General features: G+C 40.2%; 1 protein-coding gene across 1 annotated transcript; it reads right to left on the minus strand.

Annotated features, from left to right (window-relative positions):
- Positions 1-4508: 4508 nt before the first annotated feature.
- LOC110088963 (transmembrane protease serine 11C) lies at positions 4509-58256 on the minus strand. The gene is made up of 9 exons (XM_073003971.2): positions 58172-58256; positions 55987-56105; positions 35633-35700; positions 27878-28038; positions 17177-17215; positions 14973-15159; positions 12540-12799; positions 8139-8281; positions 4509-6395 (listed from the first exon to the last, which is right to left on the minus strand). Exons 1-9 carry the CDS (start codon positions 58254-58256, stop codon positions 6234-6236), a joined length of 1224 nt encoding a protein of 407 aa, XP_072860072.2. The 3' UTR covers positions 4509-6233.
- Between the last annotated feature and the right edge of the window lie 13833 nt (positions 58257-72089).

Raw genomic sequence — 72089 nt, forward strand, 5'->3', positions numbered from 1 at the left:
ACCCTTATGCTCGCAGGGCTTCTAGAGGAGGAAGCTGTAATATACCCATAGAGTATAATATACCATATTTCTTTCTATACAAATAGAGTGTCTACAATGATCACTCAGAAGCATAACATTTGAAAGGAATCAGGAAGATCATGGACTTTGAACAAAAGCAAGTGTTTAGTTTAAGGGTTATCAGAAGATGGTTTTCTAGGAAAGCAAGATTTTCATTTGTTTTGTTTTTTTCTTACTTGCCTACGAATAGAACCTGGTTGCATAGAATTGGAGTACCTGGTTATGGAGCCAGGAACTGAGAGTTCAATACTCTACTGTGCCTCCTGGGAGAAGAGCCAGCCTATTTAGCCTTGGGCAAACAGGGCTGTCCCAGAGTGCTCCCAAAAGAAGATAATGGCAAACCACTTCCAGGTACTTTATACCCAGAAAGCCCTGGAAAGCACCATCACAAATTGGAATGGACTTCTCTGCACATAATTATTATTGTAAAATTAGAAGGCCACTTGGCAAAATTATTTCCAAAATTTATCCCATTTGTTTTGGTGGCTGCCTCCCCACCACAGTGCTATGACAACTAGCTAGAGGGCATTCTGGAAAAAGCAAAATGTCTGGGCTGACAACATTGTTGCTGTTGGTGCCACGTGAAGTACCAAAAAAATAAAAACCACTTGGGGAAAAAAGAAAAATGTGCTGCAATTGCCACCTCTGATAAAATTGCTGAAGCATGTCTCCTTCCTCTGGAGGAATTTGATGAACTTGTCATCTCAGTTTCTCTTTCCATGGATAGTGTGGTGAAGTTCAAAAAACCAATTTCATTATAGCTATAGTTGTTATGGAGCTGGTTGGATAGCTCAGTGGTTTAGGTATCTGGCTGAAGAGCCAAAGGTTGGGAGTTTGATTCCCTGCTGTGCTGCCTCTGTGGCCTTTGGCAAGCTATGCAGTCCTACAATGTTCCCAGGAGAAGGAACAGTAAACCACTTCTGAGTACTGCCTACCTAGAAAACTCTGAAAAGGTTTGTCATATGTCAGAATTGACTTGACAGAATGATCATTATTTATCATAGTGTTTACAGAAGGACAGATAGATTGATGGACATACGTGTATATGTCTTGACTAAATAAGTGTGGTGACTGAGGTGTTTCTGGCTCTGTCTGAATGGATGTGGTGGATCCCCCCTCCCCATTTTGCACTTATTCCATCTGTAATAGATTCCAGTTCCTTCTCTGTTCAGCGTGGGTGGTCGTTTCTGGAACCAGAGAATGTGGCTCTAGAAGACTGCTTTCACATGGTTGTGTTGTCCTGCACTCTTGAACTTAAAATTTATGTGCACCAATCTCCCCTATCTGTGTGGAATGTGTTGCTCTCTGAAAGACTGTTCTGCCTATGGTGACCATGACTTCTGTATCACCAAACATAGTAACAGCCACCACTGATCAAAACAGCACCTCCTTAGATGCCACCTTCTTTTCCATTCTTGTCCCAAATCTAAATGTTATAATGCTTGTCCCACTCACAGGTGTTCAAATGCACAACAGCACCTTTTCTTCCAGTGAAGTATAAGTGTTCATCCTAAACACACTTAGGTGAGTAAACTACTGCTAGCAAAGAACTATTGTGAAGATTTCTTATTAGTAGTACAAAGTTAAACATCAATATTTATTAAGAGAAACAGGTTTTAAATATACATTGAATAATAATCCAACCACATAATGTTTGTGTTACTTTCTCATCAGATGCAGTTTAATAATTATAATGTAAGTTTTGTGTAAACCAAGATTGACACCAAGTAGAGATAAAAGCAGACTGACCAGCGTTTTAATGATACATAAGGAATTCCACCAGGCTAATTATTGGATTAGACATTGGGTATACATAAAACAACAGATCAGGGAACAAAAAATAATTTTACATTGAAACCAAAAGGTGGGTCCAAAACAAATTAGGTTATGTTAGGAAAACTGGAAAACATTGTTCTAAGAATTAAGCAAGGTGTAAGGTATAGTAGTTTTTTTTTCTAAGTTTAATATTGTAACATTTGCCATTTAAACTGCAGAAATTCACCATCAGAGATTCATGTTATCAACAAAAGGGTGATGAAGATGGCATGGAATTACCTTGTAGATGCCTGGAAATAAAGTCCAGGCAACTACACAACTTAATCTGAGTAGGATTGTATATGCTTTGTACCCACAAATTCTTACACACATACTTTCCTCTGTAGGGTACATATTCTCCTCACTTCCTCTTTCTCTCCCTCTTACACACAGGTTTGGTGATACATACCACACTTTTATCTTGAGTTGAAATGTACCTGTGTATTCTAAATTCACTTTGAAAGCCTGTGTTTTATTTGCATCCAGGAATACACACCATACAACTCAATAGTCCATTGTAACTCTAATCCTTGGTTAATTCTACATCTACATTAGTGTTTTAGACTAAAAGTTGATGCCAGTAGATGAGTCAGAGAAAAAATGGTTTGGCAAATTGCACTAATTAATTTCAATGACAAATATTAAACTGTTGCATTTGATAGGGAAAAAGCAAATGGCACCTGCTGTTCACTTGTAGGTGTTGAAACTAATGTCACATCAAACTTTCTGAGTGATTTTTCAATGTGCTACATCGCACGCTCATGAACCTTCTAGAGACAGTCAGTTTTTCCCTTCTTCTGCCCTCATCAGATTTGTGGGCTCTCAGTGTATTCAAGTATCACTTACAAAATCAGATGAAAACTCCAGTTCTGGTAATAGATTTATGTACCATTGACAAAAAGTCTGGCTCTTCTAAATGAGGAGTGAAAATCTAAAACTTTAAAAAGCAAATATCTTACGCAAGAGGAATATGTGCTCTTAATAGATTTAAAAATATGGCTACATTTCTAAACTTCCTAGAAAACAAACACAGAAAGAGTGAGGGAGAGAATTTTAAAAATCAGAACATAAACACAGTTTAAAAAAACACTTGGCTTAAATGTTACAACATTTGGCTGTGTCTTGACCTCTATAAATTAGGCTGGAGATTTTTAAAAAAAAATCTCTTCACAGACAATCTGTGAAATGTATTTGGAATGTGTTTGAAAGTTTCATTTTTCCAAGAACATTGAGGAAAGAAAGGTTTTGCTTCTGCAGTTTATCAACTGCTAACATATGTGTCTGACCTAGCCAACTGCCAGACAGTTTGAAATTGAGCTACTGTGAAGTAACCATTTTGATCTTAGCTCCAGATAGGCCACAAAGAAATGAAAGGAACTTCAACACTGCAGCTCTTGGTTTGCTAAGGTTCCCTGTGTATATTCATTAATCTCACCTTCTTCCTGTGAACTATTCAGGATGCAAGCAGGGATTTCTTAACTGAAAGTAATAAAGACATATTCTTTTAACTAGGAAACGATATAATCCTAGGAAGACTATTGTCCCATTCCACACCCATGAAAGAGTGTTTTCTGTCTCTGTATTTTTGTAGATTCAAATTCACATCTTGAATAGGAAGTGCATCAATCTTTGTAGCAGTTTCCTTTCATATTTGATCACCACCAGTAGGCAATTAAAAAGCACCATTGTATTTCGGTATTATATAGAAAAGAGTTTAATACAGTGGACCCTCGACTTACAGACGGCTCGACTTACAGACTTTTCGAGTTACAGACTTCTCTGGCCACAAAATTTAGATTCAACTTGCAGCCAGAGAATTGACCTACGGACCAGAAAAAAACCCAAAATGGAACAAAAATGGAACAAAAACGGCTGGTTACAGATTAATCAGTTTTCAATGCATTGTAGGTCAATGGAGACTCGACCTACAGACTTTTCGACCTGCAGCCACCGTTCCAATACGGATTAATTCCGTAAGTAGAGGGTCCACTGTAAATGCTTATTAGCAGAAGTTCTGCAGATAGGTGAATGACCAAACAAAACCATATGTTATGGGATGAGAGGTATCTTTTCCACTTGGTTTTAAAGGTGAAGAAGTTTATTTCTTAGGATTGCCAGTGACCCTGTATCAAACAATCACCACCAATATGAAACAGAAGATTGTCCTGCTGTTTGCAGTACATGAAGGGAGGTCAGATAAGTAACAACATTCATTATGTTTCACAAAGTTATCCATGTAGTTGGAAAAATGTTTAATAGCCCAAAGGAAATAAAATGAATTCTCTACACTAATGCCGACGTAATTAAACCAACAACATTTTCTCTGGTTCTGCCTAGCTTTTGCTCTTGGCACACAGCGAAGCAAATGCAAACATTTTAAAATAGCAGAGTGGCCTTTGAACATATTCAGTCTTCCGTTTAAAGGAACCTGTTTCTCTCCAGTGTTGTGCTCTGAAAAGCCCAGTTGGTCTGAGGCAAAAACTAATTGTACACTTTTTTGGTAGGCAGGTGTCTATCCAAGAAAGTTCCCCGAATTCCTATCCTTTTTAAAGTGAATGATTTCTGAGTTATTTACTAATAAATAACAATACACATGCAGCAGTTTATAGAAAGATGAAAAATGCACTTGAAATCATGGGAGAAGAAATGAATGCTGATGTTTCATTTGCTGACTTGCACATCTACAATGCAGCTTGCCTTGTAGCTTTCATAGCCTGACAACACGTTCTCTGTTTTTATATGGGGGGCATCTTTTCATGTTTTAGTTATGTCTACATTTGATGGTTTCCTCGAAAGGGCTATCAGTTTTGAAGTCATGGTGTTGGTGGCAGGAGCTGACAAAAACTGAGTTCAACCCAAAATGTGTGGTGTTGCATTCTTCCATTATACCTACAGTAGATTGTTGTCCTTAAAGTTACAGCGAAACAGGCATTCCGAATAAACATGTGGTTTGTTTTTACTATTTGTTGGAAATATTCAGAAATCTCACCATAATGTGCTGATACGGTAAAGCAGTTACAGGAAGTTACTGCTCTCATTTTCTGAGTGAAAGACAAATAGGAAAGTCAACACCATGTAGCTGCTATTTGGTGCATGATATAAAGTAAGAGTAATAGCCTCCAAGGAATGCCTGACAATGAGAGGCTGCTATTCCTTTCCGCTTCTTTGAGTTTTATCTTCGTAGTGTTACATAGTCATTTATGAAACTGCCTTGTGCTGAATCAGACCGTTTTTATATCTAGCTGAGCATCTTTAATTCTGATCCATAGTAGCTCTCCTGGTTTTCTGGCAGCATTCTTTCCTAGCCCATCCCTGGTGATCTGCCAACATAGGATCATAGAATAATTGAGTTGGAAGGAGCCTATAAGGCCACCAATTCCCTGCTCAATGCAGGAATCCAGCAGATCTGACAAATGGTTGTCCAGATTTCTCTTAAATGACTCCAGTATTGGAGCACTCACCACCTCCCAAGGTAATTGGTTCCATTGTCATACTGCTCTAACAGTTAAGAGGTTTTTTTTTCCTGATATTCAGACTAAAACTGGCTTCCTGTAATTTGAGCCCATTATTACCTGTCCTGCACTCTGGAATGTTAGAGAATGGATCCATCCCCTCCTCTTTATGGACTGCCTTTCAGGTATTTGATCATCCTTGTTGCCCTCCTCTGAGCTTGCTCCAGTTTGTTGGCATCCTTCTTGAAGTGCGGTGTCCAGAACTGGACACAGTACTCTAAATGAGGCCTAACCAGTGCTGAATAGAGGAGACTAGTACTTCATCAGATTTGGAGACCGTACTTCTGTTAATGCATCCTGAAATAGCATTTACCTTTTTTGCAGCCACATCTCACTGTTGGCTCATATTCAGCTTTTGATCTACAACAATTCCAAGTACTAATTACATCTGATGTGATTTGCTTCCAAAACTAAAGAAGATTGGATGTGTTCAATCTAGTTCAGTGCTGTAGTGTTGTAACTGCTCGGTGATCTTCCTTGACGGAGTCAGAGTATCCTACACTAAGACTGTCTCCCTGAAAGGGATGCAGGAGGATAGGAAACAACTGGAGACTGAATGTAATCAGTCAAGATAATATGGCACAGTTAGAATTCATTTCATAAAGAAAGCATGTTTTGCAAAAGCCAGACAAAATAAATTAAATGAAAATAAAAATAAATTGACAAGTTTTTGGACTTTTAAAGAATATACATTCATTACTTTCTGCTTAAGCACTTAAGCAATGTCAGCAACTTTGGAAAAAAAGGAAGATTCTCCCCCACAAATGGATGGTACTTTTGTGCAAGTTGCAGACTAGTATGACCTGCATACTGTCGATGTTGTGTAAAGCTCATGCAGCATTTGCTTCAGAGCCCAGTATGTTTAGTAATCCAGTCTCGATAATAAGTTACTCGTGTGTAGACTCCAGGCTTGTTTGGCTTAGCACACTCATCCCCCCAGCTCACTATGCCGACAAGATACCACATGTTTCTTATATCAGGTGTAACCAGAGGACCACCAGAGTCACCCTAGAGAGAATGGAAAAAACAAACAGATTTTGAGTATGAATAAAATCAATCTATCTATCAATCTATCAATCTATCAATCTATCAGTCTATCTATCAGTCTATCTATCAATCTATCAGTCTATCTATCAATCAATCAATCAATCAATCAATCAATCTATCTATCTATCTATCTATCTATCTATCTATCTATCTATCTATCTATCTATCTATCTATCTATCTATCTATCTATCTATCTATCTATCTATCTATCTATCTATCTATCTATCTATCTATCTATCTATCTATCTATCTATCTATCTTTCTAATGGCAAGAACAGACTACTTAAAGGGGCAGCCTTTTGCAAAAACCTGGTGAGTGTGTGTTAGTTTTAAAAGTGGTAATGAGTTTCTTTTTTCTTCTTTTTCTTTTCTTCTTCTTGCCTATTTTCAAGCATTTCACAACCAGAGGCAACAGGATATCAATCTAAAGATTATGCAGCAGCTATGAAAGAGCCATGCATTTACTCAGAGGCAGGTGAGGCTACTCTGAGCACAGAAGCAATTCTTTAATGTGTATTTCCAGCTGCATCAAAAAGAGGGGCTACAAGGAGGCCATGCTTCCACTGGGAACTGCATATGGCATGCTGAATAGCAGTTGCTGAATTCACTTGAATCCAGCTGCCACACCGGGAGAATAGGCATTCCACAGATTGCAATAAGGCTAAAACAGTTAACCTTTTAATATTTTTATCATCACATCTATTAGTGGTGCATTAGCTTTGGCATTTCTTAAAAGATACTGATTGTATCATGAACACTGACCAGGTTGGGAAAGGGAAAATGTGGAAATAAAAACACAAATGTTAAAAATGAGGAAGAAGGCTAAGAGGTAGAATACAAAGGAACAGAAGAGATAAAGCTTTAGAACAGTGGTTCTTAACCTTTGTTACTCGGATGTTTTTGAACTGCAACTCCCAGAAACCCCAGCCAGCACAGTTGGTGGTGAAGGCTTCTGGGAGTTGCAGTCCAAAACTCCTGAGTAATCCAAGGTTAAGAACCAGTGCTTTAGAAGAAAAGCATGGAGAAATGCAGTAGCTCACAATCCTTAGGAAAAACTTCTAAAAATGTCTGTTGGTGAGGCAGATGGGTGTAAAGATGCAAGCCACATCCTCTTGGAGATATGTCTTGTTCTTGCAACGTATCTTTGTGTAAAAGCTGAAGTGTTTGGCTCTATAAGGCTATGAACACTGATATGTGCCATCAAAAAGAACATAAATATAAGTCTATACAGTAGACAAAGGAGAATATGTTGCTACAGTGTACACAGCAGTATCTTCATGCTGAAACTCCTGTCCCTTCATTTCATCTCTCATTTTATTTTTTTTAATGAGGTATAGAGATATTTACCAATATCAGTATCTCATGGGACTATGTTGGAAAACTCAAATCTAAACCAAAACAAATGCTCAGTTTTAAAGATGCCATAGGATTCTTTGCTGTTGTCTTCTACAGAAAAGATGCCGCAGTGCAGAAGTTAATACAAGCTGGGTTTTTCCCATCTTAGAAATGCTCTGGGATGGAATTGTGAACACAGTTGCAAGAACCCAAGCCTACGAAGAGAGCCTTAAGAAGGAATCTCAAACATCCAAAGCCAGGAAGTGATACATCATATATCTATGCCCCCCACCCACACACACACATGCACAGAAAAAGCACCCTTATTTAGGTAGGATTAATTAAACAAACAAACAAAAAAGACATACCTGGCAGGAATCTATGCCTCCTTCCAAGTACCCAGCGCACAGCATTCCAGGTGTTATGGCCCCATTGTACACTTCTTTTCTATTGCAGGTTTCAGAATCGATGAGCTTTACTGTTGCTTCCTGAAGAACATTAGGGGTTTCGCCTAAATAGAACAATCCCATCAACAGTTTAAGTTATGTGCTCAAGAAATCTTTAACATGTACCATTTACGATAAATCATCATTCCTCAAACTAGAGGAAGATTACACCAGAGCAACTGTGGTGCTTGTAAACTTCCCACAGCTAAGAAAGGGGAGAGACTGTGGAAGTGGGATAATTTCCAAGCAGGGGTGGTCAGAGCAAATTTGTATAGCTTGCTGGTATGCTTGCTCTTGGCTAGATTGGGTCCAGGACTGCATAGATAACCTACCAAATATGGGGAATTCCAACAATGCAGCCTTTTCCACATACCAGGAAAAACAACTGACATACATGGAGAATATCTCACCAAGAAAAGGTTAATCTGTTTACAGCAAACAAAAAACAGAGGGTTTTTTATCCCATTATAATATGTTATTATGAAGTAATATAGTGTAAAATCAGAGGTGAACATTGCTCCAGAGAAAAGAAACCAGAAAAGCAGCTTTTAAATCCAGAATGGGGATTAACATCACACCAAGGGTGAGTGCAGATTAAGGAAGGATTAAAGGGACATGTAGTACAGGCCATGCTGATATTTCTCCATCTGAAAGATTTTGCATGTCATCACCAGGAGGCTGAGTTAGTAGAGCATGATATTTTGTTCTGCAGCCTGTATATTGGAGCTCACTAGCCATGATTACTTTGTTCTTGTCCATCTGCCTGGCTGATCAACCCAGTTCTATTTCAGTTCTTTTTGGTTCTCAGATAGAAATCCCATTCTTTCTCTAGCTACAGCAGTTACTTCAGGAGTAAGAAAATAAATGTTCCATTCTGGAGGGGTGATTTAAGGGGAGCTGTAATAATATTGTTTTGCATCTGCGTCTTCTGGTTTTGTAGTATTTTTTGATCTGCTGGCCATAACTTTAAAATCTATCACAATGCATTAAATTAAACAGTTAATCCTATTTTATTGGTAGAGGAGAAGAGACTACTAATTATATGCCCAAATCAGGAATTCCAGTTTCTCTTTACGACAGGATTTAATCCAAGAATTTCCAGAAAGCCCCTGCATGGTCTGCATCTGGAGACTGGAACAGCCAGAAAGGAAAGCCAGAACAAAAACAAAAACAAAAAAAAACCCTCCTCTTTTCTCCACTAACCAAATCAGATGTAAGAGGCATGGCAAACAAGTGCACCATCTCCTCACAAGTGCCACCAGTCTCTCCCTCCCAATCCCCTCGTTTTTATTTCCTTCATTTATTATTTCAACATCTATACCACCTCATAGTACGTAAGAGTCCTCTCTGGGAGGTTTACAACACAATGATGCAAACAACACATTGCCCCCTCAGCAAGCCAGGTACTCAGTTTACAGACCTCAGAAAGATGGAAAGCTGAGTCAACATCAAGCCAGGTAACAGAACCTGTCAGGATGAAACTCAGCCCATGAACATAGTCTTGGCTGTGGTAACATTTATCAGCTATGAATTACTGTTAATCAAGTGGGAGCAGGGTGTGTGGCACACATGTGTATGTTTCTTGAGCATTTAACTCATTTCCAAAGCAACCATCCTACCATTGAGGGACAAAAAACACATACAGAGAATTGCAACCTTCCTTTTCCTACAACATTTCTGAATATTTATTTCATTTTATTTAATTTATTTTATTTATACCCCACCTATCTGTTCAAAATGACCACTCTAGGCGGTGAATATGATTTGATTTTTTAATGTATGGTTACAGAATTAGACGTGCAAATAATGCCATTGTTTACATTTCAGACATGATCCCAATGGCATGTGTGCTTTTCCATTTAACAGAAAATTATGCCTTTTTAAAACAACTGAGGAGCAGATTTCTCTAAATGGCTGATTTGGCCCTTCGAGGGGTTTTGTTTTTGTTGTGCCCTTGTTCAGCTCCCGTCCAGAACTTTTCAGAGCAGTGCTATCCACTTGTAACTAACACATGCAACAGAGTTCAGGAGATTATGTAAAGTTTTGGAGTCCCTTTTTAGAAAAATCCTGTTTAGTCAGGCTGCAATTCTGCTCCCAAACCACAAAGCACCACCTGCTGGCAGTTCAGTGTCATTGATGTTAAACAGCTCCGTTGTTTTCTCCAGATTTTGGGATGTGGACAAACACAGTTGCATTATTTGCTGTATGTACACGACCTATTTAGGGAACTTATCTTTTGTAAAAAACAAAAAACAAAAAGAGATCCAACTAGCGAAAGCCAGATTTGGACAGATACTCATTCCCTAGTTGTTGCAAAGCATGACCAAAGTCATGAAGTTCTGTGCATATTGATCATTCTATATCCGGCCCTCACCACTAGAGACTGAATGAAGGCTTGAGATACCACCAGTGAGCTGCAGCTCCTTTATCCTCAGTGGTTAAAAATTAACGGGAAACTATTATTATCTGTACACAGAAGGTCTGAATTGCAAACACATTACAAGTGGCCTTCTTAACCAAATGTGACTGTTAATACCAATTTTGTTCTGGGGGATTTTATAGCTCCTTTGCGGCTGTGGTTGTAGCCCAGTCCTGTGTTCCACTGGATGCAAAGGAAGAATTTACAGCAGAAGTTAATTTTCTTTATTTTGAAATGAGCAGCCTGTGTTTGGGCATGCAAAGATGGATGAAGGGTTTTCCACCAGGGTACACCTAACATGTGATACCCAGTGTGGTGTAGTGCAGGGGTCCCTTCACCAGCACGACATGCCCAACTGCGAGCGTGACACGCCCACCCGCAAGCACGGGGGTACCCCTGCCTCCCCGCGCACGGAGCCCACACCCCCCAACCGGTCCGCGGTCCAAAAACAGTTGGGGACCGCTGGTGTAGTGGATAGAGGAGCAGACTAGGACTCAGGAGGCCAGGGTTCAAATCCCCACTTAGCCATGGAAACTTACTGGGGGTTTGGAACTAATAAAACTATTCCTTAAATATTTTACCTGGAAAACCCGGTTAGGCTCGCTTTAGGCCAGCTCCAATCAGAAGACATGTAACAACAAATACCTAACATGCACCATAGATATTAACTCTGTCTACTGCGTTGCTGTTAACCATTCAACTAACCCAAATGTACTAGAAGTTTTTCAACTCTCCTCTCCCTGTAGAGTCAAACTTTGAAATGCAAGCAGACACAGAAGAGTCTATCAGTGTCTTGATTGCACATCTCTCTGGATGTCAGGCCTGTACTTCCTGCTGGTTTCAGACACTGTTAAACATGGTGGTCCCTTTTGCAGCAGTCCTGACTCAGACACTCTCCCTCCACTATTTCCACTCTAGGGTGCATTGTTTTCCCTTCTGCCCACTTAAGCCTTCTTTCTTCTCCTCACACTCCTTTCACCTTATCTTTTACTTAATCCAATTGTTTGGTTTTCCATTTCTCCACAACTATTATCTGACATCCTTTATCCTGCCCAGTGGTCTCTCTGTCTCCGCAGTAATCAGCAAAACCTCAACAGCCTGTTGCTCAAGCAGATTCTGTCCCTGCTGCACCTGATGACTACCTCTATAGCATGAATTCTATATCGAAATCGTAGCAGTAGGTAGCAGAAGAAAACATACCTACCTATATCCCTTTTCAATATCACCCAAAGATTAGTTCAGTTAGTTAATACTATGTCTGTTTTTTTTTAAAATCCCCTGTAGCTAGCAATTTTGGCACCTAGGGCAAACAGCACACCTGTACAGGTGTCTGTTGGAGAATCTTTCCCTCAATAGCAGTCTGTTCCACCCATTTGTCACAGGCCTTACTCCTCCAGGTTGCTACACTGAGGGAGGCTAAGAAAACAGTTGCCAGAAATCATGTCTTCTAGACTTTGGTCCCTACTTTATTGACTGGGCTCCCTGTTGAAATCCGTCAGGTCTCCTCCCTCTCATCATTCAAGAGGATGCTAAAGTAGTGTCCCACATTAAGTCAACGGTACCTACCTACCTACCTACCTACCTACCTACCTACCTACCTACCTACCTACCTACCTACCTACACAGACATACATACATACATACATACATACATACATACATACATACATACATACATACATACATACATACATACATACATACATACATACATACATACATACATACATACATACATACATTCCTAACACTCACCAGTATGTTCATCTTTAGACTTCAGTCCCTTCAACATTTTGGGGCCTTAGGGCAAAGGCCTAGTTGCTTCACTCTAGATACAGCCCTGCTGCCCATTAATCTAATCATTCCTTAAAGATACAAGATACTATATTTTTCTAGGTGCTTACCATCATTACTTACTGCTCCCCATCCTGTAACAACCGCATCTATGTTGTATGGAAAAACCTCCATTGCATCAGGAAGGCACACATGATGAACCACACCTGAGAACTCCACATGTTTAGCTAGCTGTACAACAGCAATGTCATGTTCATGGGCTGGGTACCGGTACTGTTCATGAACAATGATGGTCCTGACATGCCGTATCATTAGCGGTGGCCGTAAATATGTTCCAAAGGTAACAGTCCATTTACGTGGATTTTTTGCTCTGGGAGAAAAAGATGCAGGAGATCAAGATGAGTGTGATATAGAAGGATTGCTCCATGAAATTATTTCTGAGGCACCACATGCTAAAATTTTTTTGTGTCTTGCTTTGTTTTGTTATTGCAGTTCCCAGAATTGTTCAGCCATTGGAGGACATCCTCGCTACGGGATTCTAGCAATTATTTTCCAGAGAAGTTAATTTTCCAAGCTCTGCCCACATGATATTGGTTAATCTCTGTTTTCCAGCTCTGATGAAGTGGGCTAAGAAGGTCCATAAAAGCTTACATTAAAATATAATACTGTAGTTAATTTTTAAGGTGCCACAATGATTCCATCTTTTATAATTTTTATTTTGTTTTTGTTTTTTGCTTGATATGCTTGTGCAGAAGAACACAGTTACCTTTTCGAAAAATAATTTAAGATGTTTTTCTTTTCCATTTTTTGCTAAATAAAGCAACAAACTACTAATCCTCATTAGCAGAAGGTCTTGAAAGTCTAGAAGACATTGGAAGTTCATGAGCCATCTTTTGCAGTGACCTAGAGACCAAAGAGTTTTCCAGCTAGGACCTTTACCTGTTGGAGGCAATGCTGTTTTCAGCACCTGACAGCTACTTGTTCTTCTCCCTTCACTACTAACATCCCTGCTCCTTCTGAGCACTTTAATCCAGTATGTGCATTCTCATATCCATGTATGCTAAGACAATCAAGACTTGAGGGAGGGAGCACTTACAGGAGCAACAAACAAGGTGGATTTATGAGTTACCATCCCTACGCCTACATATATATTCTCTGGCAGATTCCATATTCCAAAGGATTTAAGAGCCTGGCTTGGGGAGAACAGGGTCAATGTGATGGGAGAGAGAATGTTGAATTCTCAGGCAGGGGAAAATGGAAGATTGTATGCATATGTACATGTACGTATATATACGTGTACCTGTATATGCATACAATCTTCCATTTTCCACTGCCTGAGAATTATCTCATATATATAAATACTCTGATTTTGTCAGACAAATGCCTCTACATTAGTATTAGAAAGCAAATGAGATACATTGTTCCCAGTGTCTGAAATCCTATTGCTTAGTGTACTAAGTTCACTAGAGTAAGCCCATTGAATTAGTAGGGATTTGGTAAGTCAACCTATCACCATTGAAGTCCTTACAGAGAAAAAATGAAAGCAAATTAATCTGAACAAAACACATGCACATAGGCTCAATTTATGGTGTCTGGAATCCTATTCAGGATTTATTGTACTCTGGTGTAATAGTAATTGCATAAAGCTTGGTGGCAAATGGCCACTAATTAACAGGTTGCTGCTTTCATTCCTAGTTGTGTACCAAGTCATGTGATTAGCACATAACCAGGAATTTGAGCACCAACATTAGCAATAGTTTTCCACAGTGATTTATGCACTTACTACTACACCAGCATAAATTCTGAAGAGTATTGTGGTCATAATGTATTCTGAATTTGAGTTATCATGGTATGGATTGGTTTGTACTCTTGGTAGGAATGATTTTTTAAATATCACTGGGGCCAAAATTACAGACTTCTCTCCTGTAGAATTCTCCCAGCTTCGGTTTGCTGTGGGACAGAGATGCCGATCTGGGGTGGCCTGTCAAAGCATGTTCTTTCCAAAATAAATACTGCAATAGTGTCAGTGGGATGAGAAAACAGCTTTATAAAAATATTTTGACTCCATTTCCCCCCCCCCCCTTTCAATGGAGGAGAGTGTTGGTGAAGGGGGCCCATAATAACACTGCAAAGTTTGTAGCTGCTTTTGCTAAATGAAGAAAATTTAAAAATTATACAAGTAGCAAAAATTAGTCTAGGTGAATTTCACTTGTGGGCTTCAGTTGGCTGAAATGTTTCTTGTTCCTCCTGATTCAAGACAGGAAGATTTTTGTTCCTCCCAGTTTTCATTATAGAGATCTGTATGACAGGAATGTTTCTTCTATGGGAGGGCCATAGCTCAGCAGTAGAGCACATCCACTGAATATGGAACATCCCAAATTTAATCCCACTCACTTCCAATTAAAAACAATGAGCTGGTGGAAAAAATTCATACTGCCTACGATTGTGGAAGGCAGTGCCACTCAAAGTAAACAACACTGAACATACTGGTCAATGGATTTGACACGGAGGCATATAACCTTTTATCCCATTTAGAAACTTACTCTCTGAAGCAATGGGCTGCAGACACAAGCCACGTGTTACTGATTAGCGTTGCACCACAGCGATGGATGTTATCCCGCTGGAGACTGGCCTGCCATGGCCATTCCCCATCTCCGTAACTGGGAATTCCTCCAGTTATTCTTGGTAGTCCTGCCACAGCTACTGATCTGTTGTATCGAAGCCCGCAGACTGTTCATGTCAGGTGGGGAAGAAAGCAGTTGTGAGGTTTAGTGAATACTGGATATGATTTTGCTGGTCACAAAATCATTCGTGGGGGGGGGGAATCAAAGAGGGTTTGTTTGCACCTACTTTTAACAGTGGACCTTGTATCAAAGTTTGCCTATTACCTCTTAATCCAGTTCTGCGTGGAAGAGTGAACTAAGAAAATCCTAGACTTCCCTGGACATGATGGTCGGATTCCAAAGGATCTCCTATATGGAGAATTAGTGCAGGGAAATCGCCCCAGAGGGAGACCACAGCTGCGATACAAGGATATCTGCAAGCGGGATCTGAAGGCCTTAGGAATAGACCTCAACAGATGGGAAACTCTGACATCTGATCGTTCAGCCTGGAGGCAGGCAGTGCATCACGGCCTCTCCCAATTTGAAGAGACCCTTGTCCAGCAGGCTGAGGCAAAGAGGAAGTCACAAAGGAAGCAAAACCAGGGAGCTGGACAGGGGACAGATTGGATTTGTCTCCAGTGTGGAAGGGATTGTCACTCTCGAATTGGCCTCCTCAGCCACACTAGACGCTGTTCCAAGTCCTCCATACAGAGCACGATACCATAGTCTTTCGAGACTGAAGGATGCCTACTACTAGCACCCCATGCTCTCTCTTCCTGTTCCATGTTAGGCTCTGCAAATTTAGCAGCAACACACTTGTGGTCAAAATGCATGCTTATTAAACCATGATGAAGACGTAAGTTCATCCCATGAATCTTTAGGATAAAATGAGGAAGTTTTGAAGACTCCTCATCAGAAGAAAAACTCTCACTCTATAGTATTGATCCTTAAATGAGGCTGCAGGCTTGTACACAATTACAGAGGTGGGGGAACCTCTTCCTTCCATTTAATCAATGAGATTTCTGAGTACACATGTAGTATAGGAATGCAGTGTTACACACTTTGTCTTTTTTTTCCAACTTCACACTCTCCTTTAAAATAAAAGTATGCTCTGAGAAACCACTCTTCCATTCTGTACAAATATCTGTGAAGGCAGTATTATACGAGGCACTGTGGATTATGGCCTGCGCAGGTTTTAGTGCAATGGTTTTACTACAGGAGTGTCTTAATTTTGCGTTCCTTGATTTTAAAGTGTTTTAAATATCTTATGTTTCAAAATTGTTTTATACAGTTTTTTAACCCGCCCTGAGATATAATGATATAGGATGGGCTATAAATATTTAAATAAATATATAAATAAAAATAAATAAGGGTGAGCATCAAGTTCATTGCCCCAATAAAAATGCCCCAGTCATCATCATCATCTGCTGCTGCTGCTCTCGCCTGCTTTCTAATCCTGCTTAAATCTAAGACACATGAGCTGCCATAACACCACCTACAGTACTACCTCACACACAGTGGCTGAAAAGTCATTTAAGAAGAGAGACTGTACACGAGGTGCTTCCAAAGATGGCACATTGTCACTGTTTGAGAACCTCAGATCTCCATCTGTAAAAATGGCTGATCATCTGAATGGATGGCAGGATGGATGCCAGATTACTCCAGAACATTTTGGGATGCAAAAACTGGGCACATTTATTCCAAAGATACGGGGAGGGGGGGATAAGGACAGATGTGTTCTGAAGAGCATCCCACAAACACAAAGCCACTCTGGGAATTCAAGAGCACCTCCTCTCTGATGGAAGAATTAGTCAGTAAACTAATCCTTAGTAAATTAGTCAGTAAACAATCCTTCTTCCTGCTATGGGAAAGGGGCAAACTCCAGAACCGATATTTGCCAAAATCATGTCTTCATATTGTAAGTACTGTACCAACAAACCAAGCCAATATGGTCAGTGAACAGGGATATTGACTAAGACGCCAAAAAGGCATCAGACTAAAGAATGCTGGTATAGTAGTGGGTGGAGATTATCCCCTGCTTGTCTGAGTCAGCCATGAAGACTTAATCACTGCAATTAGTTTTGCAATTTTTCTTAAAAAGATTCTTGTTTCTTTCATAATTAACATGGCGTCTTGAAACTTACAGTCATTGAAGATACGTTCCGCTGTTTGATCCTTCAAAGCTGAAAGAAATAAAAAGATGAGACACCATTACATTGGATTTTCTCCTACCAAAAATTGTGATTAATTTTTGATCTAGCTACCTTGGATCAAGTTGAATAGAAGATTCATTCATTGTCATTATTACCATTTCCCCTATGCCAACCAATGAATTAAAGCTGGTTAGCTAAAGGAAGGAAGGGTGAAAACTGCAATCACCTTATTGTTTTCAGCATGCCCTTGCTGAAGTACAAAGAGAGCTGCTTGTGACAGTGGAGTAGATGCATGTGTTTATTTCCTTTTACACTAGAATATGGATGGGAAAGGGAATCCCCATGTGAAACATGCTTTGTAGATGTGAGTTGCAGTGGATTCCTCACATGATACCTACATTAAAAGTTCATTCTGGGTCCCTTCCATCAAGCTGGTCTGAACAAAGACTCTTCCTTTCTTTAAACCAATCTTGTACGCTTTCTTAAAATCCATCTTGGCTGGCAGTTCCCAATGTCTCTGCTCTGCTTTTTTGGGGGAAAGTTGTTCCTGATGCCATCTGGTCCAGTTCTACCTGTTATTCCTGTTTTAATTTATTGTTGATTGTATTTTTATATTGGTTTTAGAGCTGCTTGTAAACCGCCCAGAATAGTATGCATATAAATTGAATAGATAAATTGAATAAAATAATAAATAAATAAAATGAGCATCTCTACACTGACAACATAACCACTATGGCTGCAATTTCACAAATGCAAATGAGATAGCATCATTCAGCTGAAGGCTCTTGCCACTTTCAAAGAATGACCATTCAGCAGCAGCGTTGTAAATAAGGACAGTTTTATCTTGCCGAAAAAAACCCTGCATGACTACAATAGCTCTTCCCATAGGCTCAGCAGGGCAATTCCAAGGCAAGAGCTTGCACGAAACATCCTGGGAGTTATATGTGACCCATGTGTTGTGCATTCCTGCTGTAGGGTATATAACAGGATTACAGTGGTGCCTTGCTTAACGACATTAATTCATTCCAGTGAAATCGCTGTAGAGCGAAAACATTATAAACCGAAATTAAAAAGCCCATTGAAACGCACTGAAAACCGTTCAATGCGTTCCAATGGGCTGAAAACTCACAGTCCAGCAAAGATCCTCCATAGGGGTGACCATTTTGGGGTGTCTGTAAAGCGAAAAATGGCTCCTAAACACAGCGGGGAGCCATTTTGTACACCCGGTGGCCATTTTGAAACCCGACGATCAGCTGTTTTTGATCATCATAAAGCGAAAATCGGTTCCCGAACCAGGGAACCGATCATTGCAAAGCGGATTTTCCCCATTCAAACCATCGTTTTGCAACCGCAAAAGCTATCGCAAAACATCGCCGTCAAGCAGATTCGTCATTAAACGGGGTAGTCGTAAAGCGGGGCATGACTGTACCTTCACCAAATGACGTGTATACTGTATTTGCTAAACATTGACCTGCAATCATTTCAAGACAGTGGCTGCTATTGAGTCTTGAAGACTGGCTACTGAAATTCATTTCTGGCTTAGATGACCACCGTTCCCATTCCAGCAGAAAGCTGGGCAGAATAATTGGTACATGAAAATGAGTTTTCCTCACAAATGTTGCAATTGCCATTGTTTGGTAGGACAGGCTGAAGACCAATATGAGAGAGCGAGTCCATGTAGAGTGGATGTTAAAGCATTCAACAAAGATTCGAGAGATCTGCGTTCAAATTGGCACTTCCCCTCTCGGTCATGAAATTGGCTCTGGTTGACCCAGGGCGAATTGCACACACTCTCAGTCTAATCTGGCTCACAAGGTTGTTTTCAGTGGAGGAGGAGAACCATTTATACCATTTTGTATACTATTTGAAGGAGGAGAAATATAAATGTGATGAATAAACAAATTAATAAAGTGATGTGGTCAAAGGAATGTATAAGAGCCAAAGAAGTGAAGATGTGCAAGGTTTCCTGTAGGGGTTCAGGAAACAGACAACTGTAGGTGTGTCTGTGTGAGGAAACTTATCAAGTGTTATAGAAAGCCTTGTTCTGCTTATGTTGGGTGTGCAGAGGGCTGGATTTAACTGAGGGGACAATATGGGCAATGGATCTAAATCAATCCCCACTTTCTGTGTGATCACCTAAAGTGAATCCAAGCATAAAATAGACTGTAAATCAAGCTACAGCTAAGCCAAATTGCTCTGATTCAGCTTGTCAATTAGCCACAGCCTGAGTGTTTACATCCACTGGCACCAAATGTCCACAAGATGGTGCTCTGCATCACATAAACTTATATTTTTTAAGCTATTTCTGTACATACTCAGTGTTTTCATTTTGCAAAGCTTTGTACGGCTTGTAGCCACACACCACAACAACAGTGCAACAAACAGCAGAATGGAATTGTCACTAAAGATCAGATCAGATTACAATGCTGCCCAGGTCTGGTGCTGACAACTCCAGAGCTGTTTCTTCAGTATCTGCTGTCAGAAAAACCAAATGTGTTTTCACACAAAACTCAAGTCAGGAACCAGATAGACAAGGATCCCGATAATCCATCTCATCTAAATGTATCTGAAAGTATATGCTGGTGACTCTCTTGACCACTTTACTCAAATGAGTATTTGTGACTGGCTGGTATTTGTTTACAGTTTTAATGACCCAAGGAGGAATTCTTGAAAGTGATTTCACACAATTACTTTTTTAGAGATTTTTAGTATGCTGTTGTGCCATATTTGACCAATGCCTGAATCATGACTCATTCCAAAGCCCCAAATCGGCCTCTGAACCAAAGTGGGGGACTCATATCAAAGCCCTAGCTTTTACTCCCTGGATTCTGTCAGTCAACCTTCCCTGCTATCCTCACCCACCTCTCAACACAACTCCACAAGGTCTGGATTAAGTCCAACAGGGTTTTTATCGGATGAGAAATCAACAACTGCAGGAATTCACTCAATTTCTGCCTCCTGCCTTGGGGCAAGGTGAATAGCACCTGCTCCTGCACTCTCTTAGTACTGAGGAAAAGTACATTTATTCATGGCAATAATGTGAATGGAAATGGCAGGCACATGGTCCCAGTACATTTTTTTCACAGTCACACCCACCAGGCTGATGTCTGAATGAGCAAGAGTGTAGGGGTGTAGTTTGTTCCACGACGAAGCATTCTCAGGGACTGATGCAACAACTGTAAACCTAAGCAGTATGGCTTTCCTTGCAACATCGGTCCATAGACATTAGGGATCAAACACTATATGAAAGTTAATTTATTTATAATGAGATATTAACTGGTGGCGGAGTCATTACGTATCAGCTATTATGTTAATGATCTGGGTCATTCATGATTTAAAAACAAACAAACACCAGATATGGAGACACCCAGTCTAATGAAATCTGTTTAAATGTATCCCAAAGGGCAATTCTCACCCACTGTTTGTGAGTGAAGTGTGTAGTGAGGAAAGTGGGAATTATATCACACTCATCAGTCGTCATCATCATCATCATCATCCCTCCATGGGTACAGGCCTTTGAAGGGTCTCCCAAGCCTGATAGGTCTCAGCTGAGAAGCCAGACCAACTATATCCACCAACCATCAATTATGATGAGAGGAAATAAATAGAAATCCATACTGGATCAGTCATCACCCAGGTCAACAAGAACCACGTCAGATGCTATAGCCCCTGGGCATCTGGTGACAAATGGGCTACAGGGTTCAGCAGACCCTGTTGAGGAACCAGGACACACTGCTGCAAAGCTACTGGAACAAAGTAAATGCAAAACTTGAACTCTCACTGAAAATCAAGAAATTATGAAATGTTACTATGAGGCAAACCCAACAGCCCATGGTTTTCAAAAAAGAATGATGGAAATTTGAAAAGGAGACACCCAAGTACAGTAATGACATAACTGAAAAATGATTAATGGACCAGAGAAGGTTTATCATCTGGAGTAAAGAGTTTTCAGAACTAGAATAGCAAGAACAGAAAAGGTGGCAAAATCAACACAGAACAATGACCATAATATGGAAGAAAATTGAGGGTAGAAGTAGACACAATAGTGGAAGAAAACATATCAATAGAGGAACAACATATGGAAAAACCCAGAAATTATGAGTTGACAGAATGGCAGACATCATTTAGGGGAAAAATAGTAACCCATATTAGCCAGAACACAGAAAGAAAAAGGCTCTCCACTTTGTACCAATTACAAAGTAAACCAGTAAAAGATCTACTGAATGATGCAAATGTTCCCATCATTTAGAGTTAGAAGACAAATGGCTAACATTCCAATATTCATTTTACTTACCCCCCCCCCGCCCCCAGCCAGGTTCCTCTCAATTACTCTCTAAAAGAGATGTTTCACATCCTGCCTTGAAAAAAATTATGTGATGACAAAGTCATCAGCAATTCAGGTCAGATAGTGATCAGCATGGCACATCAGAAGGATCTGATAAACAGATAAGACAGCTTCCCCTTCCATTCTGTTGTTTAGATAACTCATCTCATACCCCCTCCATATACCCTAATTTTTAACTGTCCAGGGTTTGGTAATTTCTTTCTTTCTCCCTCAGTGCTAAAAGATCCTCAATTTATCACTCAGTCAAAACTGACAGATTGAGGTGGTTTCCCCAGAGAAGGTACAAGCTGCTACACGGAGAGATGCAGGATGTTTTGAAACAGTGTTGGTTCAAACCGGGAAACGACAGTAACCCAACCTCACATTTGTTTAGTCAGAGCCTAACCAAACAAGACCTTATTGGAAAAGGGTACTTAGTGCCACCACTTGAACTTTAAAGAATAAATTGATAGCAGACTGGGGGGTGGGTGAATTAAATATTGGATTTTTACCACTTAAACCTTAAACAATTAAGTTAGATTTTTAATTGTTATTGTTAAAATGGTTTTTGATTTAAAAAAAAAAGCCCTGCATAATAATAATATTAATTTTAAATGTTTTATATTGGACTTTGGGCTAGATGGGTTGGTTATAAACAAACAAACAAACAAACAAACAAACAAACAAACAAACAAACAAATAAATAAATAAATAAATAAATAAATAAATAAATAAATAAATAAATAAATAGTATTATGAGATACTACAGTGGACCCTCGACTTACAGACGGCTCGACTTACAAACTTTTCGAGTTACAGACTTCTCTGGCCGCAAAATTTAGGTTCGACTTGCAACCAGAGAATCGACCTACAGACCAGAAAAAAACAAAAATGGAACAAAAATGGAACAAAAACGGACGGTTACGGGATTAATCGGTTTTCAATGCATTGTAGGTCAATGGAGACTCGGCCTACAGACTTTTCGACCTGCAGCCACCATTCCAATACGGATTAATTCCGTAAGTAGAGGGTCCACTGTATATTCATTTAATCTTTTTAGAAGATGTTTTGTAAAGAAGGTCCAATGATTCTTGGAGTCGTAGTTTTATGCAGTTCCAGAGACTTTTGTGTAGATTGTTTAAATTAATTTAATCTGCTCAAGTATTCAGTCTAGAAGACAATAATAATAATTGTGTGCTGTCAAGTCAATTCAGATTTATGGTGATACTCAGAAGTGGTTTACCATTTCCTTCTTCTGGGGGCACCCTGGGACTGTGCAGCTTGCCCAAGGCTACACAGACTGGGTCTACTCACAGGATGCACAGTTGACAGTACAACTGTCAATCTCTAGCTCCACAGCCAGATACCTAGCTCACTTAGATACTTAGCCAGCTATAGTCTAGAACACTGGTTCTTAACCTTAGGTTACTCAGGAGTTTTGGACTGCAAATCCCAGAAGCCTTCACTACCAGCTGTCCTGACAGGGGTTTCTGGGAGTTGCAGTTCAAAAGCATCCGAGTAACAAAGGTTAAGAACCACTGGTCTAGAACAGCTATCCGCAACCTTTTTTGGCCATGGCCATAAAGACAATATGAAAGAAATATATGCTGAATCAAGATTCTAAAAGTTTCATAACAAATCTTATAAGGTGCTCTGTAAAGAATTGTTTCCAGTCTGTGATCCCCCTCAAATGTTCCAGGCTTCCCAGGGAGCTATATGCCTCCCTGAGAATGGATGGTTCCCTTATAGAATGGTTCTAGAATGGCTGGTCTAGGAGATTTAATTCTTTAAAAAAACCCTCTGATTTATGAATGTGGGATATTGTGCTTCCATACTCACAATTCAAAAAGCCAGGAAATGCCCAATATTGCTGCACACTATTATGCCCAGTTGCCAGCATATAAAAGGATGCCAAGCTTTGCACAGCAAAGGGCGGCCTGAATGGTAGCAGTCAAGATGTCTACAGATGTCTACAATTTGCTGTCCTCTGAAGATGCCGGCCACAGAGACTGGCGAAACGTCAGGAAGAACAACCTTCAGAACACGGCCAAAGAGCCCGAAAAACCCACAACAACCAATTGTCAGAGCTGTTTTTCAACAAGTGTGAATACAGTAAGGTAAAACAATACTCCACACACTCAGGATTAACCCATGGAGCTACGGGCTGGAAAGGAACGAGTGTGAGGTTCTTTTCCACTAGGAAAATTCAGGGTCCAACAATACTGGTATTTACCTCACCAATTCAGAATTAAGTTATTTGGGTGGCAAGTCAATGAAGGGGTATGTCGCTTACCAATAACTTAATAAATAAACAAATCTAGCTTTTCCTGCTCCTCCAAAAGGGGAGACGGAAGAGGATGCAGAGGCATGGAGGCTGAAAGGGAGAAAAGGATAAATAGGGTAGCTTGGGGTGTGGTGTGGCTTTCTGTCCTGAACACACCTGCAGATTTTAGAGCTCTGGCAGGATTTTCAAGTGACCCTGTTTAACTTAATCCAGCCCAAGGTAACTTCATTCTCCAGCTGCACCCCAGGATTAACTTGGGGGTTCAACTCCCCACTGTGTTTCCATTGAGGATAAGCAAGTCTGTGTAGCCTCAGGCAAGCTGCACAATTCCAGAAGAAAGGAATTGACATTAATCACAGAGACTATGGGAATGTTGTTTTTGAATAGATTCAATAATGTAATTCACATGTCTAGTTCATTTCCAGGCATGTGTTTGGGAAAACACTGGACCTGCACTATTCTAGTAACTGAGATAATCCACCAGACCTACGTTCCATTGACCTCCTTCAAGAGATGAACTAACCTGTATTTGGAGAATCTGAAGGGCATTCCAGACAATCCTTAAATCACCCTTTTATGAATAATAGGCTTGCTTCCCAAGTTGTAAAGGCCAATTCTGGAAAAATAGGAAGTGGCTCTGAAGTCATCTCATGAATCAATAAGAAATCAACACATCATTTCTTCACAGGAGCATCACATCTGCCTCTATAAAATCTAGACAGTCCATTCTGCTGCTATAAAATTTTGTCCTGTACAATGAAGCATAATGAGTGTTGGACATAGCTCATAAATGAGAGAAGATAAAGAAGATGAGCTGTCCTTCTTCATTATCAGATCTGACTAACGTTCCCTGCTAATGATCACTTTGGATTGTTAAGAGGCGTTCTGCTTAGTTGTAGCACAAAACCACCTACTTTGGATGCATTTAAATGATGGACTCAGACTGAGAAACAGATTGGGAAGGTCTCTGTAAGGCGCAAGACCTATAGGTGTATTCACACCAGTCATCTGGTTCTGGTTCTGTTCCAGATCTATTGCACAGCTTATGATTACCCTATCAAGATTTGAACATATCCTGTATATTGTACATTTTGTTCAAACCACTGCTAAACCACTCTGCTAAACATGTCATTTATGTTTCAATGTCTGTCAGCTTTACTTGTGAGCAGTTTTGCGATTACTTATCTCTTCTCTGTAGTGTAGTTACTCTTAAAACCTATCCACCATCACCATCCTCCCTCCCTTCCCCTCCCAGAGTGGCAGATCGCCTTCTCCCACCCAGGTCTACCCGAATCACTCGACAAAGCCAGCTGGGACGGCTGAGGGGCCTTACGCCAAGAGAGGCCCGGAAGGAAAGAACAATTAACTTGTTTTCTGTTTATTTGATCACTCCATCTTAGCAATGTATATAGAAATAAGTTTTGTAGGATTTTATCATGTATGTTATGTTATATGTTATATGGCTATGTTTTTATCACTCATGTCAGCCGCCCCGAGTAGTCTTTGTAGTCTAGGGGGGCGGGGTAAAAGTCCAATAAAAGTAAAGTAAAAAGTAAAAGTGTCAGCCGAAAATGCTGTTACACTGTATTGTATTGTATTTGTAAAATAAAGCAAACATATAGATAGATAGATAGATAGATAGATAGATAGATAGATAGATAGATAGATAGATAGATAGATAGATAGATAGATAGATAGATAGATAGATAGATAGATAGATAGATAGATAGATAGATAGATAGATAGATAGATAGATAGATAGATAGATAGATAGATAGATAGATAGATAGATAGATAGATAGATAGATGGATGGATGGATGGATGGATGGATGGATGGATGGATGGATGGATGGATGGATGGATGGATGGATGGATGGATGGATGGATGGATGGATGGATGGATGGATGGATGGATGGATGGATGGATGGATGGATAGACGGATAGATAGATAGATAGATAGATAGATAGATAGATAGATAGATAGATAGATAGATAGATAGATAGATAGATAGATAGATAGATAGATAGATAGATAGATAGATAGATAGATAGATAGATAGATAGAGCTAGCTAGCTAGCTAGCTAGCTAGCTAGCTAGCTAGCTAGCTAGCAGACAGGTTTCAGAGAATTTCCCTGAAAAGAAAAATGATTTCCTGTGAGGGAGGAAGTTGGTGCATTTCCTACGTTCCTGCTAGCCTCCTGATTTTTACAGATCTGTCTATCAACAGAAATTTGATTATGAAGACCAAGTAGAGGGGAAAATGTTCACTGATTCACACATGCAGTGTAATATTAGAGTGGCAATTCTACCGGGAACTGGAAATGTCTATGTGGGCATTTTTTACTTTAAGGAAAATATAACTACTGACATACTCCTGGAAAGACTTATGGTGATAATATAGGAGAAAAGCCAAATCAATAGTTACCAATACTGTATGTATGATGCTATGTCTAGGCATTTAAGGACCAGTCTTCGATATATATTTCCATGTTTTTGCAGCATACAGAAGAAGAGCACCTACAGTTCTAATTGAAATTGGGTTTTAGAAGAGGTGGCCATGTTAGTCTCACTTCCCCCCTCATCCTTGCTCAGGCCTGGTGTCTAGTTTTCTTTCTCCTGGAGGAATCTTTACAATAGAACCCAAACCAAACATATGCCAAAATTACTGCATGGGGGATGTACCACCCACCCAAGACTATTACAGCCAATAAATATTTAGAATATTCTTCTTGTGAAACTGATATTTCATCCATTATTTCATTCTGTTTCTATATGACGAAGTGGACATATCCACAAAAGTTCACATTAAAATATAATAGTTAGTCTTTAAGGTGCCACATGTTTTTGCCTTTTGTTTCTTTGAATGTTGCCTGATAATCTATAACTTATTCCACCATCTTCAGTGGAAGTCCTATAAATATAGTTCAAGGTTGGGGGCACTAGATATCTCTACAGTAAATTCAGAGCTACCCTGCCAAAGTATTGTACTCCAGAAGCAACGGGGAAGCCATGAAATCTGTAATAGTGTGAAACCAATACAGTATGCATTAAGATATTCCTAAATTTAGTTTCTTGCTGGTAGCACAGTAAGTTTTCATGGGTTATCTGGATATTAGCTGCTACGTGAGTGATGGTCAGAGAGGAACAATGAATAGACAAATGCCTGCTTTCTAGCTATACTTATCTGTGTTTCTCATAGCTTCCTTGCCTTGATCACCTCAGTTTCGCTGCCTGTCCTGGGCCACCATTAGAACTTGCTACCTACTTTTGATGAAATACTTTGAATATGCAGGCAGACTTTGACAGAACATTTTCTGTTGATTATGGAATGTCTGCAATCCCAGATCAAGTTTCCCCATCTTCTTTTTATTTTTCTGTAGTCAGTTGTTTTCTGAGATTTGCTGTAGAGCCTCTAGGGTTACGTGAAGAAAAATTAACTTCAGTACAATCCTTGGAGGAAGGCAGGATTCAGAGCCCCGATGTAACTTTCTTACATTTACAGTCATTGCTTCTACAACGTATGGCATACAACTAATATGATCTTAAATACGAAGCCTCTTAAACGTAAGACAAGGTATTTATTAGAGTTTACTAAAATATCTTAACTGCAGTGACAGGAAACAACCACTTTAAGTGACCATTGCCATCATCATTAATGCATCATCTCTTAAAAGCAACTAAGAATGTGATTCACGAAAGCAACTAAGAATGTGTTCTTTGCTGTCAAGTCAGAACCAACTTATAGCAACCCTAATATACCTTTCAAAGTAAGTTAGATATTTAAGGAGTGGTTTTACCAGTTCCACTCTCCCAGTGAATTTCCATGCCCAAGTGGGGATTCAAACCCTGTTCTCCAGAGTCCTAGTCCATCACTCTATCCACTACATCACACGGGGAATCCTTGATTCACAATATACCATACCTGAAATGTAAAGTTTATTGCACTACCAACATTCACTATTCTTACTGAGATTTCTTCCAACAAAGCTTGCAGGGCTGAATGGGAATAGTTCTCCAAGGCAAAAAAGGTCAAGCCCCAGGAGTCAAACCCCAGTCAGTGATAAAGACTCAAGGCACTTGCCTGTGAGAGAGGAAGAGGAGAGGTCGATACGTGCAGAACCAGGATATGTCTTCAGTCTCTGCTGCAAAACTCTGTTGATTGTTGACCGAAGCACCATCTTATCATCCATAGAGAAGACAAAGGTAAGTATCACTTGTGCAACCACTCCACCTGTGTCCGGGCTGAAAGAGAAGCAAGCCCCCAAACACTGGCTTGTTATTCCCTGTAGGTAATTCTGCTACAAGATTCGTTGATTATAGTAAATAGAAAATAACTGAATAAGTGTAGGTAATGTGATATCCAGGAAAAAATGTATGAGAAGAAATAGGTATCAAGGCAATAAGTACTCTTCTGTCATTAACAGCATTGTTGTTATTACTGTTGTTGTTGCTATTGTTACAATTACTGTTGTTGGTGTCATGCAGAAGGAAGAAACAAAGGGTCCCATCCCTAAGACATGATACATGAATGTGTAGGGGTTTAATAATTTGTTCCAACTACTTTCAGGTAATTGAAGATAAAGGAGGATAAAAGAACTTTAAGCATGTCAGATGGAGAGCCGTTCATCTTCAATTGGTCTCTGCCCCAAATCATGTAAATATAAATATATATATATAAAAAAAACTGGGCACCTAAATGTTGCACTCCATCTACCATCAGAGACAGTGGATGGTAATCGACAAAAGTTCAAAATTAAATAGATATGTTAGTCTTTAAAGCACACAGATAGGGTCATGTGAAAAAGAAAGTACACTGTCTTTGAATTCTATAGTTTTAGGTATCAAGACATAATAAAAATCATCTGGGACCTGAGGAGAAAGCGTGTTTTCTCTTTAAAAAAAAAAGCATGGCAGCACGGCTTAGGTTTGCAAAGTTGCACCTAGACAAACCACAAAACTTCTGGAACAATGTCCTTTGGACAGATGAGACCAAAGTGGAGACATCTGGCTATAAGGCACAGCACCATGTTTGGCAAAAACCAAACACAGCATATCAGCACAAACTCCTCATAACAACTGTCAAGCACAATGCTGATGATTTGGGCTTGTTTTGCAGCTGTAGGACCTGGGCACCTTGCAGTCATCAAGTCAACCATGAACTCCTCTGTCATACCAAAGTATTCTAGAGTCAAACGTGAGGCCATCTGTCCAACAGCTAAAGCTTGGTCGAAATTGGGTCACACAACAGGAGAATGATCCCAAGCACACCAGCAAATCTACATCACAATGGCTGAAAAAGAAAAGAATCAAAGTGCTGCAATGGCCTAGACAAAGTCCAGATCTCAACCTGATTTAAATGCTGTGGCAGGACCTTAAGAAAGCTGTGCATAAACAATTACCCTGCAAAGGTGAATGAACTGTAACAACGTTGTAAAGAAGAGTGAGACAAAAGTCCTCCGCAATGTTGTGACAGACTTATAAAATCATTCAGAAAATGATTACTTCAAGTAATTGCTGCTAAATCTGATTCTACAAGCTACTGAGTCATAAAGTATACTTAGTTTTTCACACATGGCTTCACCATTTTGACATTATTTCTGTTAAATAAATCATGACACGGTGCAATATGTCATGTGTTGTTGTTCATCTGAGGTTGTATTTACATAATTTTCAGACCTGCTAAAAACAGATGACTTTTATTATGTCCTGATTAGAGATGGGATATTCATATTCATAAACAAATACAGTGGTGCCCTGCATGACGACGATAATCCGTTCCGGGAAAATCTCTGTTTAGCAAAATCGCCGTCATGCGAAATCAGTTTCCCCATTGGAATGCATTGAAACCCATCTAATGCATTCCAATGGGGAAAATACCTCATCATCCAGCGAAGATCGCCCACAGGGAAGCCGTTTTGCAAGCGCCGATCAGATGTAAAAATGGCTGCCCTGCGAAGCATGGGTCCGGAAAACACAGGGCAGCCATTTTGCAGAGCCGGAAAAATAATTGTCTTGCAAACAAATGGTTTGCAAAGCACGGACCTGATTGACATCCAGTGAAAATCCCCCATTGGAATGACTGTTTTGCGAATCGCTATAGCGATCGCAAAAAGTCATCGTAATGTGGATTCGTCATTCAGTGGGGTTGTCGTCTTGCGAGGTATCACTGTATTAATATTCTGGGCCCAGATGGACAGGATTCCCAGTTCTGCCTCCCCAAACTAACCCATCCCCTTATGGATCACTGCACAATGAGGCCAGAGTCCTGCTCTTCGGGCCAATCTTTGACAAAGCCCGGCTGCTGCTTCTCTGCCTTCTTCTCTTCTGGCTGTCCAGTAGCTGAGCTGGGAAACTGATCATCCCACCCTCAGCTGGAGTGGCCAGAAGAGCCGGAAGGCAGAGAAGCGGCACCTGAGCTTCATCGGAGATTGGCCAGACAAGCAGGACACCAGCCCTCTCCACTGCGCAATGACCTGTAAATCGATGGGTTGGTTTAGGGAGATGGGGCTGGGGATTTCAAACACCAGGGTCCAGGCTATTTGTATTCATTTACGAATATGAATATCCCATCTCTAGTCCTGGAACATAAAACCATAGAATTCAAAGAGGGTGTACTTTTTTTTTACATGACTTTATATATCTGGCAGGCAGAACACACATGATAGAGACAGTATGTGTATGTGTAGTATGTAAGTGACAAGACAACTAATTGCATACTGTAACAACAGAGTTGTTTCCTTCCCCAATAGGAAAATGAACTAATTCCCCAAAGGGAACACTGAAATTTACCACTCATTTTTACTATGTGATGTCTTTCCATATCAAGTAGAAGCCAATTCCAAAAGCAGAATAATAATTTCTGAAAATCATTAACAAATTCAGTATACTGTAACTGCTTTTTAAAATGCATCTAAAGAAGTAGGCTGAACATGTACATGCATCCCAAGCTGTTAGTCTTTCAGCTGCCACAATAACCCTTTGTTATTTTTGCCACCATGGTCTAACACAGCTGCCACCAACCCAGAATTTTCTGATGCCTTCCTCCTCCCTTCTTTTGTTGCTCAGTATGTTTCAATATTATGGAATCCACCAATGTCGGTCAAAAAGATAATCCCCATATGCTTCTGAGGTCTATCAGCTGTCCATGCTGAAACGAATGGAACTTGCACCGTGGAGTTGCTCGTACAAGATTTCCCAGTGTCTTCTCCCCAGCTGACTTCAGCCCACCCCAAAAGTGTTTGCAACATACTATGGTGACATCACAGTTGCTCCATGCAAATTTCTGAAGCTACAAACCAGTACAGAATGATTCAGGAAGGAGGAGAATAAATTTCTCTGCCTCTGTTACACACCTTCAGATAAGCCATTTGCAATAATCTCACATGGCACAGGAAAACACACTGGAAACAGCAAGGTCACGCAGAACTGAGGCAATCAATCTCATTATGAATAGTGGTGAAGAATTGCACAAAGGGGAGTGCTGGCAATAAGCTACATGAGTTTGGAAATTGTTGAGACACTATAATTTGAACTCATCTCTTCCCCAAATTCCACCTTAGATTGTAACAGCTCTGCACCAACTTTCTTACCTAACAGTTCTCCCAAGCTTACTAAGGTGTCATGGAGGAAATGCTGCTGAAATTTTGCAAAAGCTGAGGGTCATTTTATGATTAAGCACAAAGCTGGAATACAGTACTTTGAAATACATTTGATTAAAAAAAACAAATCTTCCACAGAAAATAACTTTTGGAGCTCTGAAAACTGAGACTTTTCCCAAGAGATTACCAAAAGGATCCAGAAAGAATCATTCTGAATAGTGAGGGTGATTCTCATTCACTACCAATCATTTTAAGTTCTTTAAAACTCAAATAGATTTCTTCTGTACCATTTTCAGAGACACTTTTGTGGTGAAAAAGTATCCTTATTATCCCAGGAGAATCCAGAGAGTGCTGTCTACTTGACAGTGGTTCATCACGCATTACCTGCAGTGTCTATGAAGTCATATTTACACACACCATTCATTATTATTTATTCTAGAGTGTATAGTAAGCAAGGGCAAGGTGCTTGTGTAAATATGTGCTTATAAATACTTCATTGTATCTATTGTCAAACTGAGTACAGTACTTTTCAGTGGAGACAATTCATACATTCTGCTGAGCATCATCAAACAAAAAGAGAACAAGTGACACATATGTGAATGAACTCATAATAATAAAGAATTTAAAATTTCCAAATATTTCCAAATATGCACTCCCAAGGCTATTTTCTATAAAATTAGGCTCCTTGTTTTCAATTGAAAAAATATTACAATTAAATCTAAATAGAAGTTATTATCTGGCTGGCTTTATTATGGGTGTTTTCCCTTCTATCCTCTCCTGACCCCACCCTTTCCTCCCGAGCTGCACCACTCACATATATTAAGCAAAGTCTCTCAGGCACACCTCTTCAAGCATCACAATACTTCCTGTCACCTGTAATAACTCACCTCTGAGATATCTATTAAAGAGCGAATGCCAGGAGTTCAATTAGCTAATTGGCACACTTTTTCTTCGCAACAATGTCTTATTTACTATTTACCCCATTTCTACTGTATATGTTTCTGCAGAATGTGACTTATTTTAGATTTAGAAGTAGGGGAGAGCAAAAACAAGACTATATTCTTTATTCATAACATGTTTTCAGAGTAATTCCTCTCAACACATAAAATTTTAGAAATATAACATCTCAGAAGACAGAATAAAAAGCCACCTCACATCATATGGATGTCACAAGTTTAAATTGGTTTAAGAGTCACTCCATTACTGCAGGGAACTGTAATTCTCTGTGGGTCAAAGGGTTTCTAACAGAAGGCTTTCTGTCAGTCCTCAGGATCCAACTCAACGGCATCTAAAAATGATTCTGCTGCTTATTTTGGCATTTGTTATCCGTTCAGGAAGTTGGGGGCTAATTTATCATTATAGCAGAGCTTCATTTTAGCAACTCATTGATGATGCCACACAGGATTTAAGTATCCCCATCTTTCCAGATTCCCTGGTCAAGAATGCAAATCTTATATATACATTCTTGACCAGGGAATCTGGAAAGATGGGGATACTTAAATCCCATCTTTCCAGATTCCCTGGTCAAGAATGCAAATCTTATATATATATATTACTGCTTATCTGGTGCAGTTTCATCCTTTACTGAATCAATTTTGTAGCTCCTTTATGGTGCAATAAAGACAAGGCATCAGTTATTACAAACTTGACTATTTCTATTGCTTCAATTGTTTCAACTTCAAATGGCTGAATTTGCTACTGTTTATGTCATTGTGTTTTTCTGTGACTTTTTTGGTCAAAGGAAGGAAGGAAGGAAGGAAGGAAGGAAGGAAGGAAGGAAGGAAGGAAGGAAGGAAGGAAGGAAGGAAGGAAGAGGTTCTAAATTTCTGGGAATGGATGCACTCTGTTAAAGCAAATATTCTATTAAAGAGGTTTGTGGCACTAACTCTCATAGATGGTAGCCCACTTCTTGAGATGCATGTGCCTAGAGGCCACAAAATTGTTTGCCAAGTAAAATTTCTTAAAGTGTGATTACTCCTGGGTTTGTGGCATGCTTGATATCGATTTAAAAATATCTTTTTGCATGATATACAGCGAAGCACGAATTTTTTGGGAGGGGGGCTGGGAAGCATTGGTGGATTTGTTCAGAAAGTGAAGTATTTTAAAAATCCTTAAAGGGCTGTTTATTTTAATTGGATTGTGGATGTACAGTGGTGCCTCGCTTAGTGAGGTTAATCCGTTCCAGATTAACCCTCGCTCAGCGAATCCATCGCTAAGTGAAACAAAAAAGCCCATAGGAACGTATTAAAACTGATTTAATACGTTCCTATGGACTTAAAACTCACCGTTGTGCAAGTTTCCTCCATTGCGGCGGCCATTTTGGATGCCTCATTAGCGAGGCAAAACAGCGGTCGCCATTTTGTTTTAGCGGCGGCCATTTTTGAACCGCCGATCAGCTGTTCGCTATGCTTTGATCGCGTCCGCGCGATCGTCGCATAGCGAAAAAAGCCCATAGGGGCCATCGCTGAGCGAACGCTCCAGCGATGGCCTGGGACCCTTCGTTATGCGGTTTCATCGCATAGCGAAGCGTTCGCTATGCAAGGCACTACTGTATTTTATTTTGAATTGTTTTGGCATGCATACTCACCTGTGTTGGAGTAAATTGTGTCTGTGGGGTTTGTCAAGTAAGGGATGCCAGGATCATGGATTTTGGGCTACAGGAAAACGTTGCTGTCTGATCTGTTATTTCCCCCACCCCATCTAAAATAATGAGCTAGTGCTAACCCAGTTTGAAAGAAAGTTTAAAAAACCCAAATATTACAAATAACACTGGCAGTAGTGAGTGGCTGTGAAAGACAGCCATCATAAAGGTGCAGGACAAATCCTCAAATTGAATGATTTTAAAGCCCATGTAGCCCCATCAACCAATATGCAACCCAACTTCAAAATGGATTAAAATTGTCCCAAGAGAACATGCACACCATCCTAAAAACCATGTGACTTTAGACTAACTTCAAAATTCCTGCTCCATCACCCAGTTTATTTCAATAATGTAAGTATGACCTGAGGCTTTAACATGCTACCAGACTCCTTGTTGTAATTTCTAAATTCTTATCTATATTTAGAAAATAGCTTGTGCACATTTAACACAAATTTCTGTCCTCTTTTTTTAAATGCAGGTTATCTTCTTTTGCAGTGCATAAGTAACTGCCCTCAATCCAAACCACTGGAGAAAATAGCAACTATGATTCAGCTGAGAGCGTGAACTCCAGGGACAAGAAGCATTTGCTTCAGCACACCACTGCCAAAGCCCTTAATGTCCCTTCATGTCATGACAATACTGTGTTAATGCTAATTTCTAGATTAAAGCTAATGCAGCTAATATTATGTCACTCCAGGCTGACATCAAAATGACCTGTCAGATATGGTTATTAAGGGCTTACGAAAAGTGCTGTTTAAATGGCACTTCGGCTTCTGCTGTGGAATGGAGAAAGTAAGACAGCAAAAGTGTCTTGCCAGTCTATACAACACAACAACAACAATAATCTTGGAACTACAGAGCTGGAAGATACACTTGAGGTCATCAAGTCTAGCCCCTGTGAGGCACAGCAGGGAACTGAACCTCCAGCCTACCTAAAGCACTGAGCTAGCAAGCAGTTCAATAAAGGAGAAAAGCACTAAAGCCAGAAACGACATAATTTATAAGCATCTGACAACAAGACTGGTTTCAAATTCAGAACTACAATTTATGATATAGCATGCAAAAGGCACATGAGCTAGTCTTGATGAGAACTGCAAGATTGTCTCACAATTGTGCAACAGGTCAAATGAGAGTAGTTTATTTCCCAAATATATAATGTCCTTCTAAAGGTTCACAAAACAACTGCTAATTGTACATTGTGAGGGCACTATGATTTTCCCAAGGCTCTTGTCAGTTCCTACAAAAAATGACCATCTCAGAAAATATTCTTCATCTATGGATGCAGATGATCATTTTCTCACATCCTCTTCTATCTGATACACATCTGATACTTCCAACATTCTCCTCATCACATGGCACATTGGTTCAGAGAGCCCACCCAAAGAACTACCGTTGTCCTCTTTGCCATCCTGTGGAGTGAGTGGTTGGTGAAATTGCTTCTCACTTCCATGCAGATTTGGAGTGTTCAACCAGAACTTCAGAAGACAATCGACGTAAGAGGCGGTGACATAGGTACACAGCGACGAACCCACCCTGTTTCTGTTACAAAATGGAAGAGAAGATTTTGCAGTGGTCTTTGGACTGCAATTTTACATACCTCACTCTGACAAGGCGTGAACCTCTGTATTTATGCCTTAATATGGAATTGTGAAATGTTTCATACATCTGTTGGAAGAAAAGAAAAGTGGGGTTTTTTTAGCAAAAAAAAATCTGAGATCAACCAAAAACTCCACCTCAAACCCCAAAAAAGCTGCTCATATAATGACCGTAGCAATGATAGACAATGCAATATGTATCTTGCCGACATCCTTTGGAAACACCTCTTCTTTACTGCCAGATTCCATCTCCCACTGGGTCAAATCTAGATGCTGTGGTCTACAGTTACATTACAAATAGCTCTTCCTCATTCATCTCCTCAGACTAGGAGAGCCACAATGTGCACACATTTAAGGAATTGAAACTTTGAGGTAGCCACAATGGCTTTCACGGAGTATGTGTCCTGCACACAATACTGTGTGGTCTAATTCTTGTCTAATCCACATAGCTCATTATTCTCTCCAAAAGTTATTTACCCAGCTGGTATGGTAATTTTGGCCTCCACTACAACGTTCTCTAGTCAGGTCTGAAATCCAGTAGTAAGTCACCACCAGATAGGCCACTGAATCAATGAAACTTACAGAGGGTGTGCTGCCCTTTGGGGGCAACTTTCATTGAAAAGCAGTGCTTAAAGTTGCCCGATATAGCAGCACATCCACAAGGCTGCCAGGAAAGAATCTGCTGAGAAAAACTCCATTCTGGTTGGCATATTTCACACACAGAAAAGGGGGAAACAGAAATTTTCCCAGCATTACTTGGCAAAAAAAATCAGATCTGTAAGAAACAGGATTTGGGATTTTTTTAAATGATCTAAAACTTGTTAGTTATACATTGCAAAAATGATGGTATTTCTGCTATCTTTAATGAAAAAACATAGGAATCTCAGATAACATTCCAGTTTGAAATAATTCATTACTATAATATCACAAATATCAAAGTGGTATAAACCTACTGTGGTACAGGCTACTGGAGCACAAATGGTCTGAATGTATGCTTTCAGATGCATTTATTTATTGTTTATTAACAACACTGATAATCACATAATACGTTGTCTAAGTGAATTGCTAGATAGCTCAATGCTGTAGGTATCTGGCTGCGGAGCCAGAGAGTGGGAGTTTCCCACTGTACCTACTTAACAGGAGATGGGACATCGATAGATGCGCTTCAAAACTGTCACTGCAAGGAAAGAAAAGTCATCTCGGAGGTGGACACCATAGATCAAAGCAGTAACATGTTTCATGTAATTGTTTTATCTATCCTGCTTGTGTACTTCTTTAAAATGAAGAGTGGAATACGCCACACAAACTTAAAATTGACTTTGAGAATGTGCATTGTATGGTGCCATATATTCTTGAACTTCAACAATAGGTGTGACTACACTGTTGAATTAAATCAGGAGCTGGTTCTTCAGAAATCAGTATAACGTCATGTGGTTTTTGTGTTGATGGATGCATCCTCATGGAAGCTGGCCTAGGAATACCACCCATACACACACACCCATGTCTTGCCTCTATGTTGCACGTAGATGGGGATGAGAATGTCTCCCAGTTTGGCACTCAATGAAGGCTTCCCTCAGGCTAGTGGGAGGGTGGGTAGGTGGTGACAGCTCTTCCTCACGCTGAATACTAACTACCCTGCTTTCTCAAACTTCTGGGATCTCTGCAGAGCTGAAAGGGAGGCTGCAGTCCCACATTCCAGTGAGGGGGAGTTTCCAGGAAGTTGTCATATTGGATTCATTCAGTTGCATGAATTCATGGAAGAGAGCAGAGCAGATTCCCAGGGAGACACAAAACCTTTTGTGCTCCATGACAAGAGAAGGCCGCTTCAGGGCTCCCTTTGCCAGTTCACCAGAGGAGGTCAGGGGAGGAAGAATCATGAGCAGCTGCAGGGGTGGCGGCAGCAGCCTGTCCCCAGTCTCCTGGTGTTTTTCAACCTTTATTTTTTAAAATTTAAGTTCTGAACAGGCATAGCGGTAGATCAATGCAGTGATAGGAAAAAAGGAAGAGGATACCCTGCAATCCAGGACCCGTTGTATTGGGCACCCATTTTGGCAGACACCCCCCCTCAGATCCCCACAGACACTATTTATTCCGACACAGGTGATCGCACATGCCGAAACAAGTTTTTAAAAAGTGTGACCAGAATCAATTTAAAATATACAACTCCCACGTGGATGGTTTTTTTTAATGCTTCCTGTCAAAAAATGCATGCTCAGCTGAATCTCATGCAGTTGGTGATTTTTAAATCACTTTCAAGCGTGTCAAACCCCACATAAAGGCAGGAGTATTACAATGTGTAATTGAGCCCAACAGTTAACCATAAAAAGACAAGAAGCATTTGAAATGTGGGCTACTCAAAGGATACCAAGAATCTGGCTGCTCAGGAAGGTGTTCACCAAACTACTAAAGCAAATTAATGAGACATTTTCTTGCTGCTGCAGTACCAATAATTCAATGATAATTACTACACAATTGTATGTGTGCAATTCTTATAATTACCATATATGCACATTAATAGAGCAATTAACAATATTGCTTTTAAAATGATGATGTTATTTACCTGCAACATGCCATTTATGTATATTTTACACTTTACATTCTTTGGTACTATGGAACCTGACAACTCATGTTTAATTATTTTGTTTTACTGCAAGAAGAATTATCTCCATTAAAGCATTTAAAACTTAACAACAACAACAACAACAACAACAACAACAACAACAACAACAACAACAACAACAACAACAACAACAACAAAAATGGTCTCCTGCATGATGATGGTCACCAGGTATTTTATTTGTATTTATTTATTTCTGGGGGTGCATTTCATACTGATCCTGAACTTGTACATTCCATTTTTCTATCAACAAATTTTTAGGAAGGAGGAAGAAAAATGGCCATCTTTGGAAAACACCTTGACTAGATAGGCAAATGCTGTCAACTCAAGAAAAAAGATATTACATGAATTTGCTACGGCTGAAGCAAACATTTAAGTACATCATATTAAGTTGCAGAGTTCTTGGATCATTTTACAACTGAAGTACATCTTTATATCCTATAAGAAATCGGGATCTTTTCTGCCCAGTAATATATATTTTAATAGAGTTTTAGAACTTCTATCCCATCGTAAGAGTTGCTCAAGGCTCATGTGCAGGTTTGTCTCATTTTTGTAATGCAAGGCTTCTGACGTTACAGAACAGATATAGTGAATGTTATTGTGAGGGAACAATAAAAGAGCAAAAACAGGCAGATTTACTGCAAACTGGTTCCACTGTATTCTATGGCATTTCAGAAAGAGGATGTGAGATTTGGTTTGATTTATTTATTTATTTATTTATTTATTTATTTATTTATTTATTTATTTATTTATTTATTTATTTGATTTATTTGATTTATTTGATTTATTTGATTTATTTGATTTATATCCCGCCCATCTGGTCTGGTCGACCACTTTAGCCGTGCCAAAAACTCTGCTCTTTTTAAATTGCTCAGTATTCCCTAGATCAGTGGTCCCCAACCTTGGGCCTCCAGATGTTCTTAGACTACAACTCCCAGAAGCCTTCACCAGCACCTCTGCTGGCCAGGATTTCTGGGAGTTGAAGTCCAAGAAGATCTGGAGGCCTGAGGTTGGGGACCACTGCCCTAGATGACTTGGTTTCTTCCTCTTATTACAAACTCCTAACAATTCCTGGTGATTTTGGATGCTCTAGAGAGAGGAGACAATAGCACTTAACATTATACTACAAGACTACAAAGTACTGTATGAGGTAATGGTTGCATGCAAAGACAGCAAGATATCCAGACCCATACAGGAGAGCAAAGTAAAACAGTTTCAGGAACAGAAAGAATTGATACTCCCATTGTCATTTAATGGTGACCTGAGCAGCGGCTCAAGACTTTGGAATGTTATATGGGGATGTGACTTGATAGCGAACAGAGATAAACTGCTGGTGAGGTAATCTGAGGAGTATTCTGAATGTATTCTTATCACATACCACAGCAGTTCATCATAAAGATATCATCTCAGTTTTCATCTACACAGAGGAGCTCAGGTGTTGTATTTATTTCCTGTCACATAAAGGCAAGTAAAACTGTATATTCTCTCACTGAGTATTATCATCAGCTTGTAAAAATTGTTTTTAATTGTTCCCTAATAATTATGGCTGTGGCTATTAAATTATTAAAGTTGTACTTTTATTTATAAAAGAAACTTAAAATGCTGAAATCCTGAAACAAACGGTTCACAGCAATTTGACACAAGTTTGGGGGAGAAAGTGAAACAACAAGAAAAGTGAGTTATACAACCTGAGAGACACAACTGTGAAGACACCATTTTGCATCTCAACCAATCATGCTCTTACAATTTTGGGACACCTAGTGAGCCTCTGTTTCCAAACTCAGTGCTCAGACAGGGTCATAGAGGGAGGAGGAATTCCTTCAAACATCTGAGCCCCTGTTGAGTTTCTGCCACTGCTGAGCTTCCCATTGCACAAACAGGAGAATAAACTGGGCTTACACTCACGTAGGGACAAGATCCAGAGAAGTCCAAATACTTGCTGAGTGAGTCACTGTGTAAGCAGCGGGGATGAAAAGAATCTTCCCCCAACACACTTCAGGGCTTAATAGGTAAGGCCCAGCATCTTGAACTGTGAAATTGAAGCCAGCACTTTGAACTGTTCCAAATGAAGACAGTTCAAGGAAAGACAACTGGAAAAGGAGGGTCAACAAAGGAGACTTCGGAAATCACTCCACCCACCCCATTTTCCATGTGCTGAAGTTTCCAAAATATTTTGGAAAGCAGCTCTTTCTAAATATAATCAGGTGTGGATGTGATAGCACCCACATCTCTTTTATCAAGGTACACATACACCTACTCCCAGCAAAAGCTGCTATCTGAATTTCAAGAAAAAGAGAAAGGGTGCAGTCACACTTACGTATGAAGTGTAGTCCAGTTTTCTTCCTTTGATATCAAGATTAAAATTTGCAATCAGACGACATATGGACATTACCAGTATTTTTCCTCCACACCCATTGCCCTCTTTTTAATTTTCCTTTTTCTTCTTTTTTTCTTTTACTTTCCCCAAGCAGCAGGGAAGGCCCTCCTGTCCTACACCTAGGAGGAGGGGAGCAATGCCTGGGCAAGGCTCCCCACCTGTAGGTGCCGCTGCTGGTTGGGTATTTCCCAACTGACCACATGTGCCATGTGCGGGGAGATGCAGATGACAGGGGTGAATATCGTGGCACCCAGCCCAGTGAGTGCCTAGCATGCCACCCTTCTGGCAGCAATGGAAGCGGCGAGGAGCACTCTCCCACCAACAAGAGCAGCAGTGGCCATCCCTGAAGGTCACTTACAGGATGGCCAGATGGTTCACCAACTGCCCATGCCCAGGGAGATGGCACGTGTCTGACCATGACAGAGTTTTTCTCCGCTGCTGGCACCTCGCTAACACCAGGGAGGGAAGCATGGCCCAGACCCACCAGCATGGGCCGTCCATCCGCCCACCTGCCACCGTGCCCCCTTGGGCCAGCCAGCCAGCAGCAGAGAGAAACTCCAATTTACTTATAAAACACATAGGGATGCAGGTTTTGGAATGTATGTCACATGACCACAAAGCACAACAGTTCCACGATCTGCAGTCGCAGGACAATACGGGCACATTTTACCAGTGTGAGCATGGCCTCAGATCTACAAGCACTCCCAAAGCAGTAGTTCTGGTCCTTCAAGGGCAGCACATCTCACAAAACAGCCCCAGTTCAGCAATTCAAATGAGCAACAACAGTGTTTGATCCCAATTAAGCCTCATTTGTGAAGCCTGCATCACATCCATTTCTGTTCTCAATGCTTCTTCAGAATTCCCACTGCTCTTTCCGTACCAGATGGAAAGGGGGAGTCGAATACCCTCATGACACCAAATCAGAACTATCCAGATAACATATCTCGTCATCTGCAGTATAGACACAGATACAACATTCCAGGTATTAACCATTTCAGATTAGCATCTCTATATTCCCAGTGCCATGACAGCTTTGTGTTACTACTTGAGAGAAGAAAATGAATTTATCAGATTAAAGATAGCACTGAAGAATGGAGAACAAATCCCCACAGTCCTTGTTAGGAGCTAACATAAGGTCCATATGAAAACACAGAACAATATGACGTACGGCAAAGTGGATGCCTGATTGCTTTACCATAGTCCCAACTCTCGGTATTCTGTATACAGTGAAAGAACTGTAGTTCCAACCATCTGACTCATAAAGCATTCATTAATTGATTGCTACATTCTTGGTTAGAGATGTTGGCATGCCCACTGGCATGTGCAGATGTTTTCAAACCTCTGAACTGCAGAGCTGGAAGGGACCCTATGGATCATCGAGTTTTAGAACACATCAAATGAGTAATTTAGCCCCCAAGCCACCCTCTCTCTTTCTTTGCCAGATAATTTCCCTCCCACAACCTCTCCCTCTTTCTCCGTATCACCGCCCCAAACACATCATTTCTGTCATGATCATTCTATCCAACTATTCTCACTCTCTCTCAGACTCCCACCTCTCTCTCACTCTCACACACATACATCCGCAAATAAACAAAATCAAGCATCTCACTAACATATCACATGCATGCTCCAAGACATTGACCTTCTCTTTCTGCTCAATCCCGGTGCCCTCTCTAATTTTATTGACCTCCATGGTTATTAGTCTCTCCATTGCCACACTCATTCTGCTATCCTCCTGCCCCCCCATGTTGCTTTACATCAGCATCTTTCCTCCTTCATGTCCTCACCTCCACCTTTCCCCTGCTGTTCTCCCCAACTTTACCTCTTCACCTGCCATTTTGACAGCTCATCCTGCACATTTATTTATTTATTTATTCATTCTTCTCTTTATTTTACTTCTGCCCCACCTTTTTATTACTAGATAGTGCACAAGGTGGTTTACAATAATCATCAAGCAATACAAGCAGCAAGTAGAAATGAATTTAACTACAAAATCATTCAGTTTCATATCTGCCCATTGAACATCATTCCAAAAATGACAGTGCAGTAGTTTGGGAAGGGAAGCATCCGGTTGTCCTGAGCATATATGAAGGAGGAATGTATTGGCCTCATATGAAAGCAAGCTCATAACCCTTAGCACATATCAGTAGATCTATTCTGAACTATTAACAAGCGATCTACATGACCAGCTGAATGACAATAACAATACACTCTGGGAAGAACAGTTTTACATCTCAACCTGGGCAGAACTTGTAATAAATTTGCACCAGATTGGCAGAAGATAGTTGAAGTCAAAGAACATAATCATAGAACTAGTTACAGTCTGGAATTAGAGAAATCCAATTATCCCTCGTTTCCACCTCCATCTATAAAGAAAATATTCCCATGCAACTAGCCTGATACGTCCCTATTTTATACTTAAATACACTATCTTTGAACAACGGCAGTCAGCATTACATGCACTATTTGAAATATGATTTTAATTCAGATATTTAAAACGACATTATGACACCTGCTGATCTTCTTCTTAGTTGCTTTCCTGAACTTTCAATTTAACATTTCATGAAGTACATTTGCTAACCTTCAGTCAGCTTTCTACTATGATTCCTAAAACTCTTAATATTATGATTGCTCAGAGATGATGCTGGTGACTGACTACTTACTGGTGTCTTCTAATAACTTGCTAACTAAACTCTGATATGACCCTCAAACAAGCGTTATAGGACAAGTGCAACAGATATGCCTGGTGGTTAGAATATCTGTCTGAAAAAGAGGTCAAGTTACTTGTTGAAATCCCCTTTCCCACATAACAATTAAATGTAGAAGTATCCTATCCTCTTTTATGTGGCTACACTAGTCACCAGAAACAGCCAGGTAAATTTTAATCCAGTAATTAATAAAATTAAAAAGGAATTAGATATTAGACAGGTATACTGACTTTGCAGCCAGCAAAATGTTGTTACCAAACATTTGTATTTCTTTCCAAGCCCTTTCAATTTACCAAAAAAAACCCCAGCAAAACCAAAAAAAAATATTGGAAGCATATTTTATAGAAGGAAGGGTAAGAATAAGCAAGTAAATTTTTTGTAAGTTCCAAAAAGAAAACGTATGCCATACTAAAAAGATACTATGATGCTATCCAAATTAAAATCATTGACACATGTCACTTGAAATGGCAAATGAGTATCACTAATCAAGTACTGAACCATCATTTCAGCTCCTTCACACAAAGTATTCTTGCCAAAAATTGACAATCCTTTCCTGTACTTGCTTTGTCAACAAGGAAAAGGTGGAGTGAGCTCTGGCCTCAAGCAGTTTGCTTCAAGTGTAGAGGTGCCATAAGAAAGAGAGGTACCTGTTTTAATAGACTCATTGTTTCCATGTATTCATGAAGGCTTTCATGGCTGGGATCTAACGGTTGTTGTGGGTTTTTTGGGCTCTTTGGCTGTGTTCTGAAGGTTGTTCTTCCTAGCGAAACATTAGGAAGAACAACCTTCAGAACACGGCCAAAGAGCCCGAAAAACCCACAACAATCATCGTTTCCACCTTGGTTGTACTATTGACAGAGGAAGGGCATGTGCCTTGAATCATGTGGAAGAATTACTGTCTACTTAAGAACATCTTCAGCAAAGTCCCTGCCTTAAATTTCCCAGACATCTTGGATTTGATGTGAAGAGTACACTCAACAGAGTTCTTCTGAGAAGGTTTAAATCTCCCAAGACAAGGATTTAGATTCATCTAGATACAGTATGTATAAACCTAGTCGATGCAAGAAAAAGTGAAGAAGGAACTGCAAATATATAAATACAGAATGCCTTTGTCTCACACTGGAGTAACTAATATTGGCACAAAGGATATGTCAATAAAAAAGGGCCTGGAAAAATTACTTTTTAGGACTAGAACTCTTAAAGTTATGGTCCAGCAGAAAGGATATGCTTGGTATTACAGTAGACATATGAAAAAGAAATCAAGCTACACCTGTTGGAATTCCCTCTTGTATACCACAGGTAAATGTCTGCCCTATCCCATCCTCAATATCAGCCACCTGGCTCAGAGGGGAGAAGGGGCTTTATAAGCCAGAAGCCTGTGCCAGGGTCCTGCTGGACCAGCATTCCTGCTTACAGGGGAGTCTTTTTCATCATCTGCTGTCCCTCAGGCGCTGGGTGAGAGACAGTGTGGCTGGCTGCTGTCAGTGGCTAGCCTTCTTGGGGGAGTTTGGCCTGGACTCCCTTCGCCTTGCAGGACTAGGCCCTTGCTGTCTCTGGCTGCCCCATCCCATCCTCAGCATCAGCTACCTGGCTTGGAGGGGAGAAGGGGCTTTAAAAGGGTGTGTTGTTGTTGTTTAATTGTTATTATTCATTGTCATCAGGTTATATAGAGACCCACAGTGGATCTGAGGGAACAGGAAGGCAGGAAGGTGTTGGAAGGTGCAGCCATTAAGATGGTGCTGGGTAGGGGAAGGAATCGCGGTGGGGGTAGAACATGCCCATGTAGGAGAAGAGAGGTTAGATATCTTACATCTATCCCCTCTTCTAGTCCTACCCCCAACCAGATGGTATCAGGTGACCATATCAGCAAACCCTCGAGCCACACGGTGTTGCTGCTGTATGCCAGGTCAGTACAAAATAAGACTACCCTCATCCATGATGTAATTCTGGATGAGGGTGCTGACCTGGCATGCATTACTGAGACCTGGGTGGGAGAGGAGGGTGGTGTCTCCCTCTCTCAGCTGTGTGCACCTGGGTACTCAGTCTAGCACCAATGTCACTTGGAGGGTTGGGGAGTGGGAATTGCTATAGTCTATGGGAGTTCTGTCTCCTTGACCAGGCTTCCTGTCCCTTTGAGAGGAGGGCTTGAGGGCTTGTATTGTGTGTTGGGCTCAGGTGGACTCGGTGGCCAGGGGCACCTTCTTTCAGCTGAGGAAATTGTACCAGCTACGGCCCTACCTGGACGAGCAGAGTCTCATGACAGTTACACACGCACTGGTAACATATCATATAGATTATTGCAATGCGCTCTATGTGGGGCTGCCTTTGAAGATGGTCCAGCAACTGCAACTGGTCCAGAATCGAGCTGCGCAGCTGGTGAGTGGTGGGGCTGCTAGGAGACATATCAAGCAGATTCTGCTTAAATTATGTTGGTTACCAGTTGCTGCCTGGGCCCAATTCAAAGTGGTTGTTTTGACATATAAAGGCCTAAACGACTTGGGCCCTGGATACCTGAAGGACCGCCTCCTTCCACATGAGCCTACACAGCAGTTAAGATCTAGCCGGGGGGCGGGGGGCTTTTGAAAGAGCCATCCCTCAAGGAGGTGAGAGGGATGGCTTGCAGACAAACGGCCTTTTCGGCAGCTGCCCCTAAACTATGGAACGCCATCCCAATTGAGATTCATCTAGCACCGACGCTGATGACATTTCAGTGCCAGGTCAAAACCTTCCTGTTTCAGAAGGCTTTTAATTGAAATAATATCATCTGTGGGTCCTGATCACAAGTTTTATAGTATCTATTTTAATTGTATTTTTATTGTTTTATCTTTTTATGGTATTTTAATTGTATTTAAATTGTTGTAAGCCACCCAGAGACCTTTGGGTAGAGTGGGCGGCCTCTAAGTTAAATAAATAAATAAATAAATAAATAAATAAATAAATAAATAAATAAATAAATAAATAAATAAATAAATAAATAAATTGTACATCAGTCCTATCCTTTTCATGTGGCTGCATTATTCACATGAACCAACATAGACACTGGGTTCATATAACCATAAAGAATTACAGAACTCTAAAACCTCAACAGAAAGCATTCAAATTTTAAATATTTGAAATATGCACTCCCTGATTTCTTACAGCTCTATACATTTATTTATTTTTTAAACTGAATATTAAGAAGTCACAAAGAAAGTTTGAGATTTGATTCTGAAGAAAAGCAAAAAACTATTTTACTGATAGAGATAGAATGGGTTGGACGGTATCTTGTAGCTGATCACTGGTTCTATCATCTTCCATTTGCTTCTGATATGAGCAATGCATATCCTCATATCCGCCTTCGCTCATATCCGCCTTTCGAGAAGAAATTCAGAATGACGCATTTCCACCTTGACATTATTATCATTCCTCCAACTATTTAGAAGCCTCTCAGTTATCTGGATGAAACATTATCGTTGCCACTAATGAAGCTGTGGTTTGATGTTTGTGAAGTAAAAAGTTGTTTAGTCAGAGAGTGTTGCATCGCACAGATATTAGTCAGATGTCCCTAGGTTTGTGGGGAATTTGTTTGCTCAAGTGTTTATGCTTTTTAAACTACTAGATGCAAATCTGTATCTATGTGATACACTTTAGCTTTCAACCCAAAAACAAAGCTCAGAAGCCAAAATGGCTGTTCCCAACTATAAACATTGATGCAAAGACATTCTTCTCAAATAACTCAGAACACAGGAAGCCTCCAGCAGAACCTCAAATGTCCCAGTTCCTATCATTCAGGTCAAACTGGCTGGCATGCCTCAGATCCTGCCATGGCTTTACTGACATTCCTCCTCCTTCAAGATGTGGGTATTCACTGGAACCGAGCATGATCAGTAGTCTCCAAAATACTCTTTATGGGCATGATTATCATATATCTATGGTATGTCTGCAAGCAGAAAAATACTTTTCTCTTCTGGCAGGTTTTCCCTTAGTGACTAGCTGTCTGAGAGGGGTTTTTCAATGGGTTGTTGTGTCTTATTGCTTTTAAATGTGTTTTAGTATTGTTTTTATTGTCTTTAATACAAAATTTGTTTAATTGTTTTAAAATATTTCTATACTTACTGTTTCTAGCTTTTAAATCTTGTATTTTAATGATGGAAACCTCCTGTTTAAAGGAGAAAGACAGGGGGAAATATTTTAAATAAATAAATAAACTGCATTTTATGCTATGCAAAACATTCAAGTTGGGATCTTCATTCTCTCTGTCTCTTTCTTTCTTTCTCTTTCTCTTTCTCTCTCTCTCTCTCTCTCTCTCTCCATCTCCCCCTTCTCCCACACACACATATACCTCATTTACATACATACGCATATGTATGGCATACATGGTGTGGAAATGCAAGACTGAGGATTTGATCCTAAAAGCAAAGGGGGAAGGGTAATTATTTTCTTTTGGGCCATTTTTTTGTTCTCTCCTAGAGTGCTGTTTGACTTTAGGGATGAAAATTCAGGTACTTTTTTTCTTTCTTATGTAGGATGTATGTGCGCCATTTTGAACAGAAATTATTAAATTGGTAGCCCCAGGGGCTGTATGTCATAACAGGAGACAAAGAGATTCCTCCAGTACCCTCCCACATATTGTGCGGTTTGGCTCAGTGAGAAAGAGAGATGCCAGTTAACAAAGATTTTTTTTTGCAGTCTAGCCATTAGAGAATGATTCAGAAGGCCACCCAGGAGTGCAGGCGCTAAGCAAACATCTACCTTCAGGTGTATTTTCTTGTGGAGATGTCCTCTAAATAAATAGGAATAAAGGCCATGCACATTGCCTCAGAATATAACTCTGAGGTAGGAACAGAGGAAAAAATGATTCATTTATTTTATAGGCCACATTAATAAAGATACTCAGAGAAGCAATATTTTTGCTGGTTTGTACTTCTAAAGGAGAAGGAAAAAAATACCCTGCTGCAGAATCAGAAATCATCAATTTACAAATATGCTTCAGCACCCACTGCCTTTGGGATGCAAGTCCTTCAACAAGTAGTTTCTAATTGAAGAGTCAGTTAGACCTATAGACCTAGGACTTGCCTGGATATATCCCAGGAATGGGATATATCCAGGAATATACCCCAGAAATGATTTATTCCAGGTTATATCCCAGGGATGGAATATATCCATCAGACTGAGAATGAGGGACATTGGCTTACCTTTGCGAAGGTTCATTCTGGTCTGCAGAGAAGGACACTTCTAGACCCACCCAACTGGTGGCTGACTTCATCCCTGCCTTTATCTATCAGCACTTTTTAACTAACTTCTTCCTCTGGCTAGGCTGGGGAAGGAGTGCGGCGAGAAAGGAATGAATGGATACTGTCAGTGCCCAACTATCATTTCTTTAGACAAATGCATAGAAGAAAGGAGGAGTGGAAATCTTCTCTCAAATAATAAGAGATTAAACTGTGAATGGGAAGAAAGATAAATGTTTGTGCGCTTTAGTGATAGCTCAGTGATCTAAGTATCTGTCTGCAAATCCTGAGGTTGGCAGTTCAGTTCCTCACTGTGTCTCCCAGGAGACGAGCCAGGATGAGCAGCCATGGACAAGCCGCACAGTCCCAGGGAATGGCAAACCACTTCTGTGTATTCTCTACCTAGAAAATCCTGGAAAGGGTTGCCATAAGTCAGAATTGACTTGGTGGCTTACAAGTATTCTTATTAACAGGCCTAGTCAATCAAAATTATAAAAACATTGACATATTATATAAGAGACACAAGTTCTAACAAAAAAACTAAGTACCTGTTAAATATTAGCACAGTATATATGCTGTTCCTAATATTGCTGGGTTTTGTAGCTCTGATGATGTTATTTCTGAAATCTGCAATTGCTTATAGTACTGTGTGCAATTTCTTGATATTGTTTCCAATGTCCCAATAATGATGGGGACCACCGAAGTGTGTTTCATCTGCAAGTAGGATATTTCAATTGCTAGGTCTCTGTATTTTGTTAGTTTTTCCAATTCTTTCTCTTCGACTCTGGCATCTCCTGGAATTGTAATATCAATAATCCAGACATTTCTTTGTTCTATTACTACAATGTGTGGTGTGTTATGTTCAAGGTGTCTATCAGTTTGGATCCAGATATCTCACAAGTTCCAGACTTCGTAGTTTATGACACCTTCTTTACCTGGTGTTCACATGGGTTTTTGGAAGCGCCCCTACATGGACATAGGTCTTGTTGAGGTGGAGAGGCTTGCATGGTTCAGTGAGGTTGAGAGCTATGTTGAAGGTAGTGTTGCTACCTGAAGGATCTCCCAAGCCAGAGAGGTTTCAGCTAAGAAGCCAGATCAACTGTGTCCACCAACCATCAATTATGCTGAGAGGAAACAAACAGAAATCCATACTGGATTGGTCATCACCCGGGTCAACAAGAACCACATCAAATTTTAGAGCATCATGGGCGTAATTTTTTTTGTTCTGCAATAATCATTGGTTCTCCTGCCAAACTAGCAGTTCAAAAGCATGCAAAAAATATAGATAAATACGTACCACTATGGTGGGAAGGTAATAGTGTTCCATGTCTAGTCACGCTGGCCACGGGACCACAGAAACTATCTACAGACAAACGCTGGCTCCACGGCTTGGAAATCGGGATTAGTACCACCCCTAGAGTCAGACGCAACTGGACAACTGTTAAGGGGAACCTTTACCTTTAATCGTTGGTTATTTCGAAATTGCATGTTTTCTTTATCTTTTACTGGTTTACTTTGTAATTGGCACAAATTGGGGAGATGATGATGATGATGATGATGATGATGATGATGATGATGATGATGATGATGATGATGATGATTGTTGTTGTTGTTGTTGTTGTTGTTGTTGTTGTTGTTGTTGTTGTTGAAGAACGCTAATGTGGTGTAACAGATAGGGTGTCAGACTAAGACTCAGGTTCAAACCCCTGCTTAGCAGAAAAACTCACCAGGCGTAGCTGGCAATAGTAAACCACTCTTTGAACATCTCACATATGATGAAACCTAAGATGATTGCCATAAGTCAGAAGCATCTTGGCAGTGCAAAACAACAACAGGTAGTAGTAGCAGCAACAGCAGCAAATTTCATAAGGCTGGAAAACTGGAGCATGATTTGGAGATGGGACCATAACAAAATTGTAAATCAAATACGTTCCCCTCAATACCACAATCCTATCTTGTATGTAGCATCTCACAAATCATGAAATCAAATTGTTGTTGTTTAGTCATTAAGTCGTGTCTGACTCTTCATGACCTCATGGACCAGAGTACGCCAGGCCTTCCTGTCTTCCATTGCCTCCCAGGTTTGGTCAAATTCATGTTGGTACCTTCGATGACACTGTCCAACCATCTCTGTCGTCCCCTTCTCCTCTTGCCTTCACACTTTCCCAGCATCAGAGTCTTTTCCAGGGAGATTTCTCTTCTCATGAGATGGCCAAAGCATTGGAGCCTCAGCTTCAGGATCTGTCCTTCCAGTGAGCACTCGGGGTTGATTTCCTTCGGAATGGACAGGTTTGTTCTCCTTGCAGTCCAGGGGACTCTCAAGAGCCTCCTCCAACACCACAATTCAGAGGCATCAATTCTTCAGTGGTCAGCATACTTTATGGTCCAGCTCTCACTTCCATACATCGCTACTGGAAAAACCATAGCTTTTACTATGCGGACCTTTGTTGGCAAGGTAATGTCTCTGTTTTTTAAGATGAAATCAAATACTCTTATTTTAATTTTGAAATTGCATGTTCTCCTTATCTTGTATTATACTATGGGCTACACTAGGGCTTTCCCATCATGCCATCAAACATAAAGCTCTGTGCTACATTTAAAACAAATCCAAGAAAGTTTGACAAATGTGTTTGTGTCTACCACTTTTTTTTAAATATACTTTCTCTGTTCTAGGGAAAGGCCTAGTATTCAGGATGCTGTTTCTGCAAAATTCTCCAAAATTCTGAGGTGGAATTTTCCTCAGGATTAATTCCCTCCCCCCATTCCTCTCTTTGGCAGCTCCCCCCCTCCCATGCCTCCTGGCAATACCTGTATTTTACAAATTACAGATTTACACATTAATGTCACATCTAGCTTGGCTTTTACACAAGCACTAGAAATAGAAGAATGTCATTTTCCTCCTTAGATACCTCTGACAATTAAGACATTGGAAACTTTTAATCACTGACTTCTCCTGTCTCAGCTCCACCTTAGGAGCACATTTTCCAGATTTTCCAGTAAGGTACTGGAAGATGATTGGCATGGCTACGTAATCACTCTGCTGACAAGAATCCTGACATTCCTGCACACTTTCGTGTGATAAGGAAGCTGAAAGCAGTATTTATACTCTGTGTTTAGGTATTTAATGGGGAAGTCTGGAGGAATGTGTTCAGCTGCTCCCTTAAGAAAACATGTAAGAAACCATGCTTCTTGCTTGTGTCACTCTCAGCTGCCATCAGATAATGTACCCAAATAATTTAATTCAAGAAACAGAGCAGGATCTGGATGAATTTCAAGACAACAACACAGGCAATCTGAAAATGTGCTCCTGTTTTGTCTCTGAAAGTGCTGTAAAGCAGTGGTTTTACTCACATGGAACAATGAATTATGGGAAGCTCTATGGGATGTAAAACCCAAGAAGAGGATTATAACTTTGACCATATTCATTAATTTTCGGGGAAAATAAGAATTTTGGATTTCAAAAAGGAATCCTATTTTTAAGTATGTCTCTTTCAGAATAGGTTCTTAAATTATGCAGCATGGAACTTTAAAATTACAATAAACTTTCTTAAAATACACTTGGCTACACTTAATAATCAGGTTGGGAACTGATTATTCCATTCCCCATTCTTGTACCAAACATTGATAAAGTACTGCCATGTACACACCTTTCACTGGAATCATGCTCCTAGTTGGTAGTACAACTTTAGGCAATGCAACACACTACATACCTCAACAGATAGGTAGAGTCACCTATTGATTGATTGATGGGAATGTGGAACAACAACAGGAGCTAAATGGTAGAAGCTTACTCATAGATTAGCTGAGTTAACTTGAGAAAAGAAAGGGAGAATTGCCACAGCTTTCCTTGTGGGAATTAGATGGGGCCTGTTCTTCTATTAAAGCAACAAACACACACACACATGCTTGTTTAAGGGATGAGATGACTTCAGAAATGCAGCATAACCAATCATTCCCCCCAACCATAAGGTCAGGAGTTTCATCCAGTCATGGCTCCTTACTCATCTGTATACAATTGGGATCAGTCTGTGCCAGCTGTTGGCAGGGGAATGTTCTCCAGCAAGAGCATCCTCTTTTCTCCGAGAGCACTGCCCATGTTTTCCATGTGTCTCTTGTAGTGACTACCTGGGAGCAGTGGCAAAATGGTCACTTGATACAGACAAAATCAGTTCTTGCCACTATGTACGCGTACTGTATCTAATTAATTGCTTCTGGATATGAGGATAGTAACGCGGTCAGATGAACGGTTGAGGAGGCCCGTGAATAAATAATAGAATGGATTCCAACAGCCTCTTTCATCCCTTATTCGCCCTCTGCACTTGGCAAAATTCTCTTCTCTTGGGGCCAAACTATACACGATGACTGCAGGTCCATGATCTGAATCAAGTATAAAGCAGAGATGAGTTCTGAGCTCCAAAGTACAAACTCAGTCCTTGGAGCCAATGGTTCTGTCTCTCATTGAGGAGGATCACAGACACAACCCACTTGCACCTGACATTAATGGTCCTCCTCTCCTTTTAACGTCTTTCTCCCACAAGTTCTCTCTTTCTAAACAATTTCATGCTGCCAATCCTTTCCTTTCTTACTCTCCTTCTCATCTCCTGGAGCACTTCTAGCCAAACGTAACTCTGTGGTTTAGGCATCTTAGGGTCCCTTCCAGCTCTGCAATTCTAAGATGATGATGAGGATTGTAAAATGTCTCTGGACCCATGTGGGTAGTAAAGGAACTCAAAGCAATAAAGATGGGAGGTAATGAGATGCCAGCATTTTATCTGATCCTTCCCCTCACCCCCCCCCCAATTTAAAACCAATAAAAATAAGGGGGGATACAGATATATATATATACAGATATATATAACAGAAGAGCCTCGTGGCGCAGTGGTTAAAACGCTGTACTGCAGCTAAAACTGCTCACGACCTGGGGTTCAAATCCCAGGTAGCCGGCTCAAGGTTGACTCAGCCTTCCATCCTTCCGAGGTCGGTAAAATGAGTACCCAGCTTGCTGGGGGGGCAATGTGTAGCCTGTATAATTAAAATTGTAAACCGCCCGGAGAGTGCTTGTAGCGCTATGGGGCGGTATATAAGTCCAATAAATAAATAAATAAATAAATATCTGCTGGGAACTTCATGAGCGCTGGGGGCCATATCACCAGATGCAGTTGTGCATGTTTGTACCCCTTTGCCTATCTCTAATGTAGCTGCAGTGAACTTCCAACATCTCTCAGGCAAATTCTTTGTCAACCTATCCTTTCTTTAACATGAAATTGAACCACTAAGTCCTTGACCAAATGGAGTGATTTTAAATCACTCCTTATATCACTTCATACTGCATAATGGTACTGTTTGCAAGAGGGATGACAGTTCACTTCCACACCTTGCATCCCCAGGGATGTCCTACATGTGATCCAAAGACATACCCATGAGAAGTCCGAACGTACCAGAGCAATGGACCAAGCCATACAATACTGGCACAAAATGCTAGTACCAAAAATATGTGAGAGCGAACAAAAAGAACTAGAAAGTCACAAGAAAAAATTGGCTGTGATTAGTATAAGCAAAACGTCATCTGGATATCAGAGAAAGTGATAGGATCTGTGCAGGACACAAAACTTAAAACAGGACAAATGCCAGTCCAGATGAACCCCAAGTATCCCTCTCAGTCTTCTTCCCCTTTTTCTCTCCTCTGTACTTTATGTTATAGGATTTAGACATTATATTTTCCTCAAAAGGAGTTGTGTATAGGGTGTTCTTGCTCTAAGCAAAGATTACAGCCTAATATTTCCAAGTTTAGCCTTCCGTCAATCCCACCATAAGGCCCACCTCTTCCTAGGTTCCAACCACACACTTGTAAAATAAGCAAGGAACCTAGACCTATGATCAAGGACCTTAATTAGTAAATTTTAGAACCTATATGAACTGAACAAATGATGTCTCAAGAACAGGAAACTGAACATTTGTTTGTAGCTACTAAACAACAATGCAGACCTCTTAAGAAAAGTATTAAACAAAGATGGTGTTTTGGTTATATGTCACTTAGATGACACAATAACAGTCTTAAACCTGTAACCAATCAAACTTGATCACCATGATCAACAGTCATGACAAATAAATGCAAGAAGGGTTCATGTGTACTGAACAAAAAAATCATGTTGCAGAAGGCATATTTTATTGCAACAGAACACTCAGATGCCCTTATAGTACAAGATAGGGGTACACATTTAGTCTGAATTATAATAAATATTTCTTTGCTCTCTCTCGCTCTCTCTCTCTCTCGCTCTCTCCCCATGATCCTTGTATGTCTTTGTATGTCTTCCTCAAGATTGCACCACTATAACAGATTTATAATTTTCCCAGTTTTGTAGCAGCAGTATTCATATTGCATCCCCCAAAAGCAATACTTTTCTTACATGGTGTATTCACTGCGGTTAAATAAATTGAACCCATTGACTTCATGCTTTTGGTATCCAGTCTTTTGGATGGACAATTCTTAGTGTGTTTGAACCAAAGCACAACAGGAGCAATATACAGTAGTATATACAGTCCAATGCAAAGAGAACTGTTCAGAGTTCTACACTGGAGAAACCAAACAGCCACTAAACAGGAGAATGGCCCAGCACAGGAGGGGCAATGGCTCAGGACCACAATAAGCACTGCTGCTTCATTTGAAGGACAAAGGACACTCATTTGATAACCAAGATGTACTCGTTTTGGACTGAGAAGATAGGTGGTTTGAGAGAGGGGTCAGGGAGGCCATACATGTGCATATAAAAAATCCCTCACTCAACACGGGTAGAGGCCTTAGATACAAAATGTCTCCTGTTTATCATGCTGCCCTTTCATCTGTCCCCAGAAAGATCAGGACCACACACACCAGAAAGACCACTATTAACAACCATTAATGACTCATGGCAATGGGTGGAAAAGAACTGCAAAGGTGGGGTTTTCACTCACCCCCCCCCCATCCTTTGTCCATCTAATGAGCCTATTCAGACCAGGGGAAAGTGAAATCAATGTGGAGTATATATCAGGGATCTCCTACCAACTCTCCTCAGACTGAAGAAGCGACTTGGATGAGTAGCAAAACATTTCAACCTAATAAGATAAAAATTCAGTTGCCATGACTCAGCTTCCAGATAACCACACCTGGATGACTGATAAATAGTCATCCACAGATTAAAAAGTCCAAAAGTTTCCTCAAACACACTCCTTAGACTAATACGAGGGAAAGAATTCTAGCTTCCCCTCTGATATCACTTACTTGATCGTATTTTGCAGACTTTATATTTGACACGAACCATTTATTTAGCCTCCGGCAACTGACACAGAAAACAGATATTCAGGAAAACAAACTATCATTATTATTTTCTTATTTCCAAGCATTCACTTTCTTAAGCAATAAAGATAGGACAAAACCCCCAATAATTTTAAAAATTTACATACATACCAGTTTTTCAATCCAACTTCCCATATCCCTAAATTTATCTGAAGACTGTCGAGACAAAGCACTATTGTACTGGACACCGATGATTCTGAAGCTGCTACTGTAATAGAATTGCCTCTGATCTGTAAGAAAAAGAAAAGAAAAAGAAAATAAGGTAAAATAAAGATAAAGTCCCTGTTATGTGAGCAGCCTATATTCCTCAAAAGCCACCAATGAATCCATGTCTTTGGGTAAGATTACCAGGTCACAGTGGACCAGGTGACACATCGTGGAATTGTTTTACTTCCTTTGGGTCTCCAGGTGAGAAAGAAGTCTCAGAGCAAATAGTGCCAAGGAAGGGAAAACTTGGATTTTTGTTCGAGAAGGGCACAAAAGCCTGTGAACCCACCTCTATACACTCTCAAATGGCACCAAGACTCAATGGCTCAGAGCACAGGGGTTAATATGCGTGTTGTGCTCCAACAGCAGCAGGCCACCTGATAAAAGTCTCCACATCATGCATGTTGTAGGTAAGAGATACAAAAGCCAGCAGGTATGGCAGCAGCCACTTGTCATGCACTCTCATTTCCCTAATACACATACTTTCACATTATGGAAACTTATAAGGAGTTTCATATTATGTAATCGATCATATTAATCGTTGCATTGTTTTTCTACCAATGTGTTTCAGCCTTCCGGTAATTTATATTGTAACCACTGATCAGAGAGCGTTGGGAAAGTCCAATGGTTAGAGTATTGGACTAGGAAAGGGGACAGCTATGTTCAAATCCCAACTGAGAGCCTTTTAGCCCATTTAGCCCATTGTTTGGTCTGCTGAAGGGACAGGTGGTTTGCTCCAAAAGATGGAGCGAACCAGCCGGCCACCAAAAACAACCCTACCCACACCTTTCTGGCTCCTCTCAAGGGCTGCATAGTTTTAGGTGCCAGTAAGATCACACTCTTTTGGTTTGATTCCAGTGTATGCAATCATTTAGAGAGCCACTTTAGGATACTGGTTAATTAAACACTTCCTCTGTTCCTCAGCAAAGAAGCAGAGGAAGCAATTTTTTTAAGACTCCATTAGGGCAGTAAAAATGTACTGCATCACTCATTAAAACATGTTAAAATATTTTTCTTTGCCTTAAAGAGCTAGTCAAGAAACCATGCAGTTAGGCTGTGGACAGGTTTTCAACTGTATCTTTAAAAGGGAGGTCTCTTGGGTATGTGTATAAGACTGCAAGCAGGCTTTCAGCCAGAGATTTAAGAGAAATGTATTAGGTATACATATACCTAATACACTAAATTGTTTTTCACTTCCTCTGCCCCTGCATGGAATTAAGGGCATGTTGAATTTGCCAATATCCAAAAGTGGCTTTCTTTTTAAGCTACTTCACAATGCTGTACCGGCAAATTGACAGCAAGCTAGTGCTGATCAAATAAGGTCGCTTGAGGCCCGTATGCGGTTTGGATGTGAGGATCACACTAAATGGCATACCAGAGATCCAAGTAACCCTATGTAGCACATTCCAGGCGACTCCAGCTCAGCCATGTAGACAAGCCCTGAGTCAAAACGTTTCCTTGGCAACTTTAGGCTAGTCATTACTTCTTAGTCAAACCTATCTTACAGGGTTGCTTTTGGAACAAAATGGGGAGGAGAAGCACACAAATAGCTTTCTACATTTCTGGTACCATATACAGTGGTGCCTCACTTGACGATTACCTTGTTAGATGAGGAAATCGCTTGACGATGAAGTTTTTGCAATCCGATTGCAAAACAATGTTTTAATAGGCAAAAATTGCTTAACGATGATCGGTTCCCTGCTTTGGGAACCAATTTTTTGGTTAATGATGATCTTTACAGCTGATTGTCAGGTCTTCAAAATGGCCACCCGCTGTTTAAAATGTGTTTTAGGACGGATTCCTCGCTTTACAGGCACTGAAAATGGCCACCCTATGGAGGATCTTTGCTGGACGCTGAGGTATTTCGCCCATTGGAACGCATTGAACTGGTTTTCAGTGCATTTCAATGGGCTTTTTCATTTCGCTTGACGAGGATTTCACTTAACAGCAATTTGAATGGAATGAATTATCCTCGTCAAGCGAGGCACCACTGTATAGTAAATGACATTTTGCCACAAGCAATGCCTTCTGTTGATATTGTCATGAGGTGGGTGGGGTTTCACTACCAATTTTTATTGATGGGAAATACCACAGAAATCTTGATCAAGATGCACAATGTCATCTTGTTTCCAGGTCAGCCATGGAAACTCACAGAGGGTGGCAATGATAGACATATTTCAAATACTTCATAGCAGTCCCCCTAAATAACAATAATAACCTTTGACCTGCAGAGCTGGAAGGGACCTTATGGATCACCAAGTCCAGCCCCTCTCAAGGAGGCACAATGGGGAATTGAGCTCCCAACCTCTGGCTCTGCAGCCAGAAACCCAAGCCAGTGAGCTATCAACAATACATAATAACACCCGAGTTAACAATTAAAGAAGCAATGGACGTAGAATTGGTTCTTTTAGAAAGACATCATAATTTCTCCATCATTGTTAGAAGCCTTTTTCAGAAATTTAAGACTGATAGCAACTACAAACTGAAAAATAATCACTAGCAGAAATTTCTAATTGATACATCTCCATCTGCTTTTTCTTCTCTTCCTCCTGATTATGTCAATTCTTGATTATGTCAATTCTTGATTATGTCAATTCTTCCTTTCCTCAGGGCAACAACTGACTTACAATTGGCCAAATAAATAGTTGGATGTTTTGTCTGATAAGTTCTATAAAAGCTAGAGATTTATTTTAAGGAAGGAAGGAATAGGGGCCTAATGATGAACTAAACACTATACAGTGGTGCCTCGCTTAGCGACTACCTTATTTAACAATGTATTTGCTTAGCGATGAGGTTTTTGGAGTGATTTTGCGCTCTGTTTAGTGATGTTCCCTATGGGGAAATTTCGCATAGCGATGTTCGGGACCTTGCCTCGCTTAGCGATGACAGTTTAGGTCCCGTTTTGCTTAGCGATGTTCCGTTTTCGCTATTTTTAAAGTGTCTTAAAATGGTCAAAAACTGTTTTAAATGTTTGGGATCGTTAGTACACCTTGTAAAACCTTTGCAAACTTAATTTGGCTTTGTTCTGACTCTTCGTTAATTTTTGGTGAATTTGTTCCCCCCCCATTGGAATGCATTGAACTGTAGGTTTGACACTTTAAAAATAGCGAAAACGGACATCGCAAAACCGTTGGAATGCATTGAATAGGCTTCAGTGCATTCCAATGGGGGAAACATTGTTTCGCTTAGCGATGTTTCCTATGGCGATTTTCGCTTAAGGACGGTAATCTGTTCCCATTGGGACGGATTAACCGGTTTTCAATGCATTCTTATGGGAAATTGTGTTTCGCTTAGCGGTTTTCCGACAGCGATGTTTTTTTGGGAACCAATTAACATCGTTAAGTGAGGCACCACTGTACTCAGAAATTGTCTACTATTCCCTAATTCAAGCACCACCCTGGGACTGTGCAGTTTGCCCAAGGCCATACAGGCAAGCTTTAATTGCAGGAGAAACAGTGTGGAATCAAACTCTCAACCTCTGACTCCACAGTCAGATACCTAAACTTAAATAGCCGGCTTAAATGGATATACGTACATACTCTTAAAATGATCATGTACACATCCACGTTGATCCTGAGATGCAAGTTATTATGACAGACTCACACTATAACACATGTCAGGCTGTTTCATGGTCCTCCTTGATGTTAACTACACATAATCATCTACAGACAAAGTGGCACATAAAAGATGTGTTTGCATAACATAAGCAGTGTGGAGAAAACAGACAAAAAATTATTTTCCTTTCATAATTTTAGAACTCAGACAGGACCAAGAGGAGGCATGTGCCTCAAGCTCTGTGTTGCTGGAAGCCAGACAGAGTTGTGAGTGAGTAGGAGCAAAGTTTTGTAGTCCAGACCTATGGGCACCATTCAGCCAGTTTTGTGTCTCCTAAGCTAATCTGTTGCTGGCCTCAAATCCAATGCAATTCAAGGACTGAGCAGGAGGACCCTGCCCCCAAAATATGGGGGAACATGTGTCACTGCTTAGGTTACATGCTGTCTGTCCTCAGAGGAGGGAGAAGAGACAATTCCTTAAACAGTTGAGATAACATTCAACTATCAAGGCAGTTAGCTTGTGTACATGGCATGGGGACAGCCAAATGTTTCCATTTAAGTCCTGAGTTCAAGGTTACCAAATGGAATGAGTCAGACAAAGAAATTTATTCTTCTAAAGCTTGGAAAAATTACACTTTTTGATTACAATATCCAAAATTCCTCAGCTATCATGGCCATAACCATGCTGGCTAGGAGGAGGTTTCTGAAACTGTAGTCACTTACAATAACTTGTTCAATTCTGATCTTTACATCATTCAGTTATTGCCTTGAAAGCCAAGATAAATAGCTCAGATCAAAGCAATGTACTTCCAAATCCTAGCTGCTGAGAAAGAAAGAGACTGGTATTAGAGCAGTTAAAGTTCTGTTTGTGAGCTTCATGAAGGCATCTTTCTGATTATCATTAAAAGCAATATTTTAGACAATGACACACTCAAGATCGAGGTGGAATTTGTGACTTCAGTTGCTACAGATGAGAGATGGGCACGAACCGAAAAAATTACAAATTGGGATGGTTCATGCTTCCATTCTCTCTGCCACCACTCCTTCCTGATGCCTCCATCACCTCCCTACTGCATCATGCCACCTCCTCTTCTTCCTCCTTTGTTGCTGCAATTGATAAGTGTGTGTGTGTGTGTGTGAGAGAGAGAGAGAGAGAGACAGACAGACAGACAGACAGACAGACAGACAGCAGGCCAAGCTGCCAGGAGAGGAGATGCCAGGCCACTATCCCTGAATATGGCGGGAGGAGGAGGAGGAAGAGGAGGACAAGGCAGGACCAGGTAGGGAGGTGATGGGGGCAGCAGGAAGGGGGCAGAGGGCAGAAGCGCAGAGTGGATAAACGTTCCAGGCTTTGCTTTGTTTCAGCAAAGCGGCTTGCACCAACTGAACCACGAACCAGTCCATTTCGTAGAGGGTATTTTTTTAGGTTCATAGTTTGGTTTGAGCCCATCTCTACTGCAGATGGTGGCAAATCCTTCTACAGTTTTAAAATCTGCACTTTTCTGCTTTGGCTTTTACACATACCCTGCCTTTTTGGCTCCCAGTAAATCCTTCTTGGTAAGAATACTCCTGTTTGAGTAAGGAGGTGGGGTGGCCAAAGTTGGATTGCATGCACTTGGGGGTGGGGTGGTGGGGAAGCTGTAGTCCTTATCCATAAAAGAAAGAAAGCATAGCATACCTAGAGGGTATACTTTGCCAGTTAGAAAGTGAAGAGTGTTGAGATTAGTTGAAAGCAGTTCCCCATGAGGTTGGAGCTCCCATTTCTTTGCCAAAAATACTGCGCATGAGGACAGGAATATGTCTCTTCTATGTTTGGTTCCCCCTCATGATTGATATTTAGGGGTCATGAATGGGTTTGATCAGGGTAAAATCAATGAATTGGGGGAGGTGACACTGCACACAAACACACACACAGACACACAAGACAAGACACGAAATAGTATGCATTGAAACTAAGGCATGTGTTACAAGTGGGTTTGTATTGTTTGCAGCTCACCCACAGTAAATACCTTTTCTCCAGATTATTGAAAAGTGTTGTTCCAGCATAGATGGATTGCAGAACTGTTTTAATATTCCTACAGCTACTGCTACATTTTCCTGAGTTTATTGTTTCAGATATTGTTCTACACCTATTTTTTTCCCCTGAACAAGTTAGATTTAAAACATTATTTTCAGCCTTAACACTTGAACCACTGGATTTAAGGAATGCTCATGGAGCTTCTTAAATGATAGCACCAAGTAAACAAAATAAAACAAAACAAGAAAACACGAGGAAACACCCATAAAAGTAATCTTTTCCTTCCACAAATTCTGGAGTCCTTGGATACTTCATGAACTTTGTTTTCAGTCCAGGTCAAATCAATTTTAGGTTCTCACAAGCAAAGAGACATATATTGGTAGAGACAGCCAGGGAGGAGAAAACATTGTCACAAATATTTTTGTTCACAATCTACACAGCAAAAGAATATTAAGATATATATGCCCTTGTTGTTGTTGTTTAGACATTAAGTCATGTCCAACTCTTCATGACTGCATGGACCAGAGCACGCCAGGCCCTTCTGTCTTCCACTGCCTCCCGGGGGTTGATCAAATTCATGTTGGTAGCTTCAGTGACACTGTCCAGCCATCTCATCCTCTGTCGTCTCCTTCTCCTCTTGCCTTCACACTTTCTCAACATCAGGGTCTTTTCCAGGGATTCTTCTCTTCTCGTGAGATGGCCAAAGTATTGGAGCCTCAACTTTAGGATCTGTCCTTCCAGTGAGCATTCAGGGTTGATTTCCTTTAGCATGGATAGGTTTGTTCTCTTTGCAGTCCAGGGGACTCTCAAGAGTCTCCTCCAGAACCACAATTCAAAAGCATTTATTCTTTGGCGGTCAGCCTTCTTTATGGTCCAGCTCTCACTTCTATACATTGCTACTGGAAAAAATGTAGCTTTGACTATGCGGACCTTTGTCAGCAAGGTGATGTCTCTGTTGTTTAAGATTCTGTCTAGGTTTGTCATCGCTTTCCTCCCAAGAAGCAGGCATCTTTTAATTTAATGGCTGCTGTCCCCATCTGCAGTGATCACAGAGCCCAAGAAAGTAAAATCTGTCACTGCCTCCATCTCTTCCCCTTCTATTTGCCAGGAGGTGATGGGGCCAGTGGCCATGATCTTAGGTTTTTTGATGCTGAGCTTCAGAGCATTTTTTTTGCACTCTCCTCTTTCACCCTCATTAAGAATTCTTTAATTCCTCCTCACTTTCTGCCATCAAAGTAGTATCATCTGCATATCAGAGGTTGTTGATATTTCTTCTGGCAATCTTAATTCCATTTTGGGATTCATCCAGTCCAGCCTTTTACATGATGTATTCTGCATATAAGTTAAATAAACAGGGAAATAATATGCAGCCTTGTTGTACTCCTTTCCCAACTTCGAACCAATCAGTTGTTCCATATCCAGTTCTAACTGTTGCTTCCTGTCCCATGTATAGATTTCTCAGGAGATAGATAAGGTGGTCAGGCACTCCAATTTCTTTAAGAACTTGCCATAGTTTGCTGTGGTCCACACAGTCAAAGGCTTTAGCATAGTCAATGAAGCAGAAGTAGATGTTTTTCTGGAACTCTCTGGTTTTCTTCATAATCCAGCACATGTTAGCAATTTGGTCTCTAGTCCTCTGCCCCTTTGAAATCCAGCTTGCACTTCTGGGAGTTCTCGGTCCACATACTGCTGAAGCCTACCTTGTAGGATTTTGAGCATAACCTTGCTAGCATGTGAAATAAATGTCCAGCATGACTAGGGAACACCATTTTACCTTCCCACTGAGATGGTACCTATTTATCTACTCACATTTACATGCTTTCAAACTACTAGGTTGGCGAGGAGCTGGGACAAAGTGACGGGAGCTCACTCTGTCGCATGGATTCGATCTTACGACTGCTGGTCTTCTGACCCTGCAGCAAAGGCTCCTGCGGTTTAGCCCGCAGCGCCACCACGTGATTAGGATGTTAAGTATAGTAAAAATGTTGAAACTCCAAGTGAATTTGTATCCAAACTCAAAAATTAATCTCTGACAGTTCAGTTGTATTAATGTCTATTCAGAATTAAGTCCCATCAAGTTTGGTGGAGCTAGCTCCGAAATGTGTTTAGGATTTGGTTGGCTTTTGCCTATAATAAATAAATTCTAACCTATAACTTAGCAGAATTTGCAGACAGCAACTGGAAATGTTTAAATTCAAGAAACTCTATTTGTATAGAGTAAAATTTGTTGTTCTTCTGTATGTGTGCTTTGTGCCAGCAAAATGATACTAACACAATCACTTGTGCCCTGGTTAAAGCATGAAATTACTTTTACTATTCATAAACATCTATAAAACATAACATAACTTATAGTGTTTAGATATTTTGTATGACAGATATATTTTCTCTTGTAAATATTTTTCTTCCTGTAATACTGTTACATTGATAAACCCTATTAGTCAGTTACATCTTTGTTCCTGTCTGAGGTACATATTGCAGTTTGAGACTGTATTACATGTTTAGCCCTGTCAATCCCTGACTCACTACATGTTTAGCCCTATTTAACATACTTCCAACTGACATCTGGCTGACCACAAACTAATTCTGATTAGTCAGAGTCGTGTCATGTGCAAATATAACATTCTGGTTCTAGCAAACACATTTAAACATTCATTTGTGCACGTGCCCGCACGCGCACATACATACACACACATTCTGTGTTACACAAATATATATACTGTATATTAACAGATTTCACAGTTAAGTTGTTTTTAACTAATATTTCAACTGATTTACAATGCAGACTTATGTACTGTATGTCTATTCAGAAGTTGAACTGGGAATTACTTCTGGATATACAGTAGTGGAGTTTCAGGTTACAGTATCCAACCTTCTGGAGAGTAATGCCCAGTTCCTCTAATCTTTTTCATGATTTTTCATTAACATCTTCTGAATACCACAAATACTACTGCCTTGTTCCAGGAAATGTTTCCGTGGCAATGTGTGCTCATCTTCTGTCATTCTTTAACACATCCAATACATCACCCAAGATAGAGGACACAGTCCAAGAGCATATTTAGTCTCTGAAAGCCTATGATACAATGACTAAAATCCCCATGCTTAGTTATTTCAGCAGAATGGAAATTGAATACCTTAAAGTAGCACATTGCCACTAATTAATGAGTCACTGCTTGGGTTTTTGGTTGTACAACAAGCAATCCTGCTAGTGTGCAATAAATAGTCAAAGCAGAGACAAGTTAATTAGCAGCAATTTACTGCTGTGGGTTATGCCATTTCCCTTCCATGGGCGTAACTATGTGAAATGATTTTGGCAATATATTTGTTAATATGTTGGAACAATTTTTGGACAGCTAAGGGCATAATTATCTTAATACTAATATGCTGTGTCAATTGTGAACAACAAGAATCTTTATTTCTCTCTTTTGGAATGCTTATGAAAACTAATGCCAGGATAATGGCAAGATTCAAACAACCATGACATAGCTCTTAGAAGTACAGCAAGACTTTCTGCTCTTTCCTCCTGGCACAATTCTAGAAACACCAAACACAGTGGTTGGGGACGTCTGCTTTGGTGCATCTGAGTCAGCACAACATAAGGAGCTGTGGCCAGAAGAAAAAAACAGCAAAGTCTCATACACAAAGAGAGACACATGGGTTAGGTGTGCAGAACATTGCAACAAGAATACATTTTCTTCAGCAGCACATAGAAGACCATAGTTACGTTTAGTACATGTGGAAATACTCCATTAAAGGTCCCAGCAGCAATAATTCTTATTTATTTATCACGGACAGTCAATTTTTTTCTGATACATCTCCACACATTGTCCCTAATGTTTTTTGGGCTGGGGGGAGGAGTGTTTTGGGGATGCCTTCTTTAAAAGGTCCATGCAAATACAAAAAGAATGCTTCTAGATTCATGTCTTTGTCCCAATTATGGCAGAAGCCCTTCTCACGGTTTTACAACTTTCAGGGGCCCATCTGGTGGTGACTTTTCAGTGGCCACACTCTGTTTCTGGAATGTCTTACCAAAAATAGCTACACTGCAAAACAGCAGTGGTTAAACCGCTGTATTGCAACCAAAACTGTGCTCACGACCTGGGGTTCAAATCCCAGGTAGCCGGCTCAAGGTTGACTCAGCCTTCTATCCTTCTGAGGTCGGTAAAATGAGTACCCAGCTCGCTGGGGGGGGGGCAATGTGTAGCCTGCATAATTAACTTGTAAAGCGCCCAGAGAGTGCTTGAAGTACTATGGGGCGGTATATAAGCAGCACGCTTTGCTTTGCTTTGCTTTACTCCCTCCTTGCTCTCCTTCCACTTCAGGTGAAAACTTTTCAATTTAAGCAGGACTTTGATAAGCGCTTCCAATTTCCTTACAGACATATTAGTTTTTCATAGTTTAAGATAAATTAGTATTAGTATTTTTATAGATATTAAGATTTTTAATTTTAATTGTATTTTAACCTGTATGCCAAGTTGGGACCCAATGTTGGGAGAAAGGTGGCATGTAAACAAACAAAGAAACAAACAAAAGTTCTTTGTATGCAGATGGACAAAATGCCATTGTAGCTTTTCTTTTCTGTCTTCCCCTAATTTAACCTTTTGTTGGTAAATATTGCTACTGGCATCTAAGCTGCAGCTACACAACAGGATTCAACCAAGTCCACTGGGAAACTAAACATTTATTAAATATTCTGTTTTTAAAAGTGAGGAAATAGTTATGAACTCAACAAGACCCATCCTGTTTCAGAAGCCAGTCTGAAAGAGACTAATTGCCTAAAACAGCCAAGGGCCAAGGATGCTTAGCCAGCTGAAAATGTATAGATTCCAAAACCCTCCCAGCCTAAGGAAGTTGGAGATTATTTAGGGCTATCCCCACCCTTGCCTAACCTTATTGTACCTATATCTCTGGACTGGTGGAGGTTTGAATCAGGAGTAAGTCAGCTTCTCGCTTACTTAGCCCCTTCTTCATCCTCTTGTCAGCTCTTTTGCCAGCAAATCTTAGCACTTCTGCCTGCAGATCACTATGCAGAGATGCTTGAGATCAGCGGGCTGAAGGACATTCCTGCTGCCAGAAGGAATTTGTACTTACCCTTATGCCCCCTGAACCACAGCTGGCACAAATTAGGATTGTGGGATACGAGAAAGAGGAATAAAAGTTCAACATCCAAGAGACAGAGAAGGGTGGAGGAAATAGAATCTCTCCCTCAATTGATTGAGAACAGACGTTAATAAATATAAAAGCTGAATGTGTTTTATCCTGTGAGATGTGGAAAAAAATTGAGAGTCTGCTAGTGTATTGGAGAGCATATTGGACTAGGACTCAGGAGATCTGTGTTTAATTACCTGTTCAGCCATAGAAACTCACTGTGAGGTCATGCTGGTGAAACTACTCTCAGAAATATCTCACAAAAAATCCAGTTACCACAACTGAGAAGTGACTTAACAATGTGTAATAAGTCACACCAACATATTCTTTAAAGAAGAGGAAATCTGATCTGGTTGGAATTAATTTCTAATATGGAGAACAATTCCCATCTTATGCCCCACTTTACTCAAATGCCTCCACTACTAGCCTTCCTGCCTCAGATGCCATGCCACAAGTCCTTCACCACTTTCCCACGAAAGGTTTAAGGGCAGCCAGAAGAATAAAGAAAGGGGAAGTGAAACCTCTGTTCCTCCTCACGTTTCTCTCTTGGGGACACTGCCATTGGCTTCTGGGCCTGGGGCTCTACTATACCACGAGAATATCTGATTGCCAAGGCATCGCCAAGGTACTAAACAGTGAGGTGGAACTTGCCCACTTTCTATGAGAGAAACAGATTTCTGTTGAGAAAACAGTTCTGTGTGTGCAAAGGATATTTACCGTGTTGCAAAAAATAAACCAGGAGGCCGATGGTGACTGCTGCTGCAAATGCAATGCCCAGAATTATGAGAGCGATCTTCCATGGTTCAAAGTCTCTTAACCTTGTGGTGGACTGCTGTGCTCTGAAAAAGTCAAGAGAACAAGATCAGTAAGAGTCTGCTCCCTTTGGTGTGCTTCCTCAGTTAAATTATCTCTGTCAGTCACACCAGTCAGACATGCTGGGTTGTGAGGCTGGAGGAGATGAGTTACAACTGAAATAGGTCATTAAATTGACCTGAATAAGACCTGGAAGGGTATCCTTACTTATGGCATAGTGTAGCACAGTGTAGCAAGGAATTGGACTGATGATTTTAGACTGGAAAGGCCCTAACAAGCATCCTGCAAAACAGGAACACAAACCCACAAAAAACATGGTTCAGTCTTGTGAAAGTCATAGATTTAAGTTGTTTCAGTACCATATCTAACATACAATGAAAAGCATATCTTATTAAACTGCTGTCAGTCTCCAAAAATATTTACTGTGCAAATCTAACAGATGGGCCTTGAAAACAATCAACTTCAGCATTATTAACATAATTTATATTTCAGCCTTCCTTCACAGAGATTCAGGATGATACGGCCTGAATCCTATTGTTTAGTTATAAACATAAATACAATGCATAAATACAATGGCATAAATTGCAACAATGAATTGCTAATGCATGGCAAAAAGTTGCTTCTTGGGTCCTTTGTAGGGTATCAAATCATGTAAGTGACATGAAGCAAAGGGATACAAGCCTTGATTTTTAAACTACAGTACTTCGACTGGACAAAAATTGTCAAGGGGAATCTTTACCTTTTTACTAGCAGTTTATTATGGCAATGTATATAACTGCACTTACATCAGTGAAACTAACCAATAGAATTCTCACCGGAGTTCTGATCACCCCATTGGTAATTAGCCTAACAAGAACCCTACTGGGTGCAACAGATAAACTGACTGAAAACCATTCTGTGAACGATCTTCCCCATTCTCCTTCAGTATTCTAGCAAATACCCTATGCTAAATCTTGATCCAATAGACTCTACTGAAAGAATAATATATGTCAAATAGTTCTACTTTTGATTGTAGAAGTCAGTTTAACCTACTATGAATACGTGGGAGACTTGACTTAATAATGACTCACTTTTCAATCCTCTGCTTTTACAACCCCTCCGGTAGCTAAAGATTTCCCCAGAATCACAACAAACCCAAAACAAACCACTTTACCAGTCATTGTGACAGATGCTGTCAACTGGTACATTCAGATCACAAGTGCAAGTGCAGGTGTGACTTGATATAAAGTTGTCGTCAGGGAATAAATTAGGTCATTACTAGGGAGGTCTGCTATAGCTGATACTACTGTACATAAATAGTACTTGTGTGTTATATGCCAACAAATGCTTTCTAGGTAGGTGAGAAATTTAAGGAGTGTTTTTCCCAGTTCCACCCTCACCCCATGAGTTCCCATGACGGAGCAGAGGTCAAAAACCAGGTCTCCTGAACCCTAGTCCCTTACTCTATCCATTACATTATATTTTGGATGTATTTCAAAAACATGTCACTTTTCTTCTTTTTTTAAAAGGAATATTTGCTCATTGCATGCTAACACACCTATCTTCATCAGGACTTTTTTCATTGAACATGTCAAATAATAGATGTCACTGAAATCCTCTGTTCCCAATGAAAATCTGTTCTTTTCAGCTCCAGAACCTAAGATATCAATTTTTCATGCTTCTCTATTAGAGTGAAATGTTGTACTTAAGGACAGTGTGATGCATATGGTGTGTGAGAGAAGACCTTATGTATGCATAGTATCAATCAATCAATCAATCAGACCTTTATTGGCATAGACAAGACAACGTATAAAAGGAAAGTTAAAAGAGGAGTACAGTTTGCTGGTCTTTGTTACACAGGATTGTAACATAGTGTAGAAAGGATGCTACACTCGCAGATACATCCTGTAAAGAGTCACTCAACATAAAATAAACTTTGTCAGCTTCAGAGAGGCCTGATTTGTTTTTTAAAATTGGTTCTAAAAGTTGGATACGAGGGGCAGTATACTTGGGACACCCTAATAGGATATGGGAAATTGAATCGATACAGTTTTGTTTGCATGAACAAACCCTATCTGCGTGGGGGGTCCTTAAAAATCTGCCCGTATGCATAGTAGACTCAGCTCATTAAAGACAAGCAATGGTATAGATTCCTGATGTTTTGGGAAATATGTCCAGCACACAGATCTTACAATCTGCATTACCCAACATTTCCCCATGTACAAAAATTATCAAATTTATTCTCATCCTAACATAAAGAATGACACAGAAAGGGGATCAGAGGGGAGCTCAAAGGCAGCAATACAAGGTTCCCTGCCCCACCACCACGTCTGACTGGGTGGCCACCAGAGGAGGAAAAGGGAAGTGTGCACTGTGATCCCTGAGTGGGCAGGCATGCTGGGGAGGTGGGGAGGAATGAGAAAAACACAGAGAGCCAGGCTGGCCCCGCCTTTGCTGTCCTTCCACTAGCAAAGAACGTTCCCTCCAGGCAGGCTTTCCCCGAGTGACTGCCTGCCTGAGTGGGGTTTTTTTAATGGATGGTTGTGGGATGATCTTCAAATTTTTAGTGTTGATATTATTTACCATTTTTAATATAATATTTGTGTGATTCTTTTAAAATACTTGCATATTTACTGTTTTTAGGTTTTAAATATTGTCTTTTCATGATGTAAGCCACTTTGAAGGGTAAAAGTTAAATTACATAAATAAATAAAGTCTTCATTAACAACAGTAATTTATTAACATCTGGAAAACAAAGCACCTTCCACATTAAATAAATATAAAGCTCAAATGCAACAGGCTCACAATTCTCCTGGCTTCTGAGGAGGAAATGCACAACCAACAGCTCCTTCCACTGGTATCTGTTCCCCATTTTGGGAAAGGTACAACACAGATGGGCACAGTTAGCATGGATAAGCTGAGCCAGTAATAAATGTGGGTATTCATAGAGACACGGAGGCAGGGATTTATACATATAAACAGCCTGACCTGTCTTAACCTGCCACTTCTGATAATGAGGCAGGCAGAATTGGGTGGGCAGGCTATGGGCCAACCTGAGCCTGAAGAGGATAGTGCCCCATTTGCCTAATGGATAAGCCTTCACTTGTAGCTAGGATTGCCAGGTGCCAACTGAAGTATCAGGAAACTGCTGTGTGACCCATCTCTTCCCATTTCTAGCCAGCACTGGTACTTACTAATTCAGTACTAAGGTATTTGTCTGTTGCATGTGTGTAAAGTCAGCACACCAAAAAGCCAAGATGATGGAGAAAGGTAGTGAATTGGGATAAATCAAACAAAAGCATTGTCTGTTCTCAACACTTGTGGGCATTTGTTTTGGGTTCTTTCAGCGTATCATCTGATCATCTCCTGTCATCCTTTAGTCTTGAATAAATTCCTTTTTAATTATTATTATATATTAGAGAAACAGTGGTCTCTAAAATAAAAAGTTTCCTGCAAATAGCAAATTCTTTGATATTCATATGCATGTCTAGATATGGGGGAAAAACAGAATTTACTTTAGTTTCTACTGGTTAAGGTTAAACGCATGACTCAGTGACTCAGGATGAGGAGGGACTTGTGTGGGGATTGAGCTATAAACTATTGGCTTTCCCATTTTATTTTTCTTCCTACCACTTTAAAAATACTTCATTATCTGGTCACTTTTATTGGAGGGACCAAATTGTCCATTTATTCCATACATTCAAGGCCAAAATTTATTTTCTTTGTAATTGGCTGCTATAAATTTTCTGCCCACTCATGTGTTGTGTTTATGCTAAATTTCTTTCTTCCACACAGCAAGCACACAAATTTGATTTTAACATGATACACAGAAGCCCATTTAAGATGAAAAAGTGGGGGAAAGTACATCTGATGGGAATTCCATTGCCCTCAATTGTCTTATCTAGTGGTGGATGCATGCACTTGGGTCAATCATGCTATGTGGAACATAGGAAGGGAGTAGAGTGCTGGTGTTGTAACTAGTGAGCCTTCTTGTTACATAAGCTTTTTTAAAAGCCCTGTTCCTCTTTCTCAAAAATATCTTTTAAAAAAGAAATATGTTTTTAACAAGATATTTAAATACCATTTGTATTTTATGAAACCAAGAGCAGAATACCATCCAACTAGTGCTACTGGTGGTGAAGGAAAGGTTCATGTAGCAAGCCGACATGTAAACATTTTACAGCATCTTAGAGAGTAAGCTTAAAACCAAGGGATGAAATGCACCTCTTGGTTCTCTTTAATCGGCATCTTTTCAATTTCAGGGTCTTTATAACAACTACCATGGTCTCTTATTTCTTCTGATTCCTCTCTTTTTTAAATGATCAACTCAACAGAAGTTCATAATATTTCATCACAACCTTTGTGATTATAAGCAAGCATTCTGGCACTGCATGAGGCAAGCCAAAGAAAGGTGTCGGGGCCAGCTCCATTTTATATCCTCCTGTTAGCTACTTTTCCTGCTGTACAACCCTTAGCTGCCACTATAATTTAGTCATTTT

This window comes from Pogona vitticeps, chromosome 6, assembly GCF_051106095.1.
Source record: "Pogona vitticeps strain Pit_001003342236 chromosome 6, PviZW2.1, whole genome shotgun sequence".
NCBI classification, from domain to species: domain Eukaryota; kingdom Metazoa; phylum Chordata; class Lepidosauria; order Squamata; family Agamidae; genus Pogona; species Pogona vitticeps.

Coding starts and splice junctions, on each gene's coding strand:
- LOC110088963 (XM_073003971.2), bottom strand. CDS start 58,256: ATGTCTATCATTGCCACCCTCTGTGAGTTTCCATGGCTGACCTGGAAA. Junction 28,039..35,632: donor TCACGCCTTGTCAGAGTGAG/GTATGTAAAATT, acceptor CTTCTCTTTCAG/CCCGGACACAGGTGGAGTGG. Junction 15,160..17,176: donor GGAACGTATCTTCAATGACT/GTAAGTTTCAAG, acceptor TGACATGAACAG/TCTGCGGGCTTCGATACAAC.